Source organism: Mya arenaria, chromosome 5, assembly GCF_026914265.1.
Source record: "Mya arenaria isolate MELC-2E11 chromosome 5, ASM2691426v1".
Lineage (NCBI taxonomy): Eukaryota > Metazoa > Mollusca > Bivalvia > Myida > Myidae > Mya > Mya arenaria.
The window spans coordinates 16,313,830-16,381,840 of record NC_069126.1 but is presented as its reverse complement, the minus strand read 5'-3'; the positions used below and the strand labels follow the sequence as shown (position 1 = coordinate 16,381,840).

Below are 68,011 nucleotides of genomic sequence, written 5' to 3'. Positions count from 1 at the left end.
CAGACAGGAGTGTGTTTTGTCGTGAATGACAGACAAAACAAGAAGACAGACAGGAGTGTGTCTTGTCGTTATAGACAGACAAAACAAGAAGACAGATAGGAGTGTGTCTTGTCGTGATAGACAGACAAAATAAAAAGACAGACAGGAGTGTGTATTGTCGTGATAGACAGACAAAACAAGAAGACAGACAGGAGTGTGTCTTGTCGTGATAGAAAGACAAAACAAGAAGACAGACAGGGGTGTGTATTGTCGTGATAGACAGACAAAACAAGAAGACAGACAGGAGTGTGTATTGTCGTGATAGACAGACAAAACAAGAAGACAGACATGAGTGTGTCTTGTCGTGATAGAAAGACAAAACAAGAAGATAGACAGGGGTGTGTATTGTCGTGATAGACAGACAAAACAAGAAGAAAGACAGGAGTGTGTCTTGTCGTGATAGGAAGACAAAACCAGAAGACAGACAGGAGTGTGTCTTGTCGTGATAGACAGACAAAACAATAAGACAGACAGGAGTGTGTCTTGTCGTGGTAGAAAGACAAAACAAGAAGACAGACAGGAGTGTGTCTTGTCGTGATAGACAGACACAAGTGTATCTTGTCGTGTAAGACAGACATAACAAGAAGACGGACAGGAGTGTGTCTTGTCGTGGTAGACAGACATAACAAGAAGACGGACAGGAGTGTGTCTTGTCGTGATTGACAGACATAACAAGAAGACGGACAGGAGTGTGTCTTGTCGTGATAGACAGACCTAACAAGAAGACAGACAGGAGTGTGTCTTGTCGTGATAGACAGACATAACAAGAAGACAGACAGGAGTGTGTCTTATCGTGATAGACAGATAAAACAAGAAGACAGACAGGAGTGTGTCTTATCGTGATAGACAGACAAAACAAGAAGACAGACAGGAGTGTGTCTTGTCGTGATTAAAAGACAAAACAAGAAGACAGACAGGAGTATGTCTTGTCGTGATAGGACAAAACAAGAAGACAGAGAGGAGTGTGTCTTGTCGTGATAGAAAGACAAAACAAGAAGACAGACAGGAGTGTGTCTTGTCGTGATAGACAGACAAAACAAGAAGACAGACAGGAGTGTGTCTTGTCGTGATAGGCAGACAAAACAAGAAGACTGACAGAAGTGTGTCTTATCGTGATAGAAAGACAAAACAAGAAGACAGACAGGCGTGTGTCTTGTCGTGATAGAAAGACAAAACCAGAAGACAGACAGGATTGTGTCTTGTCGTGATAGACCGACAAAACCAGAAGACAGACATGAGTGTGTCTTGTCGTGATTGACCGACAAAACCAGAAGACAGACAGGATTGTGTCTTGTCGTGATAGGCAGACAAAACAAGAAGACAGACAGGAGTGTGTCTTGTCGTGATAGGCAGACAAATCAAGAAGACTGACAGGAGTGTGTCTTGTCGTGATAGACAGACAAAACAAGAAGACTGACAGAAGTGTGTCTTATCGTGATAGAAAGACAAAACAAGAAGACAGACAGGAGTGTGTCTTGTCGTGATAGAAAGACAAAACAAGAAGACAGGCAGGATTGTGTCTTGTCGTGATAGAAAGACAAAACCAGAAGACAGACAGGATTGTGTCTTGTCGTGATAGACCGACAAAACCAGAAGACAGACAGGATTGTGTCTTGTCGTGATAGACAGACAGAACAAGAAGACAGACAGGATTGTGTCTTGGCGTGATAGATAGACAGAACAAGAAGACAGACAGAAGTGTGTCTTGGCGTGATAGACAGACAGAACAAGAAGACAGACAGAAGTGTGTCTTGTCGTGAGAGACAGACAGAACAAGAAGACAAACAGCAGTGTGTCTTGTCGTGATTGACAGACAAAATAAGAAGACAGACAGACAAAACAAGAAGACAGACAGGAGTGTGTCTTGTCGTGATTGACAGACAAAACAAGAAGACAGACAGGAGTGTGTCTTGTCGTGATAGACATACAAAATAAGAAGACATACAGGAGTGTGTCTTGTCGTGATTGACAGACAAAACCAGAAGAAAGACAGGATTATGTCTTGTCGTGATTGACAGACAAAACAAGAAGACGGACAGAAGTGTGTCTTGTCGTGATGGACGGACACAACAACAAGACAGACAGAGGTTTATCTTGTCGTGATAGACAGACACAACAATAAGACAAACAGAAGGAAGTGTGTCTTGTCGTGATAGACAGACAAACAAGAAGACAGACAGGAGTGTGTATTGTCTTGATAGACAGACAAAACAAGAAGACAGACAGGAGTGTGTATTGTCGTGATAGGCAGACAAAATAAGAAGACAGACAGGAGTGTGTATTGTCGTGATAAACAGACAAAACAAGAAGACAGACAGGAGTGTGTATTGTCGTGATAGGCAGACAAAATAAGAAGACAGACAGGAGTGTGTATTGTCGTGATAGACAGACAAAACAAGAAGACAGACAGGAGTGTGTATTGTCGTGATAAACAGACAAAACAAGAAGACAGACAGGAGTGTGTATTGTCGTGATTGACAGACAAAACAAGAAGAAAGACAGGAGTGTATCTTGTCGTGATAGACAGACCAAACAAGATGACAGACAGGAGTGTGTCTTGTCGTGATAGAAAGACAAAACCAGAAGACAGACAGGATTGTGTCTTATCGTGATTGACAGACAAAACAAGAAGACAGACAGGAGTGTGTCTTGTCGTGATAGACAGACACAATAAGAAGACATACAGGAGGGTGTCTTGTCGTGATAGACAGTCAGGACAAGAAGACAGTCAGGAGTGTGTACTGTCGTAATAGACAGACAAAATAAGAAGGCATTCAGGAGTTTGTCTTGTCGTGATAGACAGTCAGGACAAGAAGACAGATAGGAGTTTGTATTGTCGTGATAGACAGACAAAATAAGAAGACATTCAGGAGTTTGTCTTGTCGTGATAGACAGACAAAATAAGAAGATAGACAGGAGTGTGTCTTGTCGTGATAGACAGACAAAGCAATAAGACATACAGAAGTGTGTCTTGTCGTGATATACAGACAAAACAAGAAGACAGACAGGAGTGTGTATTGTCGTGATAGACAGACAAAACAAGAAGACAGACAGGAGTGTGTATTGTCGTGATAGACAGACGAAATAAGAAGACATACAGGAATGTGTCTTGTCGTGATAGACAGACAAAATAAGAAGACTTACATGAGTGTGTATTGTCGTGATAGACAGACAAAATAAGAAGACTTACATCAGTGTGTATTGTCGTGTTAGACAGACAAAATAAGAAGACATACAGGAGTGTGCCTTGTCGTAATAAACAGACAAAATAAGAAGACAGACAGGAGTGTGTCTTGTCGTGATAGACAGACAAAACAAGAAGACAGACAGGAGTGTGTATTGTCGTGATCGACAGACAAAACAAGAAGATAGACAGGAGTGTGTCTTGTCGTGATAGACAGACAAAATAAAAAGACAGACAGGGGTGTGTATTGTCGTGATCGACAGACAAAACAAGAAGACAGACAGGAGTGTGTATTGTCGTGATAGAAAGACAAAAAAAGGACAGAGAGAAGTGTGTATTGTCGTGATAGAGATACACAACAAGAAGACAGACAGGAGTGTGTATTGTCGTGATCTACAGACAAAACAAGAAGACAGACAGGAGTGTGTATTGTCGTGATAGACAGACAAAACAAGAAGACAGACAGGAGTGTGTATTGTCGTGATCGACAGACAAAATAAGAAGACAGACAGAAGTGTGTATCGTCGCGATAGAGAGACATAACAAGAAGACCTACATGAGTGTGTATTGTCGTGATAGACAGACAAAATAAGAAGACAGACAGGAGTGTGTATTGTCGTGATAGACAGACAAAACAAGAAGACAGACAGGAGTTTGTATTGTCGTGATAGACAGACAAAACAAGAAGACAGACAGGAGTGTGTCTTGTCGTGATAAACAGACAAAACAAGAAGACAGATAGGAGTGTGTATTGTCGTGAATGACAGACAAAACAAGAAGACATACAGGAGTGTGTATTGTCGTGATAGACAGACAAAACAAGAAGACAGATAGGAGTGTGTCTTGTCGTGATAGACAGACAAAACAATAAGACAGACAGGAGTGTGTAATGTCGTGATAGACAGACAAAATAAGAAGACATACAGGAGTGTGTCTTGTCGTGATAGACAGACAAAATAAGAAGACAGACAGGAGTGTGTCTTGTCGTGATAGACAGACAAAACAATAAGACAGACAGAAGTGTGTCTCGTCGTGATAGACAGACAAAATAGGAAGACAGACAGGAGTGTGTCTTGTCGTGATAGACAGACACAACAAGAAGACAGGCAGGAGTGTGTCTTATCGTGATAGGCAGACAAAACAAGAAGACAGACAGGAGTGTGTCTTGTCGTGATAGAAAGACAAAACAAGAAGACAGGCAGGAGTGTGTCTTGTCGTGATAGACAGACAAAACAAGAAGACAGACAGGAGTGTGTCTTGTCGTGATAGACAGACAGGACAAGAAGACAGGCAGGAGTGTGTCTTGTCGTGATAGACTGGCAAAACAAGAAGACGGACAGGCGTGTGACTTGTCGTGATAGACAGACACAACAAGAAGACATACAGAAGTGTATCTTGTCGTGATAGACAGTCAAAACCAGAATACAGACAGGAGTGTGTCTTGTCGTGATAGAAAGACAAAACAATAAGACAGAAAGGAGTGTGTCTTGTCTTGATAGCCAGACAAAATAAGAAGACAGACAGGAGTGTATCTTGTCCTGATAGACAGACAAAACCAGAAGACAGACAGGAGTGTGTCTTGTCGTGATAGAAAGACAAAAGCAGAAAACAGACAGAAGTGTGTCTTGTCGTGATAGACAGACAAAACAAAAAGACGGACAGGAGTTTGACTTGTCGTGATAGACAGACACAACAAGAATACATACAGAAGTGTGTATTGTCGTGATAGACAGACAGGACAAGAAGACAGACAGGAGTTTGTCTTGTCGTGATAGACAGACAAAACATCGTGATAGACAGTCAGGACAAGAAGACAGATAGGAGTGTGTCTTGTCGTGATAGACAGTCAGGACAAGAAGACAGATAGGAGTGTGTCTTGTCGTGATAGACAGTCAGGACAAGAAGACAGACAGGAGTGTGTCTTGTCGTGATAGACAGTCAGGACCAGAAGACAGATAGGAGTGTGTCTGGTCGTGATAGACAGTCAGGACCAGAAGACAGATAGGAGTGTGTCTTGTCGTGATAGACAGTCAGGACCAGAAGACAGATAGGAGTGTGTCTTGGCGTGATAGACAGTCAGGACAAGAAGACAGATAGGAGTATGTCTTGTCGTGACAGACAGTCAGGACCAGAAGACAGACAGGAGTGTGTCTTGTCGTGATAGACAGACAGGACAAGAAGACAGACAGAAGTGTGTCTGGTCGTGATAGACAGACAAAACAACAAGATAAACAGAAGTTTGTCATGTACTGAACTGAATATTTTCTTAACAAATAATTGATTTACGTATTAGAAAAGAAAACACGAACAATAGAGCAGCAGCAAATGAACACAACGTACAATAGGGAGCAATATCCCTAAAATTAATCATATGTAATATAAATAGCAATACATTATGCTGTCCTTTGTTATTTCAACAATACATTACACTCGGGAGGCTAAACGTGACTATGATCTAATCTATGTTATTTATGGTTGGATTTCCTAACAAGCTTTTCTTAGATTTCTTAACAAACATTTGCTTTTGAATTTCATCATTTTAATTAACTTATTTATATAATATTTTTTAACAAACATATAGTTTAGTTTTTTAAATTATTTTCTAATGTTATCATAAATTGGACATATTATGATAAAGCGGTATTATACGTCTGCAAAATCATTTGAATTACATAAAGTACGATTATTTTGAAATTTATATAAATTAAGTTTTAAGTCATACAATCTCATACTGAAGTTTCGAATAATGTCTATGCAATTTCAAAAGAAAACAACATTTTTTTACAATTGTCTGGGTGTTTTTTGTGCAATTTGCAAGGCACTAAGATTGCAATTAAGCTTACTATAAAAGAACAAAGAGTAGAATAGTTACATACTATAATGCTTTATTTACCAAACATTATTCAATAAGAGCATTGGAAGATTTTGTGCATATATTATAAACTTTTATTTCAAATATTAATCAGTCGCATTTTGTTTTCTAATTTGTCGCCGGTTATTTCTTTCTTTATATTAATAATATACATGTAGAAAATATCATTGCGTTCATCATATCGGCTCGTTCACCGGCTTAACATGTCTTTTGAAAGCATTTTGAGACAATAAAGGTATCATTTGTACAAAAAAACGTGTTATTTCATCGAGCAGTTGCCATATATTTTGCTGTCTGGTGACCTCATGTAATTGTGGCTTATTTGAAAGGGAATTGCATACTGGTGACATATATGTAAAACAAATGTCCGAGAAAACATTATTTATGAAGTTGTTGTAGTTTGAATTATTGTTCTTTGTTCCAACTGTAATCGGACGCGAAATAGCCAATTCTGCAAATCTTCAAACGCCATCATTGTTTGCATTCTTGTTTCAGTATAAAATGTACACATTGGTTTTCTACTTATAAAGATCATTCAAATGATACTAAGATACTATTGGGCCACCAAGCATCCAAATTTCACATTATTGTACATTGGGCATCTTAAATGAATATAATTAATTGAATAAGATTTCTCCGATTCTTCTTTTTCCTCTGTTTCATGTAATCACGGACCTATTAACCATATCCGTGATGTAATGATTAAATTTGAAATACACAGAACATTAGAATATGTTTTATTTTGGATTGTATTAATAATGTATAAAAAACTATACTCGAACATGAGCATTGCTTATTTTGGGATGCCAAGTAGAATTACAGACATTTATAATTAGTTTGTTAATATATGAAAGAAGAATTTAATATATTGATTAAACATCTTAATGAAACAGAGTTATGTTGATTTTCCTTATTGCCTCTGTTAACAAAATAATAATATATATGCTAATTTAATTATTATGTTAATAATCTATGTATATCTTTCGAATGTCTTTAAATTATATAAATTACTTAAAGATTATATGATATGCTAAAGCACTTGGCAATATTATATTTATCTATGCATATTTTCAAACTTAACGGAACAAAGTTGTGTTGGTTTTCGATGGTTTAGCCTTAATAAACTTTCTGTATTGTTCTGTTCTGTTCTAATATGTTTTTTTTTAATTTACATTTGAAGATGTACTCTTACTCCCAAATAAGATTTACCACAATTAATAATATTGTTTTAATATTCCAAAAAGGATGAATAAATGTCGAAAACAATAGTTCTTATGAACGATACCAAGTTTAATTTAAAAGAAATGAGCATTAAACACGGTATTTATACCTTATGAGACTAAATTAGACCACAGTAAATCTTTTAGCATTCACCAATCATTTAATATTTTTTGCGCTTTCTGCTATTAAATACACGGTTACAATCTTGTTATCAGTAATTAATTTTTCCAAAAATGCATCATTTATCAGTCAAAATTGATGTTTGTTATACATGTGTATGTTTTGATTTTGAATAAAAGTGTCACTTTAAGGATTTTGATAAAATATATCACAATAGATTAAATATGCATAAGCAATGACAGTTTTAAATTAAGATATATTCATATCCTAGCAAAACAGTAAAACTTTTCTCCGATTGCTATAACTTTTGTCCTAGATACATTTCTGCATTCAACATTTGTATATTGGTTATATAGTTTGTATGAGTATAATTATGCATTGATTCAACTGTAACACTTTATTTACATATATGTATTTGTCCACATGGACCATGGCCTCCTGGATATTCTGTAAATAAAACTTGTCAAACTTGTCGAAACTTATAACTTCCACTAAAAATAAAACAAGCTTGGCGTGTTTTTGTTTAGAAATTATGACAAAGTACAATTATGCGGGAAAACAAAGCAACCAATTTTCATGAATTACCAATACAACTTCAATTAGCGATGAGATATAACGGCACACACCAGAACTGTTCCGGATTCTCAAAACACACCAACTGAATATTAATTTCCATTTCGGCAAAATGTGCCTGCTATTTGCTCAAGTGGCCGAGCTGTTTCGAGGATCTAATGACTTCTCTAGAAAATTAAAATTATTCTTTAATCCTAAAATGGTGGCAGATTTTCTAGCAACAATCTCAGTAATTAATTGCTACGAATCTATTAATCGCCTATAACGGTCTGTCCTAATCTTGAAAACTCCATAGAATCAAACGCTCTTCTTAAGCATCTGAACGACTCCTTAAGAAAATATCTCGACTCTGTATGGATGTGCCGAAATTAAGATAAAATATTCGGCTTTTGCAGATTGGCGGACTGTATTTACTTAAGATAATGCCGTTTCGTCCATGAGCCAATAATAGTCCTGGAGCATCCAATCCGACGGCTTTTTGGCTATCTTATAAATTTGGTAACGTTAAATAATGAGGTTAAAATCGTCCGGATTTGATTTCTTACTTTTCAGATTTCTTACATTCATTCCTGGATATTGTACTGTTGAATTAGTTCCGGTGCAATTGCTGCTGAAAGTTTGAATTGGAAAAATATATTAAAATATGTTATTAAGTTTAAAAATGATGCAATTATAGTTTACGTGGACTGATAAAACAATAAATGCTGAATGTAAGGATTGTTTGACAATTTTGATACCATTATTCAGTGGATTTCTTCGTAAAATATCGTTATTATTTATCTGATACTTATTGAAATATCCCAACAAAAACAATGAAGGGTGCATTCAGCATTGACTCTTTGCTTGCAAAGAAGACGGACACACGACACCCATCTCCACCGCCGACGTCATCACCGCTGATATCACCGCACACGGTGACGTCATCGAACGGTTCGAGCAACCCGTCAACACCAAGTCCGGAAATGCGACTTTCACCGGAAACGGTCCAGCACAAGCATCACATGTTGAAAAATGGACTAATACCACGCCCAGGACTCCTGTCCCCGCACCAGCAGATGCTTCTGCAGTCAAATCCTCTCGCCCTGCAGGGTCTTCTACAAGCGCAGTATCTAAATGCCCTAAACGGTCACGCGCACCAAAGCGCACACACGCATGGCGGACACGGCACGCACGGTACGCATGGGATACACGGACATCCGGCGCAGCATCAGCATGGCGGACACTCCATACCCCCTTCCCACCTCCCGAACAGCTCGGCGTTCCACTCGCCCGGGGAGCACGCGTTCAAGATGGCGGCGCACCTGCATGGCGGACACGGGCAGTCTCCACATGTACCGTCGTACCTGAACGACTGGATGTCACGTGGTGGGATGCTCATGTCCCGGATGATGGATTATACAGGTAAGCTAATTCATAATTTGTTAATCGTATGCAAACAGCATTGATATAAAAAATATGTATTTATTGCTGCCCTAAAAGATGAAGGATGTGAGCAATAAACAGAATCATGGCGGTGACACGTTTTCTCTCAAAACCAATAGTTGTCGATCAATAAAGTAAACACGTAACAAGTAAATTGCACATGCTTATTTTAATACTTTTTCAGTACAAAGTATCATTACTCATCATAAAACAATGAAATGAAATAAATAATAAATTCAAGCCACGAATATGAAATAATTGTTCAGTAGTTGGCTGGCACATCGTATGTTCACTTTTATGGTAACACAAAAATTATAAAATACAATTATCTCTCTAGTTTTATAGATACAGTGATATTAAATGATAACTGCTTAATATTAGCAGGTAAATTCGCCATGTTTGTATCCTGTGAAACACTTTTCCAATCTTAAGTGTTTTATCAAGACAAATGTCAAGTACAACCCATACTTGAACACCCGTATTTATTGGATGCAAGATTTAGTAGATACAATGTGTGAAAAAAAAGTTTCCCTATTAATAATTTAGAAAAAGCGATCTTGACGATTTAATAAAATAATCGAAACAAATCTTAACAAGCTGCTGCTAAATGAAAAATCATCAATCAGAAAATATTATATATTTATTAGTTTTAATTTTCTTTCTTTTTACTCAAATAAACACACATTTTAGTCTTTAAAAGCAGTAATGATACCACATTTTGCTGTAATTTTAAATGAATTTGAAAAAAAAAATGTGGAAGTTAAAGCAAATTAGAATGATAAATAGCAATGATTCTGTTTAATGTTATTTTTATTGAATTTGAAAATAATTGTGGAAGTTTATGCAAGATAGAATGATAAATAGCAGTGATTCTGTCGAAGAATTCTTTTGGTAATGTTATGAACATGAAATGATAAATAAACGGATATAAAAAGAAACAATCGTTATTCCGGGTCAACCACGTTGGCAGTTTAAAGAAAGGGTCCGCATGTTTTTGTAGAGTTCCAGTTAACAGAAATATTGCTCTTAGACAGGAACTAATTTAGCACTTCTGTACATATTCTTGTACATGTACGAGAATGGATATTTAAAATAGTAAGGGTGACATCCGGTTTCCGGCGTATTTTGGGGTATTCCGGATGCCGAGGCTATCGACGACGGATTCCGGCTTATTTGAGTGTAGTCCGGATGCCGAGGTGATGTACGGCATATTCCGGCTTATTTTGGTGGTACATGTGTATTCCAGATGTCGAGGCTATGTACGACGGATTCCACTAGCAGAGCAAACTGGGCTCGGATTCCATACATAAATGGCAGTAATAAAGATGATTTTCATTTACAATTAAATCGTCAATATGACACCATTTCCGTAGAATACAATCATATTTTTATCTTAGGGAAGAGTCCCTGAACCTCGCTGTAGCATATTAAAAACTATAAAACTGTTTGGTCCACGGGAAGAGTATGTTCCGAGTTATCCGACCATTCGACCCCCGTCAAATCCAGGAACTGCTGCTGCTCACGTCGGCTCAATATTAAAGTGGATCTGATATTTAAAAAGCGAAAATAATTAAAAATATATATGCCATTTTATAATAATACAATGTATGCTAGACTTAGTTCGATTACCGTGTAAATACAACGTGACCTACAGATTGCTTCAATTTCATCGCCGCTTCTGTAGCGTTCTATTGCCGCTTATGTAGCGTTCTATTGCCGCTTATGTAGCGTTCTATTGCCGATTATGAAGCGTTCTATAGCCGCTTATGTAGCGTTCTAGTGCCGCTTATGTAGCGTTCTTTTGCCGCTTATGTAGCGGTCTATTGCCGCTAATGTAGCATTCTATTGCCGCTTATGTAGCGTTCTATTGTCGCTTATGTAGCGTTCTATTGCCGCTTATGTAGCGTTCTATTGCCGCTAATGTAGCGTTCTATTGCCGCTTATGTAGCGTTCTATTGCCGCTTATGTAGCGTTCTATTCTATTGCCGCTTATGTAGCGTTCTATTGCCGCTTATATAGCGTTCTATTGCCGCATATGTAGCGTCCCTGTAAATTTAAGTAACGACTAGGCTGAGCCTTAAATGTATAACAATCATCTAAATACAATACAAACTCAGTTTGTGTTATCATATCATAAATATTTATTCTTACCCAGGATGGATTATACCTCAAAGTATGGTTTAGCAATTTTGTTATTATATGTGTTTACAATATAATTAAGGTATTCTTCAGGCACACTTGACATAAAAACAAACTTTCCATGGGTATTTTCGAATGTCAAAAGCGCCCCATCCACGTTCAATATAATTGTCGATAATATTCTCAATATTTGACATTGGCAATAATATTGAACGTGAATGGGCCAAATATTGCATATGATAGGTATAATAGTGAATGTTGCAGACTTTATCAGTATATTGACGAAATCGGAGTGCGCTAATGTTTATCGACAAGTTGTCAATATTATTGATATAAATAGTTGTAGTACAAATACATACTCTTATTTAGTGAAATGTTTGCGCAATTGGTGAAAAAACAACAACAACACTATCGTCAATTTTATGTATGGTGCAATTAATCATTGGCACTTACAAAAGCGGACATGTACATGTTTTACACCAGAGTACATATAAGCATATTTCCGTAATAACAAATACAGTTCATTTGTTGTAAGGTTTGACCGGGTAATTACTATCAAATTTACACAAAAACTAAAATCAGAGTAAACTGATAGGCTTTTGTATATTTGAAAGGAATTCAAAATAAAAACACTGTATGTTTTCAATAGCTTTTGATGTATTAGTGTTATCTACGTAAAACAACGATATCTGTTATCGATATACTATTATATAAAGAATAACTTTACTTCCATATATATTTCGCTTGCAGTTCTTGACCTGTTGATCTCTAGTTTTTTCGTTTACTTGTTGCTACTAACATTCATGACTGTACACTATCTTTATTATTATTATTATTATTATTATTATTATTATAATTATTATTATTATTATTATTATTATTGGTATTAGTATCATTATTATTATTATTATTATTATTATTATTATTATTATTATTATTATTATTTTTTGTATTAGTATCATTATTATTATATTATTATTATTATTATTATTATTATTATTATTATTATTATTATTATTATTATTATTATTATTATTTTTGGTATTAGTATCATTATTATTATTATTATTATTATTATTACTATTTTTATGAGAAGTACATTTCATAACTATTTCCACATGTACATGATCATGCTTTCCTGTTGGGAGAACATTTTCTATTTTTACCACACGAAAATAATCATGTTCTTATGTTTAATAGGGGTAAATTACTAGCCCTACCTTCCAGTCAGGATAAAAAATGAAACACTATAGCAATGCCAAAACAACATCAACAACGAAACATTAGTTCATAATTTTAGTGTGCATGTGTTTTTAAAAAAATAAATACCTCAAACACTCGGTTAAACATTCGCTATTTCCACCTACAAGCTCTAATCGCCATCTGTTCCAAGCAAAAGCAGCTTCAATACAGTGTTGTAGTTTTTAAAAAAATATGCCCTCAAAAAATCAAGTAATCTAAGCCTAAACCGTAATAGTTATCAGAATGAGATAACCTTAGAACCCATGCCTAGACTTAAAGGTTCTTTAAATGAATATCAATACATACTGTCATCAACCATTTTTCATTCATGCCATGAACAATTTAAAAATAGTAATATCTGTTTGTCAATGTGTAAGGGTTTTCAATTGTGCTATTAAGTATATGCATTAACAATTGCAAACACATCATGCCGCAGAAGGCAAAATTGGTTACTGGAGTTATCGTTCTTGAATAAATCATGTGTGTAACATATACTTGCTCAAAGTCACTAAAATTTATATGTGTATTTACTCTTGCAATATACAGTAATTTTGCAAATTTTAAGGGACGGAATTTCATAACACAAACATTCACAGTTTATAGTCACAGTAACATGTGTGCATCAGTCACACACATTCAACATGCCATATACCCGGTATCGATGGCTTTTTTGGAGGGATCCATACTTAATTTAGGAAAAGAATAGTTTTAAATAAAAGCCATCATTAATAATTGTGTAAAAACATACAATACATAACCTCAATATACTATATAAAAACCTTTTTTGGTGCATTCGTCAGAATCGATCAACGTTAAATTAATGAAATGATAAATTGAAAAATCTTCGAAAATTATTGGCGCACACAAAATTGCAAATACCAAATCAATTTGAAATTCTTTGTTGTATACATTTGCCTGTTGACCCGATTATCATCGATTCTCGAATCCGAATGTGGGCATTTTTTATTATTTATTTCTGTTTTCTTCAATATAATATGATAGGGGTATTGCCGTTTTTATACGAATAACTTATGAAATTTAATCTTGATATACTAGGCATGCAAACGAATAGCAAAATTGATATTCGAATATTCGGTAATTCTTTCGAACGAATATTCGAATATTCGATTACCAAACTACATCTATTAAAAGGTGTAGTAAACTATTTTAATGTTCGCTAAAGTAATAGCCGGGGCATCTTAGTTCTACTTTGTCGTAACCACTACGCGCGCCAGACCCTGAATTTCACCATATGATATTTGATATAACATTGAAACAAAATAGTCAGTGTGACAACATTTGATATAACATTGAAACAAAATGGCAAGTGTGACATATAACATTGAAACAAATTAGCCAGTGTGGCAACATTTAATATAACATTCAAAACAAAATAGCCAGTGTGCTTACATTTGATAAATCATTGAAACAAAACAGACAGTGTGCCAAAATTTGATATAACATTGAAACAAATTAGCCAGTGTGCCTACATTTGATAAATCATTGAAACAAAACAGACATTGTGACAACATTTGATATAACATTGAAACAAAATGGCCAGTGTGACATAAAACATTGAAACAAAATGGCCAGTATGCCAACATTTGATATAACATTCAAACAAAAGGGCCGGTGTGCTTACATTTGCTATTACTTTGAAACAAAATGGCAAGTGTGACATATAACATTAAAACAAAATGGCATGTGTGCCAACACTTGATATAACATTGAAACAAAATAGCCAGTGTGCCAACAATTGATATAACATTGAAACAAAATAGCCAGTGTGCCAACATTTGATATAACATTGAAATAGCCAGTGTGCCTACATTTGATTTAACATTGAAACAAAATAGCCAGTGTGCCAAAATATTATATAACATTGATGAAAATAGCCAGTGACCCAACATTTGATATAACATTGAAACAAAATAGCCAGTGTGCCAACATTTGATATTACTTTGAAACAAAATGGCAAGTGTGACATATTACATTGAAACAAGATGGCATGTGTGCCAACAATTGATATTAACTTGAAACAAAAAGACCAGTGTGTCAACAATTAATTAAACATTGAAACAAAATGACCAATGTGCCAACATTTGATATTACCTTGTAACAAACTGACTACTTTGCTTGCAATTTATATTACTTTACATTTGGTTTAATTGTTGTTTTAAGTCCTTTGTTTACTAACTTAATTTATTTAAAAAATGCAACCAAAAAATGAACAATTCGGTTTTTAGATATAAGGCAACATAAACGGTGGTCAATAAAAATAATCAATTATAGAATACAAGAAAATATTTTTTACGGTTAACAATATAATCACAATTTAATAAAAAATGTCTGGAATGGATAAATACACACGAACTCGGAAACAAGAACATACCTCATAACATTTTGTTTGAAAGAGTCTTAGTGTAAAAACAGTAAGATCATCACGTTTCTTCACTTAAAAAAACAATTTAAACACTATTTAAATTAATACATTTTTCCGAAATGTCATTTAAAACAAATCATTAAACGACGAGAAAACAACATTGTTTTATGAACTGATTGCGGTGCAAGTACGGGCTTAGCCCAGGCTATAGCCTTGATCAATTTAAGACTAAACTCCAAGAAATCCTATTATAGCTTAAAACAAAACTCTATTAAAGCATGCTACTGACAACATTCATAATTCATATTCCAAGGCTTTTGAATTATAAGGCCAATATATTTTCATTTATTTAATGTTGTTTAAATCGACTACTGGTATGCATTGGACTGGACTGTCTTCATTGACAGTCAATAGAAATGTTGATGTCATTATTTATATAGACTTATATATATTGCATACATATGGTAACATCTTAATCAGTTCGAAAACACATGTAAATGGCAACATATAAATCGGTTGATGTATATGGCAACATAGAACTCGGTTTGAATACAAATGTAACCAGCAAAACTTCAATCGATTAGAATAACCACATAAAAATAAATGGGTGTAAAATATATCACAACATCTTGAATGGTCAGAACACACCGGGTCAATCGGACGGAATACAACACTTCACCTCATCTAATTCGGTTGAAATACACTTATGGTTACTTCTGGATCTGTTTTGACTGGAGGTATATTAAGACTACAAGAATTCCATCCGATACATGAAGAAACGCACCGGAAGACATTTAAATTTGTTCTACGGCAACGACGTTTGCAATGGAAGATTTTGGTAGTTCTTAATCTATAACATCGTTTGATAACTTATCAACACTGTAAAGACTGTTTAATTCGTTTCATTATGTAGGAAGTGAAATCAGAATTTAGATTTCTCACCGTTCGTACAATGTTATCTAAGTAATAGGATTTAGAACAATTAGTCTTGATATAGTTGTCTATGAAGCATCAGTCGAACATTACGGGACATTATGGTGATAGCGATGATAAAAATAATCCCTTATAGGGTCCGCCGAAACACGAATTAAACTTTATCAAATTTTAATGAATGGTTCAGGGGCTAATAATCTCGGCTAATATTGATTCAGAATTATTTCGAAACCGGACCTAATTTCCGACGTCCAAATAGTAACAGCTTCGATTTACGTCTGATGAATTACTAACCCAAATCGCAACCTCTTTGAAAATCAATATAATATGGTATACAATGTTTGTAGGGGAGAGGAACTCCCTTATGATCATTAAAAAGTGAATTGGCATAAATAAAGACCGTGGCAAATTTGACAATTCCCCTACCCCGGGTTGCCGTGAAATAAAAAAATACATTTGTTCGAATCTGATTTTCAACATTTCATTTCCCCCTCTTTTACGTAATTATTCTCAGAATGCAATTTCGTTTGTATTACGGTGTTTCCGTTTGTTTTTACATTCAATAACTTTCACACATGCAACCGATTCGTTTCAAAATATATTTTAAGATCGTGATCGTGATTGAGATTACAGCTGTCCATAAGAGTAACATATTTGTAAATGAAGGAATAAAACGAAAATCATGAACATTGTCAGATTCACACTATTATTGGGATAATTAAACACCATTTTTATTCCAATCCCGATTTTGAACTATAACATTTCAGTTGATTCTTTTTATCGACTAAACATTGAAAATATTTAATTATAAACATACTTAAGTGCCATACAACAGTAAAGTAGTGTTAAATATCGCACTAAACATACTCTGCTCAAAGTGCCTAATTGTGTTCAAAGTTTGTAAACAATGGAAGATTCATTAGATAAGAAATAGGAGGAGGAAAAGGAGGAGAAGAATTGTTTACGTAAACATACAATTAAACATTACCAGTTGGACACACGACCATACGCTAATTTACGTACACAAAGCGCAATAACTATAATTATTCACCTATGACGTCACGACAATCATTTCATAGATGACTTTGTACACAGTACGTAGAAGTTCATTTCTCAAAATATGTTTTGTCAAAGTTATCAAACATCGCATTCGGCTGAAATTCTTTAAAGAGCACACAGGTGTTAGTGAAAAGACTTGAGGAAGACTTGACAGAATCATGTTTTATCGCCACTATCTAGTAATTATGTCAAAATTAATCCAATAACAAGAGTTTGCTGATATGACAACCATTCAGTAGCACCCAAAACCGGTAAGTTACAGAGGTATTAGAAGGCAGATTTTGTTAAATAGTCGCCGTCGTTAAGTTAAGAACGGGGCAAAATTACTGTTTCCCAGCAACGTCGGGAAATTGGGCCGCTTACATCGTTCGGTATTTTTCGCCAACGATTAAACGTGATATATCTGATTGTCGGTTTAATTTCCGTCATATGATTAAGATTAGACACTTCGAAAAACTTATAAATGCGTTTATGATGAAGATAATTGAAACACCTGATATTTTAAACATTTTAAAACAAACATGAAATAGTTGCATTAAGCAAATTCTACACGTTTTAAATAGGTGACCAGACAGTTTTCATCCTTGTAGGATTCCGGAAGGAAATGGATGTGATTTATGTCGAAAATTGTACCCTTTTAATCAAATGTTAATCAAACGAATTCTGCACATATTAAATTGAATACACTCTTTCCACTTCATGTCTGCAACATTTTCCTGAAAGCGTCTCCAAGAAGAAGATCGAAAGCCTTTTTAATGTCTGTCAACAAGAATTCGTCGATATACCGTCTTGATTAAATCGGCATCGCTCAATGTGGTCTGCTACCATTTGAGAAGTTAATTTTCAATTTGTCTCCGATTAAGTGGCAGGCTAAACGATTTTTTCCTCCCATTATAACGTTTCCGTCATTCAAAGTCCTGATTACACTGGTCCCGAAGGAGGAATGATATTATCATTTGAATAGATCGCGGAGCAGAATCTAGCTAGGGTCTATAAATGAAATTAATCTGCGCTCGCGAATTGATAGAAATTGTAACTTAAAAGAAAATAACGAGCTACAATGTGTATTTGTTCCCGGTCTATAGCCGTCTTGACGTTTAATTAGATCTGTTATGTATACGTAATTTATTAATTCGCCAAGCCTATGGTTATAAAGAACAGGTCCTCGTGTAAAAGTATCCTAAATGGTATAATATGTATGCCTAATGAAGTGAACTGAATTGGTGTAATTTAAATGGTGTCTACTGTTAAGCTAATCAGCTTTGATTAACCCTGGTTGGTCGAGGTCATCAATTTAGGAGGCATTTTGCCTGTCATCGCTAGCGGTCATCATGCTACTGTTAATGACAGCTAAACAGTTTTCGGTTGACCGAATACACAAAAAAGGGGAGCACATTGTTTTAACTCTCAAAGGAAAGTGACGTAACATTTTAATACAAAACGTCCATAGGAAAATTATATACGTGTAATTCAAATAATTATATGAATTAATACCAGGGAAAGATGTAAGAAAACGTGCTGTCGCAGACTTCTTTTCCGAACTCTTATTTCATAAATGCAAAATGAATAAAAAAAAGCGGGCGGAATTTAAAACGCATGTAAAGTTTAAAACATATATAATATCGGCATTTAATGATTTATGAAAACTTTAGTTACGCTATTAAGTCGTGACTTTCCGAAATGCTACTGGGGCGTTCAAAGGACTAACGGCGTTATAAACAAATAATGCATATATTTGTGCTACACGTTGCCTTCTAAATAAAGTAACATATAACATGTTTATATTTCTTTGTGAGGTTTATATGTGCTGGTCAGCGTGTGTCTTTTTTCTGGTGTCTTTCCTCTTTGGATGTACGTCGGCCATTTAGCCTTTATCCTTGTGTCCCGAGACTCTGGACTTTTTCTTGCAATCTATCATATCATCATCATGCAATTGTAAATTCACTTGATTATAACCAAAACCATTTTTTTTGTGTATTCACAGCGCAAGCGCAGAACAGCCTGATGGGTAAAACCCGGCGCCCGCGAACAGCCTTCACCTCTCAACAGCTTCTGGAGCTTGAGAGACAATTCAAGATGAACAAGTATCTCTCCAGGCCTAAAAGGTTTGAGGTGGCCACCACGCTGATGTTGACTGAAACACAGGTATGTTTGCACAGGAACAAACTTTATTTGGAGTAAAATGCATGTTAGTTACTCCATAAAATCATTATCAAATCTGTTGCAATAATTCTTTTTTGCAAAATTTGAAATAAGGTTGATAGACAATAATGTGTTCCCCTTTTCAGCTAGTAGATGCAATAATCAGTACACCTATCAATCAATTGGCAACATGGGGACATATTGTAGTTTTATTTAATAATTTATGTTATATGTTATGATAATGCTATGTGTAATAAATTAATCCGATTATATGAACAAATATTACAATTTATGTTTCAGGTCAAAATTTGGTTCCAGAATAGACGAATGAAGTGGAAGAGAAGCAAGAAAAGCTTTCCAACCAATCAGAAACCGGCGGATAACCAATCAGATCCATCCGTGGCTCAGGACGATGCTGGTCTTGATCTGAGCGAGACTGAAATGGCGGATATGGAGAATGATTCGGATATAGACATTTCAGATGACCAAGACGTTGACATTGAAAGAAGTGATGATAATATAGAACACGTGAATGAAAGTGAATATTCAGGACTACAACATGGATGCAATGCAAGTCTCGACTTAAGTTTAAGGCGGTTTGAAATAAGAGAAAATTTGCAGGGACAATACAACCCCCTTTCAAATTTTTCTGTGGAAAACAAACTCATCAATAATGTTTCAGTCTCATAAAAGTATTTCACAGACTGAAAACCACCAATATACATTCAGAAATGTGCAATCGGAAATCGGAATGAGATGTTGTGTTTTATAATGTTTCATATTATAATGATATAATCATTTGTTTACTTATTTGTATTTGCCATTATTTTCCTATAAGGGTCCTGGAGCGAATGTCTGCAATATATGGACCCATGTATCTATATAATTGAAGGAATCCAACCCATAAATAAGCTAGTTCTCTGTTAGATCAATTAAATTTAATCTAAACTATCGATACCTGGTGACTCCCATACAACTTAAGTATCATTTGGAAGGCATTTGCTTATTAATTTTAAAGAATAACGACAGAAGGAACATCATACGTAAAGTTATTACAATTTATATATTTGCTCTTTATTTCAACTGAACTCGGACGTAGAGGAACTTATATTTTGCTATGTTTAAAGGCCAGACAATCTGAATTGTTATATAGTTTTGAGGAAATTGTTTACACTTACCTTTTCTGCACACATAACTCTTGGAAATGATATCAACATATGGGGTCACGAGGCAAGCAAAATAAACATATTTGTGGGCCAGATACCTTAAATTATGATTAATTTACTCAGTAATTGTTTGATAACTTCACTGTATAGGTGATACATGTTTTTATCAAGTTTCCTTCAATTATTTCAAAATAAAGAGTTAATAAAAAGAATTGTTGATTTTAATTAATGCGCTTTGGTAGTGGTTAGTTGGTTTTAAAATAAGCTTGATTTAGTAATTACAATATTCCACACGCTATACAACATACAAACATCCGTATTCATATTTTAGAAAACTAAGCATAGGAGTAAAAAAAAACCCATTAAATTTGAAAGTTTTTTTAACATTTATATTACTTCACATTTTCAGACTTGAATGGCACGATTTCATAATTAACGTTTTTAACTTTGCATTTTAAAACAAAACCATACGTGGAATATTATTTCATGTAATTAGACGTTTTTAGTTAGAATTCCTTTGACCAAGAAACTGGACAATCGGTTATAGTTCTAATGATGCTGTACTGCGCTTCAATTATCTAAAGACATTATCATCGTTCAAAGGTAGATAGTGTAGCTCATGTGTTCTTAAAAGAAAACCATGGACCGACTGTTCAGAACTTCGTTAAAGTTAACAACGTTGTTAACGACATCGTTGTTAACGATTAAGGGTGAAATATTTGATGATATGCTCATATATTTAAATAAGGTAAAGTGCAGCTGAAACAGTTGTCTCACCTCTTGTAAGGAATACTGCAGATCATAAGTGTATCTGTGAAACTTACAGAGGAATATTGATTTGAAAGTTAACAATGATGACGTTTACAACGGTGTTAACTTTAACAAACATTCTGAACAATCGGCCCATTGTTAACATAATCTTTGTTAACTTAACTTAAATTATTGTATAATGTGCGAATATCGAATTTATTTGCATAAAATAAGAACAGCTAAAATATGTTTCTCAAATCTTGTTAAAAATCACTCACAAGTGTATCCATACATTTTTAGAACAGTAAATATTTGAAAGTTTACAACTATGACTTTAACAACTATGTATACGTTAACAAAGCTCTGAGCAATCGGCCAAATACGTATTGCCACAACCGGCGTCGCCCACGGTTGTGGTCACTCGAGTTTGGTCAAAACAACTAATGATATTCTCAGGAAACTTGGTACACATTTAAATAATGGCAAAACGTGTGCGAGTGGTGAGTCCCATTGCTCGATCATTTCTTATTATGGCTCTTGTTTGACGCAGAAGAACGGAGTGAGTGCGCATCGGATTGGGACTATTTATGTTGCTTACTTAACATCAATGGAAACGTTTGAATTTAAATGATTTGTGTCAACCATGTCTGTAAACATTTACAATACAATATAAAACATAATACTTATTTAAGAATGTAAAACTTTTTTTCCCAACAATCACACACATTTTTCCCTAATTATAGTACACTTAAAAAATGAAGTCATCAAAACACAACGAAACATAATTAAACTATTGAAGAGAAATACATTAGTTACAGTATTATATTCGGCAGGATAAATTTAAGAAAAATGAAGAGTTTCATCTCACAGAAAAACAACAACAACAACAACAACATTTTTATCAATATTGTTATCAAGCATCAGAAAATTTCAACTCAACCTCACACCTACCGCACACCAATCTGAGAGCACATACACTCAACCTCATACCTCGCACCAACCCCTCACCGATCTGTGGGCTTATACACTCAACTTCTGTTCAGCCCCACACCGATCTCTGAGCACATGTATTAAACCTCACACCAACTCAACAAGAGTCTGTGAACACACCAATCACACACCGAGATGTGAGTATACTAACTCAACCCACACTAATCTGATTATGCACTCAACCCCACACCAACCCCACAACGAGCTGTGAGCACATGTAATCAACCTTGCACCAACCCCACAACGAGCTGTGAACACATGTACTCAACCTCACACCGATCTGTAAGCACATACACTCAACCTCACACCTACCTCACACCGATCTTTGAACACATGTACTCAACCTCACACCGATCTGTGAGCACATGCACTCAACCTCACACCGATCTGTGAACACATGTACTCAACCTCACACCGATCTGTGAGCACATGCACTCAACCTCACACTAACCTCACATTGATCTGTGAACACATGTACTCAACCTCACACCGATCTGTGAGCACATGCACTCAACCTCACACCAACCTCACACCGATCTATGAGCACATGTAGTCAACCTCACACCAATCTCACACCGATCTGTGAACACATGTACTCAACCTCACACCAATCTGTAAACACATACACTCAACCTCACACCGATCTGTGAACACATGTACTCAACCTCACACCGATCTGTGAGCACATGCACTGAACCTCACACCAACCCCACACCGATCTGTTAGCACATGTACTCAACCTCACATCAACCTCACAATGATCTGTGAGCACATGTCCCCAACCCCTGACCAATCCCACACCGATCTGTGAGCACATGCACTCAACCTCACACCAACCTCACACCGATCTGTGAACACATTTACTCAACCTCACACCGATCTGTGAGCACATGCACTCAACCTCACACCAACCCCACACCGATCTGTATGCACATGTAATCAACCTCACACCGATCGGTGAGGATATACACTCAATCTCACGCCAACCCCACACCGAGCTATGAGCACATGTAATCAACCCCGCACCGATCGGTGAGGATATAAGCTCAACCCATACCAACCTCACGCCGATCTGTGAGCACATGTACTCAACCTCAAACCGCTCTGTGAGCTCATACGCTCAAGCCTCACACCAACCCCACACCGATCTGTGAGCACATGTACTCAACCTCACACCGATCTGTGACCTCATACACTCAACCTCAAACCAACCCCACACCGATCTGTGAGCACATGTACTCAGCCTCACACCGATCGGTGAGGATGTTAGCTCAACCCATACCAACCTCATACCTATCTGTGAGTACTTGAACTTAATTTAAACCAACCTCAAGCCGATCCGTGAGCGCCTTGACTCAACCTCACACCGATCAGTGAGCACATGTACTCAACATCAAACCCATCCTCACACCGATTCTTGAGCATAATGCACTCAACCTTACACCTACTTCACACCGATCTGTAAATACTTGTATTCAGTTCAAACCAACCTCACACCGACCTATGAGCACCTGAACTTAACCTCACACAGATCCGTAAACACATGTTTTCAACCTCACACCAACCCTACGCCGATTTAAGAGATTATGTACCCAGCCTCACACCGTTCTGTTAGAAGATGTACGCAACCTCACGAGTTCAGGATATGATCCCATATACCATATATTAATAAACCCAAGGATGTGTCATTTATATTACTAACTACTAACTACTAGGACTAACTACTATCATTAGAATGCATTTCCAGACAAATATATCCACATAAGTTGTCATTAGTTTAGTGTTCAATTGTCGCAAATATATAAATTGCCCTTTATAAATAGTTAAGATGGAATGAAACTTAACCATTAGTCTACATAAAAAAGAAGATGTCTCCGTTCCCTCGCAGTCAGCAGCGGCATTTTGTAACAATGTGAACAAGCCCTGGAATTGGAAATAAAATGTCAAATACTAATAGTAGAGACATTATTTTCTGTACGGCAAGCGCTTGTCTTGTAACTCAAACTGGAATATAATGCTTATTTCTGATATTATAAGCAAGAGCGCAACGGAGCAAACGTCAAGGCTTGTTTGTTGTTTTTATCAGTTCGAACGAAGGGCATGGATTTATTAAGGTAAGGCCCCAATATCACATAAATACTTAAGTCAAAGCTCAGTCTCAGTCTCAACTCATTTTACCACATGAAAGCAAAGTATGTTTTAAAATGTTGTATGTTTTTACTATTTTTAAAAGCATATGTCCTCATAAACTGTGCATATAAAAATGTCAATGTTTCAAAAGAAAGTTACTCTAGAGCAAAAATGTATTTGAGTAATTGTGAAAAAACAACAACATTGGGTCGTACTCAATTAAGGAATGAATTGCGGGGTTGATGGCATTATCGGGGATATGAACTCAATTGGGCTGGTCAAAGTACGCGTGGAGTCCTTCGGACACTAATAGTTCATTATTTCATTCAATAATTGTAAAAAAAAAACTTAATTTCATTTAAAATAACGTTCAGTAACCCTTTCCTTCCCATTCTGTATATAGAACGACCCGACTGTTACCGGAAGCATTTTTTTTCAACTGACGTTACAATATCGTAGGAAAAGATCAACCACTTGAAATCATTTTTAAACTTAAAATTCAAACAGTTATAGCAACTATACATTTAAAATTTAAAAAATTAACACTTTCTTAAATGTTGATTTATATTTTACGGGACCTTCTGACACAATACAAACAATAACAATATCAATAGTTTTCATGTATATTGTTATGCAATGAATTGCGATCCGAACATATCCGAAGATGTTGCGTTCATCGATTGATGAACGCAATTGCCGAAAGGCAGTTCATTTAAGGAATGGAAGTCGAGGTGTAAATATTTACATTTGATGCTGTAGATTTTGTTTGTTTGGTATCTTGAAGTTTTTAATCAACATATTCTGTGAGATAATGCTCTTTTAAAAGGTGTAAACAATTTCCATGTAATGTGGTAAAGTTAATTGAGATTGAGATTTGACTCAAGTATTTTCGTAATACTGGGATCAAAGGTTTGTGCATATTGTTTATTGCAACAAGTTTATTTAAATATTCTAGACTGTTTTTGAGTCATGACCACCGATAAAGGTTTTGCACAACGACACCGACGACGGCACTGACACCGAACAGGGAAGTAGCTAGGACTAAACAAACTTGTAGGCCCGATGGTTCTATGTGAGTTTGCCCCCCCCCCCCCCATGCAATTTGGGAGCATACCAGGAGAAAAACAAAAGGCACATTTCATAATATATGCGATGATTACAATAAAATCAAGCGTAGTTGAAATAAACACCAGACTTGCTTTAGTTATATTAACGTTATATACAACTTTTGAGTTGTTCAAAGTGTTTGAGTAGCTATTAGTTTTCATTGCATTTTTGGGTTATTTAAATTTTGTCTTTTTACAAAAAAAGTTGTAGGCCCAGGCCTACAAGGCCTATATGTAGCTACGCCACTGCCGAAACCACTGCTATAATAATATATCATCCTTTCGTGTTTAATAAAACGGCCAAATAAAAAATCTCCATGGAAGTTTTTAGATTGGACCAAGTGTGTTCGGCCTTTTGAAAGTCAACTAAAAATGTGCAAGAAACAACCAAAGGGATGTCACGAAACAGCTTGTAACACCTTCATTTAAAGCCATTTAAATGTTTTTCAACAGAAATATAATAAATCACCATGATGTTTGTTATTGTTTTCGCCAATATTAGAAATATTGTTGTTAGGATAACGAAACTGACCGTTAGAATTATCCTAAAAGACAATGTTACGTAAGTCGATCGTCCCGGTGTTGGTGAGCTTTGCTGGAGAGCGCTGGTAGGGCTGGGGTGATTTCTTGCAGCTTTCTTTGCTGGGGAGCTCTGGTAAGGCTGGAATTTGACGCAAAATGTCAAATATTAATTAAAGAGACTTTACTTATGTGTAGATCTCTCATTGGTATTTGCCAGTTCAGTGAAGAATGTGTTAATGTGTCGATAAGACTTGAAATGGCATCGACAATAACATTTCTTATTGAAATTTAATTGAATGTTTTTGATCACTAATCGGAAATCAAGGAATTACCTGATACAGAAAGAAAAAGACTTGTATGAGATGTTGATAAGACCGACAAAAGTAAACAAATGAATTTTCTGTACAACTGTCATTAATTAAATTAAGAGCAACAGATGTCGAGCTTGGTAACCAGTCCAGATAACAACAAACGTCACCAAGATAGGACCAGGGCTAAAATTAAAATCTTAACATCGTTATAGTATGGTCCCAGATAAGAAACAACCGTGCTATCTTACGACTGATAAGCCATTGAAAATAAACACATTTTAAATAAGTTCCAAACACATTTGCACTCTGATTGATTTGGAAGTTATTCATTAGCGGATATCACATTTTCATTAATATCTCCGGTCCTCGAGTGGTAATTAAACATATTTCGCGTCTTGTGCTGTATCCCGGGTCCCATATAAGAGTGTTTGTTATTAAATAATCGCAGTGTACAGCCTTATTTCAGTTAGATAAATAGAAATAGCGTCTCCTTGTGAATTATGACTTCCGAATGAGTTGGGCTGGTAAACGCTTGGAGTAAAGATACAGTAACTAGGCTCAATAATATTGAGCTGCACAGTTTGCCCGGTTAGCGCAGTAGTTAGCGCATTCGCCTTTCATCAAGGCGCACAGGGTCCGATTCCGGGCCTAGGCTTATATGATTTTGGTTGGTGGTCATCAAGCCGGACAAGGGGGTTTTCTCTGGGCACTCCGTTTTACCTCACGACACAAATCCACACTCTGGTGCAACATCGTGCCAACGAGAGTGACTATGCATAATTTAACATAACTTCCCTCAAGATCGTTGTAAAATAAAAAATTGAAACTGTTAAAGGATTGTAATGAATACAGTACAAATAATGGTTTGGTTACTTCTAAAACTCGCTTTAATGTTTCATAGAGCCATTGGCTGGTGATCCCATGTGTTTTTGGTCTCATTTAAAAGGGTAACGCTGACTGATTTCTGGTATGTTAAATAAATGACAGAACATGCAGTTCAGATCAAGTTATGGCAATTTTGTATTTTATTTATCTGCTTAACTGAAATCGGAAATGAAATAACCGATTTTTAAATCATTTAAGGTCAAAACAGAGTATTTGCAATATTTGTATCGGTAATTTTTTCACATATTCCCCCTCTGCACTTCAAACCATTTTAAGTGACACCAAAATGATATGGAATCACAAGGCATCAACATTTCATATTACAGTACATCGTACATACCCCAAGAAAATTATTATAAGTATTTTTTTACATATATGAACTACGGGGTCATAACCATCCAGAAACATACACCTGCCATGGCCTTGTTATGACATAAGTCTCAAAGGCTAAGGAATATACCATGTCCTTAAAGGCGATATTCCCATCGATTATTGATAACACTATATCGATATATGTGTTGTCTTTATATAGTGTTTGTACGTTTGTGTCAAAAGTTCAGAGTCTTTCATGTTTGACCCCTTTATAAAGCATAAACCGCGCGCATTATAACATACTACTATCGCGTGTAACGTTCAAAGTGACTATCGGGTGTACCGTACAAAGTGACTATCGCGTGTACCGTACAAAGTGACTATCGCGTGTACCGTACAAAGTGACCATCGCGTGTACCGTACAAAGTGACTATCGCGTGTACCGTACAAAGTGACTATCGCGTGTACCGTGCAAAGTGACTATCGCGTGTACCGTACAAAGTGACTATCGCGTCTACCGTACACAGTGACTATCGCGTGCACAGTACAAAGTGACTATCGCGTGTACCGTACAAAGTGACTATTGCGTGTACCGTGCAAAGTGACTATCGCGTGTACCGTACAAAGTGACTATCGCGTGTACCGTAAACAGTGACTATCGCGTGCACCGTACAAAGTGACTATCGCGTGTACCGTACAAAGTGACTATCGCGTGTACGGTACAAAGTGACTATCGCGTCTACCGTACACAGTGACAATCGCGTGTACCGTACAAAGTGACTATCGCGTGTACCGTACAAAGTGACTATCGCGTGTACCGTGCAAAGTGACTATTGCGTGTACCGTACACAGTGACTATTATGTGTACCGTACAAAGTGACTATCGTGTGTACGGTACAAAGTGGCTATTGCGTGTACCGTACAAAGTGGCTATTGTGTGTACCATACAAAATGACTCTGGCGTGTACCGTACAAAGTGACTTTCGCGTTAACCGTAAAAAGTGACTATCGCGTGTAACGTACAAAGTAACTATCGCGTGAACCATACAAAGTAACTACCGCGTGTACCGTACAAAGTGACTACCGCGTGTACCGTACAAAGTGACTATCGCGTGTACCGTACAAAGTGACTACCGCGTGCACTGTACAAAGTGACTATCGCGTGTACCGTACAAAGTGACTTTCGCGTTAACCGTACAAAGTGACTATCGCGTGTACCGTACAAAGTGGCTACCGTACAAAGTGACTATCGCGTGTACCGTACAAAGTGACTATCGCGTGTACCGTACAAAGTGACTACCGAGTGTACCGTACAAAGTGACTATCGCGTGTACCGTACAGAGTGAGTGTTTCGTGTACTTTACAAAGTGACTTTTGTGTGTACCGTAAAAATATTGTATTGTGTGTACCGTTAAAAGTGACTATTGCGAGTTCCGTATCAAGTTTACCGTACACATATTGTTTGTGTTTACCGAACAAATTATTTTCATTCTGTTTACCGTACAAAGTGTCCGTCGCAAAAAAAAACCGTACAAAACGGATATAAAACCTGGCATTCGAAACTTTTTCAGCAGAAATCTGAGAGGCTGTATGTCTTAGGTTAACTAGCATCAACGTCCTTTCTGGCAATGTCTGTACATTCTTCAGGCCAATGAGGCATAGAATTAGCTCAGTCAATCAACTAAGTGAACATAATTTAATGTCGCCAGCGAGCGACTGTTGGCAAATAAAGTCGCATTAGCGAGTCCCAATAAATGGAATTAGCTGAACAAGTCTTGATCTTTACAGTTTGATTTGTCTATTAATCATTGCTGAAATAGCGCCATGGGTCTTCCATGTGAAAAGACCAGCAATTCGAGAGCCATTCAGATGAATTCTTAGAAATGGCTTCAATTAATTAGCCGCGACTTGCTAACAAATATTTGTTAAATTCGCCTATTATGGCGTTGAATAGGGGTAACGGCACAACGCGTTTGTTCGCTTTTGATTGGATCGCTTTCTGGCATGCGTCTGCGGGAAAGATCAAATATTGGATTTAATTATGGACAGACGGCAACTTGATTATTTGATAATTTATTCTTAAAGAGATAATTCCTTTAATGGTATTGTCTTTGCTACTTCATCCTTAATAATTACTGTTATCATCGTGCAGTTATAAATTAAAGACGTTCCGAAAAAGATAAACACTGAAATATAGGTGTACATGTATTTTATACTTCGACGTCTGGGGCGTACTTGTAGCATTCTGAATTATACGCACGTACACACGAGCGAGCTTTCGATATTTGAAGGTGTTTCATAAGTTTGGTATCAATATGTTATTCTAGGTTGGGGCGGGAAGGATGTCCCCTCCTTCATGAAATATCTTGAACATGAACGAACTATTTCATCAACATTAAGCGGAATAACGACACACGTAAACCAGTTTATTTTAGACCAGTGTGGACATACCACGTGGTTTGTGACGTCACATTAAGTTATAACGTGAAGTAAAATACCGCTCGACTCAAAAAGGATTATCGCTGTAAGTGTGTTATTTCTATATAAATTTTTATAAAACCTAGCGGAGGCTAAGCGGCTAAGTATTTTACTTCACGTTATAACTAAATGTGACGTCACAAACCACGTGGCAGTCCACACTGTAGACTTAGCCTTTTATTTTTGCTATTGCTAATCTCGCGTTTTAGGCATTTGCCATATCGGTGGAACTAAGATCGATTTGCACGCCCAGGCGACCTGGAGTACGCCTAGGTACGCCCTTGACAGGGTTAACATGAAAATACATTTTTAAATAGTCCTTGTCGACTAGTGAAGATATTATTTTTGCGATTTACCATCATTGAACTTGACTGCTATGCTGATTAACTATCTGGCTATACTTCATAACTAAAATGTAAATGTGTTTTTATATGGAATGTATAATGCTCGATGTGTTCTTTTTCTCTAGAGTTAAACATCTATGTACAAGGGTGTGCCAAATACCTTGACACATTGATACTGGAAGCTCTGATTACAACAGTTAAATAAGGTAACATACACCTGATTTATATGTTTGTTAACTGATATAGTCTCTAATTATCGGAAGGTTTCTAAATGGCATCCGACCAAATACGCCAAAAGGCACTTGAACAATACGCCAAAATGCATCTGAACAATACGCCTAAAGTCATCTGAACAATACTCCAAAATGCATCTGAACAATACGCCAAAAGCATCTGAACAATATACCAACATGTCCAGATGTATCTGAACAATACTCCAAAAATACGCCAAAATGCATCTGAACAATACACCCAAAGGCATCTGAACAATATGCCAAAATGCATCTGAACAATACACCAAAATGTATTTGAACAATACACCAAAAGGCATCTGAACAATATGCCAAAATGCATCTGAACAATACACCAAAATGTATCTGAACAATACGCCAAAAGGCATCTGAACAACGCATTTAAGAAGCTGTATATATGGAACGTTTATAAACCACACATATAATGATGCCTGGTTGTAAGATGCTAATGCACATACATTTATAGGAGACAAGCGCAGAAGCAACCTTATATACACCTAGATGTCGTTTTATGTTATAGTTAGATGATATCAGTCAACATTTTAAGCTGCACAGATTTACCGTTTTGACAACTTTTCTTTTATTTTTTTGTCGTTGAATGAGCAAATCTTTTCGTAAATATCTGCAAACCAGTGATAAAAGACTGCTGACTAAAGATCAGATCGCAGATTTTCATATTTTCGTTCGAAAATTAATGTTTGAATTTAAATATGAATATCTGCGATCTGATTTTTGTCAGCAGTCTTATATAACTGGTTTCCATGGATTTTCGCATAAATTAGCTCGTTCCAAGACAAAAAAATGTCAAACCGTTCAATCTGTGAGACTGCAGTTTTAAATGATTAAGAATGGGCGGAGTGAGCGTAGCAAACGAGTCATTCTGGTCATCTAACTGACTTAGAATACAACTTCATAGGCTGATACAGTGTCACCGCAAAATCCGCCTCAGGGAGTGTATATCGGATGATTGGCATTAGGCGGACCTTTTAACACCCGCGAAAGTTGAAACGCTTAATGATTAAGCTGGTTGCCTACCTGCAATTCCATTGGCTGAAAATGTAGGTTGTTTTCTAATGTACATGTAACATGAGTTTAATAAAACATATATTTATTCAGCCAATGGAATTGCCGATGTGCAGTTTTGAAGTACACGGCTTAATCATAAAGAATTACAACTTTCATTGGTATTAAAGGTCCGCATACTGCCACTCATCCGATTAACACTCTGTGTGTCATTGACGATGCGTCAGCCAATGAGGTTATATTCTAAGTCAATATTATACCCTAAGGTAATATCTTAATGATAAAGAAGGGCTTTTACGCTACGGTCACTCCTCCCATTTTGAATCATTAAGATTTTACTTCATGTCATCCAACTATTGCACATTGCAATGTGTTATATAAAGGCACCAATAACTTTACAGGACACATATGTTTAGTAGTAAACCAATAGTTTACCAATAGGTACGGACCAGGATACCGTTACATTGAACTTCTCTAGTTCCTACTCAACTTAGTTCTTTACTATTAAATCCTGTGTATATAATAAATAAATAAATTCTGGTTGATTTACATTTCGATTATTTTTCTATTCCTTAATTTTCTCACCAAATTTTCTTATCCTTCATTATGTTATTAAAGATGCACTCGCACAGATTGAACGTTTACACAACTTTTATACTTTTTGTCCCGGAACGAGCTAACTTATGATGTTATGCATGTAAACCAGTCATAAAAGACTGATGACAAAAAATAGATCACAACCTTGTATACTTTAATTCACATATTGATGTTTATGCGCTTTCTTAAACCGTTAGTAACGCTTTTAGCCATAGAACTTTACAGTATATCACTAATTAGATAGATCGATATATTTATTTTGATATATGGGAATAATCATATCATATCATATCCTTCAAAACATCACATAGAATAGAATAAAATAATAAATATAAAATATCTGAATATCTTTTAAATTTTGTCTGACCGGAAAAGGAGTTTTGTTTTCAGTGGGATGACCTACACCCACCGGAAAAGATGTGGCATTCAAACACCAGAAATATTTCAGCAGGCATTTTGAATATGAATAAAATAATCAAATTATTTACTAAGGGCTGATATCTAATTATGATTGTTTCAAATTCATATATTATCTGTCGAACACATACAACTTTTGGGGTTCTTTTTGGCAAGTATTTGTTAAGGTGTTACGACTTGGCATTTTCAATTAACATTCTATTAATTACACAGTAGAAGGTGCAGACATTGTCAGGACAGTGGCCGGGCAGAGATTTGGATGTAGGTAGGGATTGACCCAATCATAGGAGCAACAGTGCTTTTGTACGCCACTGTTTCTGATAATATCATCCGAATCTAGTAGTATCTAAATTACATAAATTAAATACATCGTCTTTGCAATATTTTCCAAAGTTTTTTTTTCTAGCAAGCTCAATTAATTATAACATTTTTACCAACTACACACCACTGTTCCATGCTGTAATTCCCACGTATATAATGCTTCTAACAATTTTGCTGTTTAAAATGTATACTATTATCCTTAAATTATTTTCTTGAAAGAACTAACCATTTTACTGTGGTATGACATCTAGAGGAACCGTGCGCGTGTGGACTGGCCGTACAGCCGGGAAAACTATTTGATGCTATCATTGTATTCAGTGTTGTTATCCATCTTACTTTTTGTAATTGTATGCATGACTATAATAAGAAACGGCTTTTGTGAATACTTGTTCAAATATTGTAAATATTTAAAATCATATGCTTTTATTTCCAGGTCACAAGCTCATTGTTTTTTTATATGTTATGTATGTGTGTTATTCATATCAAATAGCTCATTGAGCTAATGTTTCTTGTTATATATTATCTTTAAATAGCGATTCTTGGATCTTGTATCTTGTAGCATATCATGCACTGAAACAATCATGACATGCTCCCAAATACAAAAGATTACACAATAAAGAGCCAGCTATTTCCATTATGGTCCTATTATGTACTCAAAAACAAGTTATATTTCATTGTTATTTTACAAAAAATCAATTTAGAATGCAAACTACATTTTCAGCCAATGAAATTAAGTACTAGGCTTAATCATTAAGCATTTCAACTTTCACGGGTGTTTAAAGGTCCACCTTATGCCACTCATCTGATACACACACTCTATATTTTGCGTTGACATTTGTATCAGCCAATGATGTTGTATTCTAAGTCAGTTTAATGAACTGAATCTAAATATTAATGATTAAGAAGGGCTCGGTCGATACGCTTACTCCGCCCATTCTTGATCATTAAGATTTTAATTAATGTCATCTTACTTTATAGTAAACCATATTTCTATAAGGCAGAGAAGAAATCAAAATGCTCTAAGAGTAACATTGGCAACAAACAAAGTACTTCCTGTCAAACACCTACATCTTAAAAAGAAATCTGAAGTCTTGTCTCAACTAAGAACAACATTTTAATATTGTATACAATCTAAAAAGGAAAGGAAATGTTTTCTGGTTGTATAACTTCTGATATCTGTTTGTGGTTAGTAATATTCTAATACGGAAATTACTGTATGTGACCATCGTCTATGCATGAAACCAAACTGAGTTTGTTATTTTTAAGATAGTTTCCAAGTCCTTTCTTTACCTAAAATGAATTTTCTTCAGTATATTGGGGATTTATTCAACAATATAACACATAAGTGGTTGCGCCTTTTTTCTAAATATCAATTAGCAATGATTTGTAACCATACCATGCGGTAAATAAGTGGAACAAAATAAGTTGGTCATGGTAATGAGAAATTATGTTTTTTTTTGTGATATAGAGTCCAGATCTTTTTGCACATTCCTGGTTTGCTTCGCTAATACAATAACAACATATTTTCTAGAGCCTGTTCTGGTTAAAACCTTACTTGCAGACGACCGCATTCATAAAACGAAGTTTATTTTTGCGAAAAAGGGCGGTGGCTTGAGAAACGGTTAAAATATACTTCCAGACCAAGAAAGCAGTTACTGTAAAGAAATGGATGAATGCACGATGGAGAATAACGAATATAATGGAGCAAATTCGAGAAGAAATATATATTTTAAAACATATTTTTTCATCATCTCAACAAATATGCTATGTACGGGATGCGTTTTTATCGGTATCTTTTAGTTGTGTAAATTATGTCATTTGGTCCTGGAAATCAAAAAAGGATTCTTGACCGTCGGTTCGTGAACTGAACTCTTTAATTTTGTCAAAAGGACACAGGACCTCACGACGCCATTCGCATCAACAAAAAATTACTGACTTAAAGTTTTAATTTACACATATACCTTGGAAATTATGCTTTTTAGCATAACGCATTTTTAAAAAAATGAAATAAAATTAAAAGGAGTTATTTGTTCCTCGAAATTGAGCGTACTTGCTCCATCATATTTCTGAATACTACGGATAAATATCGCGATTGGAGCGGTCAGTTAACGCGCTGTGGTTTTGTGCACTAGACCAATGAAATAACAGATGGACAATGTAGAGATACTATCCAAGATATCAATTGCAGTGCGTGTATACCACGTGATAAACAACGTCACAAATGTTACGTCGAAAGGCAACATTTTGCTTCGAATGATGACTTAAAACAAATATTACTTTTCTTTTTCTTCACCATTTTAAATTAAACAAAGGGAAGTTTTTGCCGCTTAAAGAGCCCTGCCTTCGTTTTATTAACGGAGTTTGATTAGGTGATTAGTTTCCTCAAACACTTCGACAGACCTCTTTCCAAAATAAAGTTTTGACAGTGGTCCATCAGACGGTCGTTTTGTGAAACGGTTAGTCGAAGTGTTTAAAAAAGTAACCTCTCAATTAAACTCTAGTAAAAGACCGAAGGCAGAGCTATATAGGCGGCGTAGAATTCTCCATGTTTCATTAAATTTAAATGATGATGAATAAATAGTAAAGTTATCTTTGTTTAGAGTCTTTATATGAAGCAAAATATATCCAGGCGACGTAGCATTTATGACGCGTTTTATCACGCGGTATACACACACTAAATTGAATATTTCAAAATAAAATGCTTCTATCCAGCGATTTTGAATATAAACCATATAAACGTATGGTTATATTGAACAGATGTCACTTTTATTTTTCAACTAAGGACGCATTTAAGTTAATTAATTTGCGGAAACTTTGTAATATGAGGAAAATTAAAAAGCTCTTTTGACAATGAACAAATATCGTGTGCTTGAGAAATTTAAACACTATTCAACAAGTTAGGTGTCTAATTCTCCTAAATTAATCTACTCTGATAAACCTCGAACATCTGAAGAAGTGTTAATTCCGTGATTAAAGGTATACAAGATATACACTTATAGTTAAAGAAATGACTGATACCGTATTCCTTATAAAGACACAGATAAATAGCCGGTCTTACACATCTTATCTTCGCCGATATATCTAATAATGAACTTTCAATGTTTCATATCAAACTAGGGGGCGAATTAATTTTCCCAAAGACACAATTTACACGCCGTTTAAATCTAGTTAATATAGCAATTCTGTGAGGAGGATTAAGATTGTGCTTACTTACTCGGATAACATGGGAATCACCATTCAGTAAAGTGTTCTATTCACAGGTTTTGCGACATTCCTTTAGAAGAAATGATAAAAGTCTATTTATCCATCACGTTTAGCTTGTCTTCAATGTTTGTACTGGCACTGATTTATAATTATGTTATATCGAAACACCTGTTGATAATGTTTTACAAAATGTTTTGGGTTTTTAGTTAAGATTTAAATCGAAAACATCCTAAACGTTGAAGTCCGGTTAATCTAAGCACATAAATATGTTGTTTGGAAATAGTTTATACAATGTTTACAAAATGACATATATCTTTTACAAACTGAAATATTACGCCGATTAATCATCTGAGCCACAACATTTTGTGTTAAGTTGAAAATGACCCAACGCAACATCCATTTTGGCGGGAATCACTCGAAATAAAAAAGGGCAATAACTAGGAAATGAATATGTAACAGTGAGTTTGGTCTAATTGTTTGTTTCGTTTTAAAGATCATTTTAATACGGTGAAATTAAATAATGAGGAATGTTGCTCCTCACAGGAATGAGAAAATGTTTTGTTGAAATGTTAAACTTCTGAAGTTTAGCTTAATTTCTGTTATGAACAAATGTGTAATGCATATGTGCTGGTGTCAATGTATGTGTGCCGGTGCCAATGCATATGTGCTGGTGTCAATGAATATTTGCTGGTGTCAATGTATGTGTGCTGGTGTCAATGCATGTGCGCATGTGTCAATGCATAGTTGCTGGTGTCAATGCATGTGTGCTGGTGTCAATGCATTTGTGCTGGTGTCAATGCATTTGTGCTTATGTCAATGCATATATGCTGGTGTCAATGCATTTGTGCTGGTGTCAATGCATTTGTGCTGGTGTCAATGCATTTGTGCTGGTGTCAATGCATATGTGCTGGTGTCAATGCATTTGTGCTGGTGTCAATGCATTTGTGCTGGTGTCAATGCATTTGTGCTGGTGTCAATGCATTTGTGCTGGTGTCAATGCATTTGTGCTGGTGTCAATGCATTTGTGCTGGTGTCAATGCATGTGTGGTGGTGTCAATGCATTTGTGCTGGTGTCAATGCATTTGTGCTGGTGTCAATGCATTTGTGCTGGTGTCAATGCATTTGTGCTGGTGTCAATGCATTTGTGCTGGTGTCAATGCATTTGTGCTTATGTCAATGCATTTGTGCTGGTGACAATGCATTTGTGCTGGTGTCAATGCATTTGTGCTGTTGTGCTCTTGTCAATGCATATGTGCTGATGTAAATGCATGTGTGCTGGTGTCAATGTATGTGTGGTGGTGTTAATGCATTTGTGCTGGTGTCAATGCATTTGTGCTGTTGTGCTTATGTCAATGCATATATGCTGGTGTCAATGCATTTGTGCTGGTGTCAATGCATTTGTGCTGGTGTCAATGCATTTGTGCTGGTGTCAATGCATGTGTGGTGGTGTCAATGCATTTGTGCTGGTGTCAATGCATTTGTGCTGGTGTCAATGCATTTGTGCTGGTGTCAATGCATTTGTGCTGGTGTCAATGCTGTTGTGCTTATGTCAATGCATTTGTGCTGGTGTCAATGCATTTGTGCTGGTGTCAATGCATTTGTGCTGGTGACAATGCATTTGTGCTGGTGTCAATGCATTTGTGCTGGTGTCAATGCATGTGTGGTGGTGTCAATGCATTTGTGCTGGTGTCAATGCATTTGTGCTGTTGTCAATGCATTTGTGCTGTTGTGCTCTTGTCAATGCATATGTGCTGTTGTCAATGCATATGTGCTGGTGTCAATGCATATGTGCTGCTCTCAATGCATTTGTGCTGGTGTCAATGCATTTGTGCTGTTGTGCTCATGTCAATGCATATGTGCTGGTGTCAATGCATATGTGCTGTTGTGCTTATGTCAATACATGTGTGCTGGTGTCAATGCATTTTTGCTGGTGTCAATGCATTTGTGCTGTTGTTCTTATGCAAATGCATATATGCTGGTGTCAATGCATATGTGCTGCTGTCAATGCATATGTGCTGGTGTCAGTCCATATGTGCTGGTGTCAATGCATATATGCTGGTGTCAATGCATATGTGCTGCTGTCAATGCATGTGTGCTGGTGTCAATGCATATGTGCTGGTGTCAGTCCATATGTGCTGCTGTCAATGCATGTGTGGTGGTGTCAATGCATATATGCTGGTGTCAATGCATATGTGCTGCTGTCAATGCATGTGTGGTGGTGTCAATGCATGTGTGCTGGTGTCAATGCATATATGCTGGTGTCAATGCATATGTGCTGGTGTCAGTCCATATGTGCTGCTGTCAATGCATGTGTGCTGGTGTCAATGCATATATGCTGGTGTCAATGCATATGTGCTGCTGTCAATGCATGTGTGGTGGTGTCAATGCATGTGTGCTGGTGTCAATGCATATATGCTGGTGTCAATGCATATGTGCTGCTGTCAATGCATATGTGCTGGTGTCAGTCCATATGTGCTGGTGTCAATGCATATATGCTGGTGTCAATGCATATGTGCTGCTGTCAATGCATGTGTGCTGCTGTCAATGCATGTGTGCTGGTGTCAATGCATATGTGCTGCTGTCAATGCATGTGTGCTGGTGTCAGTCCATATGTGCTGGTGTCAATGTATGTGCGCTGGTGTCAATGCATTTGTGCTGTTGTGCTTATGTCAATGCATGTGTGCTATTGTATTTTTTTTAGATAGCTGTCTTTAAAGGGAAGAAGCAGATGAGGCATTTAACTGTCATGGAAGGTAATGCTTCATCGTACAACAAACATCTTATAAAATGGGTTTTTCTTAGTACATTTGTATTATTACTATGATGAATTTCAGGTGTATGATATTAATCAGATGTTGGTTGATCGAACAACAGTTCTTCATCTACTGTCATACGCGTTGATAGCACCATTATAGATTCTTTGATTGTGTATCTCTGTCTGCTCTAAACGCAAAAATCCAGTTTCTATGCCCGGCCTAGTTGTAGTTGATGAGTTTATTAAGGTCTGCCCGCACCCTATAATGGCTGCATTATGGCTTGGGCCCGTCAAAACCGGCGGCAATACGCGGCCTTTACAGTATTTCCCCTCCTATACACAAGCCCTTTCCATCTCTCTAATACATATAATATCGAGTATATGATTTATTGCCTTTCAATGCTGTGTTAAATTTAAAAACGCTTATAAAGAAAAAAAAAACATGGCTATTTGAAAAGAGTTTTGTTTTTGTTTGTTCACCTTACTTTTCCTACTAAGTTAAAATACCGATGCATTGTCACAACAACATATGCATGTGGCATCTTTATTTAGCGTTACTTACGCAATTCAACAAAAAGGCTGTAGCGTGATTGGTTGTTTGACATAATCACGTGGTTCTACTAATGTTTTTAATACAAAGTGGCATTGGTATCGGCCTATCGGGTTTCTGTCTTTTTTCTTGATTATACCGGCGTTGGTTCAAACCCAGTTCAACAATGTTTCCTTTTATACTTCAAATGGACTTTTTTCTGCATTTTCGGTATCAAGGTGTAAAATAATTACAATTTAAGTGTTTTAAGATGCATTGCCGAGAAAATTATTTTTGGTGCGCAAACATGAGCGAGTTCCCTTTAAGAAACTTTATTCAAGGTCCACACCTGTTTCTTATTAGAGAAAACGTATTTGTCCCGTTACGGCATGCAGTCTTGTATTGTCGTTAACAAATCATAGCCATAATGCAATTGTTTAACTGCACCCAGTTGTATACTATAATTGTAAAATATTGATGAGTTGCCCACTGGTTATCTTTAGGCTAACTAAGTTAATTTACAAATTTAATGTGTTAAAGTTGCACCCTCACAGATTTACCGTTTTTACAACTTTTTTATTTTTTGTCTTGGAAAGAGCAAATTTTTCCGTAAATATCTGCAAACCAATGATAAATGATTGCTGCCAAAAGATCAGATCGTAGATTTGCATATTTCCGTTCGAAAATTAATGTTTTAAGAAAAATGCATAAAACATCAATTTTTGAACTTAAATATAAAAATCTGCGATCTCAGTTTTTGTCAGCAGTCTTATATCACTGGTTTCCATGGATTTTCGCAAAAATTGGCTCGTTCCAAGACAAAAAATAAAAAAGTTGTCAAAATTAATCTGTGAGAGTGCAGCTTTAATATCATTTTTGGTTACATATTAGCCAATCACTTGACGTTTTGGCTAACTTAAAACGCATATGGATTTTTTTCGCAGTGAATTGTTTTTAATGAACACAGACATATGCATTGATTTTCATGTCCCTCTATGATCATCTTTGAATGTCAGGTTGAATGTCCAAGGTCCAATGTCGTGCCAGCACAACATCATTTTTCAGTGCCCGGTTGAATGTCCAAGGTCCAATGTCGTGGCAGTTGAATGTCCAATGTCCAATGTCGTGCCAGCACAACATCATTTTTTAATGCCCAGTCCAATGTCGTGGCAGACGAATGTCCAAGGTCATTTTTCAGTGCCCGGTTAAATGTCTAAGGTCCAATGTCGTGGCAGTTGAATGTCCAAGGTCCAATGTCGTGCAAGCACAAAATCTCTTTTTAATGCCCAGTTCAATGTCATGGTAGTCGAATGTCCAAGGTCCAATGTCGTGGCAGTCGAATGTCCAAGGTCCAATGTCGTGCAAGCACAACATCTTTTATTAATGCCCAGTCCAATGTCGTGGCAGTCGAATGTCCAAGGTCCAATGGCGTGCCAGCACAACATCATGTTTTAATGCCCAGTCCAATGTCGTTGCAGTCGAAAACCCAAGGTCCAATGGCGTGCCATCACAACATATTTTTTAATGCCCAGTCCAATGTCGTGGCAGTTGAATGTCCAAGGTCCAATGTCGTGCCAGCACAACATCATTTTTTAATATCCAACGTCCAATTCTTAAATGTCCAATATCGTGCCAACAGAGCATCATTTATGAATGCCCAGTTCAATGTCCAACGTCCAATGTCGTGTCAACTTTGAATGTGCAATGTCGTGCCAGTTGAGTGTCCAATTTCCAATGTTGTGACAGCACGACATTTAATGTTTGAAAGTCCAATGTCTTGCCAGCATGACACTCATTTTTTAATGTCCAATTTCCAATGTCGTGCCAGCACGAAACTCAGATTTTGAAAGTCAAATGTCGTGCCAGCATTATTTTATGTGTCCAATATCCAATGTTGTGCCAGCACGGCATTCATCTTTTGAATGTCGTATGTTTTGCTTACCACACATAACCAGCAAAAATATTCCAAAATATCATCGTTTTGCGTACATTCGACGTTATTGAAGTAGATATAAAACGTATGGATAGTATTATGTCACACCGTTTTAATTAATGACGTCACAAAATTTTTCGAATCCAAAATCGTATACGGAGTTTTTTTTAAGTAAGGTCTAACCCTCACTTGCATGTTGATGTCCTCAAAAAGCGTATTATAAAACAATTGAAAAAAGGTAGCATTTTAACGCCATATTGTTAAAAAGACACATGATCACATGACCAAGACTTGTTTAATTGTGGACATTTGTTTGGCTTTAATTAACTCTTGTTCCTTTTGCCATTAATCAAAATTTGACTATTGTGGCTGTATTTAACATGCAACTAAATAAGTCAATCTCATATCCATGCATCACTGTACACTGTATAGGCATGCTACTAAAATCAAATAAAGACCACTTTCGAATACCACCCCTTAGCAAAACTACTAACAGTGGTTACCTCTCTTTGCCATCCAGTAATCACTGCAATCACACAAGCACGTCCTTATGATCGGAATCATGTGACGTCATTCTAAATTATTTATTATATTTTTAATTTGATTTCTTTTACTTTGAAAACATCGATATTTAATGGAACTTAAAATAATAATTGCATAAATACGTTTAAAAAAAACTATATATATATAAAAAAAACTAAACAAAACTTTATGACTGAAATGCAGCTATTTTAGACTATTTCGTAATTTTGCTTTAAATACGTTAATGTTAAAAACTTATTTCGCGTACCTTAAGCCAGAATGTCCTGAAAAGCTAGGTCACAAAGGAATGTAAAAGCGCAAGGAGGAGCGAGGCAAATCGTCCCAAAGAACATACTCTAATCCTTTAGGTCTACAGCATGTTAGCGGTTGTAAAGACAATCCCGAATCCGCGTCTTAGAAAAAATATGTGATGATGTGTGAGAAAGGATAACCAGCCTGTCTGAAAATATCGATCTGTCCATCAAATTTCGATATTCAACGCCAGAATAAATGACTTCTTGCGCCATCCGTCGATCCTTTGGTATAACTTTATTATTATATTTACATTAAGGTTCATTTATCTCTCTTGGTTGGACAGAGGGATTCAATTCTGATAGTTTAATGTGGTATTAATATAATCACAACATTCAAAATATCATACGAAATCGCTATTCGGATTAAGCAAAATCGTTTGAAATCCAATGCAAACATATCAAATTGTCAGTTTTGTCGTCGCCTGCCAGAGCTCCAAATAATTCTGACACCAAATATGAACTCTACCAGGATCTTCAAAAAATGTTTCTAAAGCCCACGACGGGGCATTCCTTAAACAAATTTTACCCGCGTAGCTGGGACTATCTGAATGTATAGGCCCATTTGTTAGGGGGGTCCGCGGGCATGCTCTTTTCATTCTAAATGCAAATGAGGCATTGTGGTTTATTTCTGGAGTGTTCTAGTCATAAACTTATCTTCATAATGCACGACCGTTTTCCAAAAGCAGGCAATTTACACATTTGAGGACAAATACGATCAGTTACCATAGACCCTGTACCAAATGTAAAAATAACCTACACCCCCTTCGCAGATTATGTCGTTTCGTTATTTCCAATGTGTAAGCCCGAGCCTTCTGTAGCCGGTGCATTTTACCCGTTCTTCGTGCCCAGTTTTGTAATTTATTTACCGCTCTTTAGGCCACAAGTAAAAAACTTTACTTGGCCTTACCCGACCCACGTTTTTGAGGGGTGGGTAAGACCCACTTTTGAGGGGTGGGTAAGACCCACGTTTGAGGGGTGAGTAAGACCCACTTTTGAGGGGTGGGTAAGACCCACGTTTGAGGGGTGGGTAAGACCCACTTTTGAGGGGTGGGTAAGACCCACGTTTGAGGGGTGGGTAAGACCCACGTTTGAGGGGTGAGTAAGACCCACGTTTGAGGGGTGAGTAAGACCCACGTTTGAGGGGTGGGTAAGACCCACGTTTGAGGGGTGAGTAAGACCCACGTTTGAGGGGTGAGTAAGACCCACGTTTGAGGGGTGAGTAAGACCAACGTTTGAGGGGTGAGTAAGACCCACGTTTGAGGGGTGGGTAAGACCCACGTTTGAGGGGTGAGTAAGACCCACGTTTGAGGGGTGAGTAAGACCCACGTTTGAGGGGTGAGTAAGACCCACGTTTGAGGGGTGAGTAAGACCCACGTTTAAGGGGTGAGTAAGACCCACGTTTGAGGGGTGGGTAAGACCCACGTTTGAGGGGTGAGTAAGACCCACGTTTGAGGGGTGGGTAAGACCCACGTTTGAGGGGTGAGTAAGACCCACGTTTGAGGGGTGGGTAAGACCCACGTTTGAGGGGTGAGTAAGACCCACGTTTGAGGGGTGGGTAAGACCCACGTTTGAGGGGTGGGTAAGACCCACGTTTGAGGGGTGAGTAAGACCCACGTTTGAGGGGTGAGTAAGACCCACGTTTGAGGGGTGGGTAAGACCCACGTTTGAGGGGTGGGTAAGACCCACGTTTGAGGGGTGAGTAAGACCCACGTTTGAGGGGTGGGTAAGACCCACGTTTGAGGGGTGAGTAAGACCCACGTTTGAGGGGTGAGTAAGACCCACGTTTGAGGGGTGAGTAAGACCCACGTTTGAGGGGTGGGTAAGACCCACGTTTGAGGGGTGAGTAAGACCCACGTTTGAGGGGTGGGTAAGACCCACGTTTGAGGGGTGGGTAAGACCCACGTTTGAGGGGTGAGTAAGACCAACCTTTTGAGGGGTGGGTAAGACCCAAGTTTGAGGGGTGGGTAAGACCCACGTTTGAGGGGTGGGTAAGACCCACGTTTGAGGGGTGAGTAAGACCCACGTTTGAGGGGTGGGTAAGACCCACGTTTGAGGGGTGAGTAAGACCCACGTTTGAGGGGTGGGTAAGACCCACGTTTGAGGGGTGGGTAAGACCAACGTTTGAGGGGTGAGTAAGACCCACGTTTGAGGGGTGAGTAAGACCCACGTTTGAGGGGTGAGTAAGACCCACGTTTGAGGGGTGAGTAAGACCCACGTTTGAGGGGTGAGTAAGACCCACGTTTGAGGGGTGAGTAAGACCCACGTTTGAGGGGTGGGTAAGACCCACGTTTGAGGGGTGAGTAAGACCCACGTTTGAGGGGTGGGTAAGACCCACGTTTGAGGGGTGAGTAAGACCCACGTTTGAGGGGTGGGTAAGACCCACGTTTGAGGGGTGGGTAAGACCCACGTTTGAGGGGTGAGTAAGACCCACGTTTGAGGGGTGGGTAAGACCCACGTTTGAGGGGTGAGTAAGACCCACGTTTGAGGGGTGAGTAAGACCCACGTTTGAGGGGTGGGTAAGACCCACGTTTGAGGGGTGGGTAAGACCCACGTTTGAGGGGTGGGTAAGACCCACGTTTGAGGGGTGAGTAAGACCAACCTTTTGAGGGGTGGGTAAGACCCACGTTTGAGGGGTGGGTAAGACCCACGTTTGAGGGGTGGGTAAGACCCACGTTTGAGGGGTGGGTAAGACCCACGTTTGAGGGGTGGGTAAGACCCACGTTTGAGGGGTGGGTAAGACCCACGTTTGAGGGGTGGGTAAGACCCACGTTTGAGGGGTGAGTAAGACCCACGTTTGAGGGGTGGGTAAGACCCACGTTTGAGGGGTGGGTAAGACCCACGTTTGAGGGGTGGGTAAGACCCACGTTTGAGGGGTGGGTAAGACCCACGTTTGAGGGGTGAGTAAGACCCACGTTTGAGGGGTGAGTAAGACCCACGTTTGAGGGGTGGGTAAGACCCACGTTTGAAGGGTGGGTAAGACCCACGTTTGAGGGGTGGGTAAGACCCACGTTTGAGGGGTGAGTAAGACCAACCTTTTGAGGGGTGGGTAAGACCCAAGTTTGAGGGGTGGGTATTACCCATGTTTGAGGGGTGGGTAAGACCCACGTTTGAGGGGTGGGTAAGACCCATGTTTGAGGGGTGGGTAAGACCCACGTTTGAGGGATGGGTAAGACCAACGTGTTGAGGGGTGAGTAAGACCCACGTTTTGAGGGGTGAGTAAGACCAACGTTTTGAGGGTTGAGAAAGAACCACGTTTTTAGGGGTGAGTTAGACCCACGTTTTGAGGGGTGAGTTAGACCCACGTTTTGAGGTGTGAGTAAGATCCACGTTTTGTGGAGTGAGTAAGACCCACGTTTTGAGGGGTGGGTAAGACCAACGTTTTGAGGGGTGAGTAAGACCCACGTTTGAGGGGTGAGTAAGACCAACGTTTGAGGGGTGAGTAAGACCCACGTTTGAGGGGTGAGTAAGACCCACGTTTGATGGGTGAGTAAGACCCACGTTTGAGGGGTGGGTAAGACCCACGTTTGAGGGGTGGGTAAGACCCACGTTTGAGGGGTGGGTAAGACCCACGTTTGAGGGGTGGGTAAGACCCACGTTTGAGGGGTGAGTAAGACCAACCTTTTGAGGGGTGGGTAAGACCCAAGTTTGAGGGGTGGGTAAGACCCACGTTTGAGGGGTGGGTAAGACCCACGTTTGAGGGGTGAGTAAGACCCACGTTTGAGGGGTGGGTAAGACCCACGTTTGAGGGGTGAGTAAGACCCACGTTTGAGGGGTGGGTAAGACCCACGTTTGAGGGGTGAGTAAGACCCACGTTTGAGGGGTGGATAAGACCCACGTTTGAGGGGTGGGTAAGACTCACGTTTGAGGGGTGGGTAAGACCCACGTTTGAGGGGTGGGTAAGACCCACGTTTGAGGGGTGAGTAAGACCCACGTTTGAGGGGTGAGTAAGACCCACGTTTGAGGGGTGGGTAAGACCCACGTTTGAAGGGTGGGTAAGACCCACGTTTGAGGGGTGGGTAAGACCCACGTTTGAGGGGTGAGTAAGACCAACCTTTTGAGGGGTGGGTAAGACCCAAGTTTGAGGGGTGGGTATTACCCATGTTTGAGGGGTGGGTAAGACCCACGTTTGAGGGGTGGGTAAGACCCATGTTTGAGGGGTGGGTAAGACCCACGTTTGAGGGATGGGTAAGACCAACGTGTTGAGGGGTGAGTAAGACCCACGTTTTGAGGGGTGAGTAAGACCAACGTTTTGAGGGTTGAGAAAGAACCACGTTTTTAGGGGTGAGTTAGACCCACGTTTTGAGGGGTGAGTTAGACCCACGTTTTGAGGTGTGAGTAAGATCCACGTTTTGTGGAGTGAGTAAGACCCACGTTTTGAGGGGTGGGTAAGACCAACGTTTTGAGGGGTGAATAAGACCCACGTTTGAGGGGTGAGTAAGACCAACGTTTGAGGGGTGAGTAAGACCCACGTTTGAGGGGTGAGTAAGACCCACGTTTGAGGGGTGAGTAAGACCCACGTTTGAGGGGTGAGTAAGACCCACGTTTGAGGGGTGAGTAAGACCCACGTTTGAGGGGTGAGTAAGACCCACGTTTGAGGGGTGGGTAAGACCCACCTTTTGAGGGGTGGGTAAGACCCACGTTTGAGGGGTGAGTAAGACCAACCTTTTGAGGGGTGGGTAAGACCAACCTTTTGAGGGGTGGGTAAGACCCAAGTTTGAGGGGTGAGTAAGACCCACGTTTGAGGGGTGGGTAAGACCAACGTTTTGAGGGGTGAGTAAGACCCACGTTTGAGGGGTGAGTAAGACCCACGTTTGAGGGGTGAGTAAGACCCACGTTTGAGGGGTGAGTAAGACCCACGTTTGAGGGGTGAGTAAGACCAACGTTTTGAGGGGTGGGTAAGACCCAAGTTTGAGGGGTGGGTAATACCCATGTTTGAGGGGTGGGTAAGACCCACGTTTGAGGGGTGGGTAAGACCCATGTTTGAGGGGTGGGTAAGACCCACGTTTGAGGGATGAGTAAGACCAACGTTTTGAGGGGTGAGTAAGACCCACGTTTTGAGGGGTGAGTAAGACCAACGTTTTGAGGGTTGAGAAAGAACCACGTTTTTAGGGGTGAGTTAGACCCACGTTTTGAGGGGTGAGTTAGACCCACGTTTTGAGGTGTGAGTAAGATCCACGTTTTGTGGAGTGAGTAAGACCCACGTTTTGAGGGGTGGGTAAGACCAACGTTTTGAGGGGTGAGTAACACCCACGTTTTGAGGGTTATTAAATAGCGATACCATTGAATCTGTAGCGGAGAAAGGCATGGTTTTATGACGTTGTGTGTCGCTATTTAAAGCCCGGCTCTCACTATCATGATATCATTCCCGATTTTCCCGGACTTGTCCTAGAGGCATCACTCGTGGGTAATCGGGGAAATACGGTGTTTGGCCTTAACATTGTGACCCTAATCAGTTATTGGCTACTACGTCTGTCCCTGTAGTTTTTATTGTACTACAGTCGGAACTCGTTGGCTCGAACTCCCAGGGACCGGCGAAAATACTTCGAGCCTCGAAAAATTCTAGCCAAGCGGAATTGCTTACATTCAGCATAAATAAATCGGTCCTATAAATCCAGATCGAGCCAACGAGGAATTTGAGCCAAGCGAGTTCGAACCAACGAAGTTCGACTGTATTAGTAGTGTTGCATACATTGGCAGTTTCAATCAAACCGGTTAGAGGGTTTCTTTCGTTACTGCTTCCTGTCATTTCGCGTTTTCGCATTTTCGTGGAAATACATGGGCGAAAATGCCACAAAAGGCGAAGAGAAAATGCACGAAATTGCGCGGCCAAAATACGAAATAATAATGCGGCACAGTTTCGCCCTTGAAGCTTGCGTATTTTCGCCTTCCGGTAGGCATGAAAACGCAGCGGTATTATTTCGCCATTAATACGCGGCAAAAACAACCACCATAGTTTTCGTACTTTGAATGTTGTGCTTCTAAAGGATCTCACTTCCATCCCTAAATTATTGAAGTTGAAATCACAAAGACAAATATAGCTAGTTTTATGGTACATAGCACAAAGACATTTGAAATGTTTATGAACAGGAAATAACGTCATGAACTTAAAATAAAATGATGACTTTATCTTATCGGATATGACGTCATAATTTAAAAGAAAGCAAGTTCCGTTAAACTATAGTATTTATATTGTCATGTGTTTTGTGTATATCTTTTGTTTTAAAATATTTCGGGCACTACGTTCCTGAAACACATGTCGCGAAGGAAATGACACTGCGTTGTGGTATTCGGCTCATCAACAACACAGGTAAACGGGTAGGTATATTTTGCTATTTGTTCCAGGAAACTTCATCCGATAAAAAGAATCTGACAAATGTTATCATATAGTACCCATTTTTGTTTTTCAACTCGTGCAGGACATATGTAAGTAAGTTTGCCAAAAGCTCGTTAACTAACCTATGTCATGAACTCATTGATTAAAATTATGTTTCATATGACGACTCGTGACTGATCCTCTTCATGTATTACCATTTCTTCTGAGTTATATTCCCTGAGAAACGGTAACTAAGTAAAGGGAGAAGACGAGTCTGCAATGGATTTCAAGTAACCGATGTCCTTCATGTAGTAGACCGTTAAAATCCAACATCTACAGATCGAGAGGTGCCTCATCTCCAGACAAATCGTCTGTTAATCGAATCGTTATATTGACACTGGCGACAGTCAAATGAATTATTTCGTCGTTCGGAATATCCATGACCTAAAATGTTCGGAAGACACCGTCAATCAGCGCAAGCAAAACTGAGTTAAGTGGCATTAAAACATGTTAAATAAGACTGTTATGGTTCTCCCGCTTTTCTCAGTGCAATTTGGTACAGAAATATACAAGACGAATTGAGGACGAACTGATACGCAACACGAGTATTTAGCGGAAAGTTGGTAGAGGAATATACGAGACGTACGAGTATTTTGAGGAAAGTTGCATGGTAGACGAATATAAGAAAAGAACTGGGGCTTTACTGATATTCAAGCAAGAGTATTCAAGCAAGAGAATTACGAGAAAAGTTGATAGGGGGATATATAAACGAGACGCATTGATGCCGAACTGATATGCAAGGACAATTACGCACGCACGAGTATTAAGAGAATAGTTGATAGATGAATATATATACGAGTCGAACTGAGGTCGAACTGATATGCAGGCCCGAGTATGCAAGCATTAGTATGCAAGCAGGAGTATTTCGAGGAAAGTTGCATGGTAGAGAAATATACGAGAAGACCTGAGACCTGAGACCAAACTGGTTTGCAAGCATGAGACTGTCGAGGAAAGTTGGAAGAGGAATATAAGAGAATAACTCAAGCCGAACTGATATGCAGGCACGAGTATGCAGGCACGAGTATGCAAGCACGAGTATTTCGATGAAAGTTTCTTGATTGAGCAATATGTAAAAATCATAACCCTATCCATGCGAGGAGACGAAGCTGGCTGGATGGCCTAGAGGGGAGGAACAGAAGAATAGCAGTTAGATCGACAGATGGGAATTGAGAAAATTTGGGGCGCTTTCTTGGGACAGAGTCAACAGTAACGATCCTTAGACGGAGATTAATTTGGCATTTCTCACTAGAACACGCTCACCAGGGCTAATTTAATCTACGATTTCAGCCCGATTAGTTGGCATGCGAAATGATTTTTCCATGAATAAGCTAACATCTAGTATTCATCCGGATCAATTCGTTCACCATCCTTTCGTGGACTTGATGGATTAAACCCATTATATGGCAAAGATTTGTCGGCAAGACGAGATCCTGATGAGAGAGAGACTTCAGACTGAGTAATTAGGACCAGAAGATGACAAACAATTAATAAATCCCGGAAGATGTTACCGAATTTACACAGTTTAATTAACGTCTCGATTCGCCCTGATTATTGATGAATTGTGATATAATCGCATGACCAGAATTGTTGTGTCTTTCTGCTGTTGTCAGGAAATTTATCCATCACTGGTTTAGGAGTAATGTTAATATATTAATATTTCTCCTCCCCTCCCCCCGCACACAAAAAACAACAATAAAACAATAAATAAACAACAACAACAACAACAAGGAACTATTACACACACTTATTAATACACTATTTTACACATGAAATAGAGATTAATATTGACAATACAGTATATTAAATACATTTACTAGACGATAACATAAAAAGCATGTATGCTACAAGTATGCCACCAGTATGCTACATTTATGCTACAAGTATGCTGATTGCTTATCGTCAACCCTTAGTACGAAAACTTATCTGGCTATCCTATAAAAATCGGAACTCAACGAAAAAACAAAAAAAATTAAATGAGTGACATCCTCAATTGTTAAATAGATTTCCACTGCAAAATGAGTTCAAATAAAACTTCATTGAAGCGTGTTGATCATGGGAATCACACAGAATGCCTTTTTTTGCGAACGGGACGCTAAAAATCTGTCCGTTCGCGGACGCTAAACACATAAACGATTTTGTACGGCCTTATCAGATCTAACCAATCGTTGTAGTTACATTACACACTGAATGCCCCTCGTGCATGCACTTAAAGTTAAAATGAATGCTGTGAGTCCACTTAATTACATGTGAATGGAAAGAACACCGAAAACTACTTTGATATTGGTCATACGGTTATCATGCCTGGATTAGAAGTGCCACTATTTCAATCTATTAACATCATCCAATTTAGTAATATAGATTGCTTCAGTTTAAGATATCAATATTTTCACCGATTGAGCACCAAAACGTTTATTACACGACTGCTGTGGTGTTCACGAGGTGAAATATATTGCGATCTTACGCTAACATAAGCAATTTTTATTATATGCCTTAAAACGACATAAAATGTCTGTTGATTGTAATCTTTTAGAAAAGCGCGTCAAATACGTTGGCGAACGTAACGTTCAGAAATGACACCGTTCACATTACGTCCCAGCTCTGTGCGCGCAGACGTTTGATTTTGATAAAAAAAAGAGCGGGTTAAAATTTCAAAACCGGAAAAAAATCTCTCAAATGGATTTTTTTACTCTTTGAAGCAGTTAAAGATTATTATTTTTATTTCTCTTATTAAGCGCTATAATCCCCTGCAAAGCATATAAGCATAAATATACTATGTTTTTTTCTCTCAAACCGTTCAAACTGCTCATGTTTGTACATCATAGTGACGGAGGATCTTTCGGAAACAAGATTTGCTTATTTCAATTTATACGCCTGAGTGTGACCCACAGGCAGATTAAGTCAATTGCAACACGTAAAGAGTCCATAAATTAAGAAGATCAATCAATCTAGCCGGGATTCTAATCCCTTGACGGTGTTGGAATATCCCATAATCCGTACATGATCCATATATGATCTATATTAGAAATAAATTTGTTAGTTTTACTGATAGCAGGTGCGATAAAGATTGATCAAATTGCACCTGCAAAACATATTTCAAAAACTCGAATTTGAGTTTTAAGTCACGTAAGTGGCAGTTTTCTCGGGAGTTGACACAGGAAACGATAACAAATTCTTCATTCATTTCAGATTACCCGGAAACACGTGATTACGAACGGCACTTTTGTTAAAAAGACACGAAATTAACAATCGAAACATCATTTTTGTATTGATGAGTATAAACCGCTCAGTGAGTTGATCGTGATTAATAAATCATTTCCTATAATTGTCAATTTAGTATCGTTACAAATGGGCGATATAATTTTACTGATAACTTTTCTCATTTTCAATAACCTGTTCTGTATGTTAGAGAACTATGGTGGCATAAAACTGCTATAAGATAACCTGTTAACCATCGCGAATTGTTTTGTGTTAACCACTTAATTTTCGCGATCATTAACTTGCTAACTAGCTAATATTCGCGTTTTCTTTTTTTGTAAGATAAAAATCATAAGACTTAAATCAGACTTGAACGTGCCCAGAACTGCCACCTTAATTACCTTTTTAAGCTGTACAACATTAACTGGTTAACTAGTTATGTTTTGCGAATTCCATTTAATAAGTAACATACTAACTAGTTAACGTAATAAGATTCGTGTTACCACTTATCTATAAACATACATTTTCTATAATTGTCATTTTAGTATCGTTACGAATGGGCGATATAATTGTACTGATAACTGATAACTTTTGTTATTTTCAATAACCTGTTCTGTATGTTCGAGAACTATGGTGGCATATAACTGCCGTAAGATAACCTGTTAACCATCGCGAATTGTTTCGTGTTAACCACTACATTTTCGCGATCATTAAGTAATTCGAATGTATGGGAGGCGGATCCGCTCCGCAAACGTGTGAAAGATACGCAATTTTCGAATTTATTCGCACAAAATCTCTATTTATAGTTAAACTCATTTTCCGAAGATAAATTTAAAAGTCCAAATTGTACATTTGAGTTCCTTTTAAGTAAAAATAATAAAAACAACATATAGGTTGTCCAAAAGGTTATATTAATTATGTTAAATTCTAACCCCATTACACTATTAAAAAAAAACAATATACAAGGGAAACTACAGCGAAAACGAACCATAACTCTAGTCATTCTCTAGCACTGAAAACAACAAACCCTAGCCCCAACAGTAAAAAACGAACCCTACCATAGCACTGAAACCAACGAACCCTAGCCCTAACACTGAAAACAACGAACCTTAGCCTTAACACTGAAAACAACGAACCCCTAGCCCTAACACACTAGCCCTAACACTGAAAACAACGAACCCTAGCCTTAACACTGAAAACAACGAACCCTAGCCCTAACACTGAAAACAACGAACCCTAGCCCTAACACTGAAAACAACGAACCCTAGCCCTAACACTGAAAACAACGAACCCCAGCCCTAACACTGAAAACAACAAACCCTAGCCCTAATACTGAAAGCAACAAACACTAGCCCTAACACTGAACACAACAATCACTAGCCCTAACACTGAAAACAACAAACACAAGCCCTAACACTGAAAACAACAAACACTAGCCCTAACACTGAAAACAACTAACCCTAGCCCTAACACTGAAAACAACAAACCCTAGCCCTAACACTGAAAACAACAAACCTTAGCCCTAACACTGAAAACAACCACCCCAACCCTAACACTGAAAACAACAAACCCTAGCCCTAACACTGAAAACAACAAACTCTAGCCCAAACACTGAAAACAACAAACCCTAGCCCTACCACTGAAAACAACAAACCCTAGCCCTAACACTGAAAACAACAAACCCTAACCCGTGCACCGAAAACAACAAACCCTAGCCTTAATACTGAATACAACAAACCCTAACCCTAACACTGAATACAACAAACCCTACCCTTACACTGAAAACAACAAACCCTAGCCCTAACACTGAAAACAACAAAACCTACCCTAACACTGAAAACAAAAAAACTTAGCCCTATCACTGAAAACAACAAACCCTAGCCCTAACACTGAAAACAACAAACCCTAGCCCTAACACTGAAAACAACAAAACCTACCCTAACACTGAAAACAACGAACCCTACCCTAACACTGAAAACACTAAACCCTAGCCCTAACACTGAAAACAACAAACCCTAGCCCTTACACTGAAAACACTAAACCCTAGCCCTAACACTGAAAAGAACAAACCTAGCCCTAACACTGAAAACACTAAACCCTAGCCCTAACACTGAAAACAACAAACCCTACCCTAACACTGAAAACAACAAAACCTAGCCTTAACACTGAAAACAACAAACCCTACCCTAACACTGAAAACAACAAACCCTACCCTAATACTGAAAACAACAGACTCTAGCCCTAACACCGAAAACAACAAACCCTACCCTAGCACTGAAAACAACAAACCCTACCCTAACACTAAAAACAACGAACCCTAGCCTAGCACTGAAAACAACAAACACTAGCCCTAACACTGGAAACAACAAACCCTAGCCCTACCACTGAAAACAACAAACCTAGCCCTAACACTGAAAACACTAAACCCTAGCCCTAGCACTGAAAACAACAAACCCTACCTTAACACTGAAAACAACAAAACCTACCCTAAAACTGAAAACAACAGACTCTAGCCCTAACACTGAAAACAACAAACCCTACCCTAGCACTGAAAACAACAAACCCTACCCTAACACTGAAAACAACAAACTCTAGCCTAACACTGAAAACAAAAAACCCTAGCCCTAACACTGAAAACAACGAACCCTTACCCTTGCACTGAAAACAACAAACCCTACCCTAACACTGAAAACAACAATCCCTACCCTAGCATTGAAAACAACGAACTCTAGCCTTAATACTGAAAACAACAAACCCTAACCCTAACACTGAAAACAACGAACCCTAGCCTCAATACTGAAAACAACAAACACTAGCCCCAACAATGAAAACAACAAACCATAGCCCTACCACTGAAAACAACAAATCCTAGCCCTAACACTGAAAACAACAAACCCTACCCTAGCACTGAAAAATACAAACCCTAGCCCTAACACTGAAAACAACGAACCCTAGCCCTAACACTGAAAACACTAAACCCTAGCCCTAGCACTGAAAACAACAAACCCTACCCTAACACTGAAAACAACAAACCCTAGCCCTAACACTAAAAACAACAAACCCAACCCTAACACTGAAAACAACAAACCCTAGCCCCAACAGTAAAAAACGAACCCTACCATAGCACTGAAAACAACGAACCCTAGCCCTAACACTGAAAACAACGAACCTTAGCCTTAACACTGAAAACAACGAACCCCTAGCCCTAACACACTAGCCCTAACACTAAAAACAACGAACCCTAGCCTTAACACTGAAAACAACGAACCCTAGCCCTAACACTGAAAACAACGAACCCTAGCCCTAACACTGAAAACAACGAACCCTAGCCCTAACACTGAAAACAACGAACCCCAGCCCTAACACTGAAAACAACAAACCCTAGCCCTAATACTGAAAGCAACAAACCCTAGCCCTAACACTGAACACAACAATCACTAGCCCTAACACTGAAAACAACAAACACAAGCCCTAACACTGAAAACAACAAACACTAGCCCTAACACTGAAAACAACTAACCCTAGCCCTAACACTGCAAACAACAAACCCTAGCCCTAACACTGAAAACAACAAACCTTAGCCCTAACACTGAAAAAACCACCCCAACCCTAACACTGAAAACAACAAACCCTAGCCCTAACACTGAAAAAAACAAACTCTAGCCCAAACACTGAAAACAACAAACCCTAGCCCTACCACTGAAAACAACAAACCCTAGCCCTAACACTGAAAACAACAAACCCTAACCCGTGCACCGAAAACAACAAACCCTAGCCTTAATACTGAATACAACAAACCCTAACCCTAACACTGAATACAACAAACCCTACCCTTACACTGAAAACAACAAACCCTAGCCCTAACACTGAAAACAACAAAACCTACCCTAACACTGAAAACAAAAAAACTTAGCCCTATCACTGAAAACAACAAACCCTAGCCCTAACACTGAAAACAACAAACCCTAGCCCTAACACTGAAAACACTAAACCCTAGCCCTAACACTGAAAACAACGAACCTAGCCCTAACACTGAAAACACTAAACCCTAGCACTAACACTGAAAACAACAAACCCTACCCTAACACTGAAAACAACAAAACCTAGCCCTAACACTGAAAACAACAAACCCTACCCTAACACTGAAAACAACAAACTCTACCCTAATACTGAAAACAACAGACTCTAGCCCTAACACTGAAAACAACAAACCCTACCCTAGCACTGAAAACAACAAACCCTACCCTAACACTAAAAACAACGAACCCTAGCCTAGCACTGAAAACAACAAACACTAGCCCTAACACTGGAAACAACAAACCCTAGCCCTAACACTGAAAACAACAAACCTAGCCCTAACACTGCAAACACTAAACCCTAGCCCTAGCACTGAAAACAACAAACCCTACCTTAACACTGAAAACAACAAAACCTACCCTAATACTGAAAACAACAGACTCTAGCCCTAACACTGAAAACAACAAACCCTACCCTAGCACTGAAAACAACAAACCCTACCCTAACACTGAAAACAACAAACTCTAGCCTAACACTGAAAACAAAAAACCCTAGCCATTTTACTGCAAACAACAAACACTAGTCCAAACACTGAAAACAACCAACACTAGCCCTACCACAGAAAACAACAAACCCTAGCCCAAACACTGAAAACAACAAACACTAGCTTAACACTGAAAACAACAAACACTAGTCCTAACACTGAAAACAACAAACACTAGCCTTAACACTGAAAACAACAAACACTAGTCCTAACACTGAAAACAACAAACCCTAGCCTTAACACTGAAAACAACAAACACTAGTCCTAACACTGAAAACAACAAACACTAGTCTAACACTGAAAATAACAAACACTAGTCCTAACTAACACTGAAAACAACAAAGACTAGACCTAGCACTGAAAACAACAAACACTAGTCCTAGCACTGAAAATAATAAACATTAGCCCTTACACTGAAGACAACAAACACTAGTCCAAGCACTGAAAACAGGAAACACTAGCCCTTACACTGAAAACAGGAAACACGAGCCCTAGCACTGAAAACAAGAAACACGAGCCCTTTCACTGAAAACAAGAAACACGAGCCCTAGCACTGAAAACAAGAAACACGAGCCCTAGCACTGAAAACAACAAACCCTACCTTAACACTGAAAACAACAAAACCTACCCTAATACTGAAAACAACAGACTCTAGCCCTAACACTGAAAACAACAAACCCTACCCTAGCACTGAAAACAACAAACCCTACCCTAACACTGAAAACAACAAACTCTAGCCTAACACTGAAAACAAAAAATTCTAGCCCTAACACTGAAAACAACGAACCCTTACCCTTGCACTGAAAACAACAAACCCTACCCTAACACTGAAAACAACAAACCCTACCCTAGCATTGAAAACAACGAACTCTAGCCTTAATACTGAAAACAACAAACCCTAACCCTAACACTGAAAACAACGAACCCTAGCCTCAATACTGAAAACAACAAACACTAGCCCCAACAATGAAAACAACAAACCATAGCCCTAACACTGAAAACAACAAATCCTAGCCCTAACACTGAAAACAACAAACCCTACCCTAGCACTGAAAAACAACAAACCCTAGCCCTAACACTGAAAACACTAAACCCTAGCCCTAGCACTGAAAACAACAAACCCTACCCTTACACTGAAAACAACAAACCCTAGCCCTAACACTGAAAACAACAAACCCAACCCTAACACTGAAAACAACAAACCCTAGCCCTAACACTGAAAACACTAAACCCTAGCCCTAGCACTAAAAACAACAAACCCTACCCTAACACTGAAAACAACGAACCCTAGCCCTAACACTGAAAACACTAAACCCTAGCCCTAGCATTGAAAACAACAAACCCTACCCTAACACTGAAAACAACAAACCCTACCCTAATACTGAAAACAACAGACTCTAGCCCTAACACTAAAAACAACAAACCCTACCCTAACATTGAAAACAACAAACCCTACCCTAACACTGAAAACAACGAACCCCAGCCATAACACTGAAAACAATTAACCCTAGCCCTAGCACTGAAAACAACAAACCCTACCCTAACACTGAAAACAACAAACCCTACCCTAATACTGAAAACAACAGACTCTAGCCCTAACACTGAAAACAACCAACCCTAGCCTTAATACCGAAAACAACAAACCCTAACCCTAACACTGAAAACAACAAACCATACCCTAACACTGAAAACAACAAACCCTACCCTAACACTGAAAACAACAAACCCCAGCCCTAACACTGAAAACAACAAACTCTAGCCCTTACACTGAAAGCAACAAACCCTAGCCCTAACACTGAAAACAACAAACACTAGCCCTTACACTGAAAACAGCAAACACTAACCCTAACACTGAAAACAACACACACTAGCACAGAAAACAACAAACCCTAGCCTTAATACTCAAAACAACAAACCCTAGCCCTACCACTGAAAACAACAAACACTAGCCCTAACACTGCAATCAACAAACCCTAGCCTTAATACTGAACAAAACAAACCCTAGCCCTAACACTGAAAACAACAAACTCTAGCCCTTGCACTGAAAACAAAAAATTCTAGCCATTTTACTGCAAACAACAAACACTAGTCCAAACACTGAAAACAACAAACACTAGCCCTACCACAGAAAACAACAAACCCTAGCCCAAACACTGAAAACAACAAACACTAGCTTAACACTGAAAACAACAAACACTAGTCCTAACACTGAAAACAACAAACACTAGCCTTAACACTGAAAACAACAAACACTAGTCCTAACACTGAAAACAACAAACCCTAGCCTTAACACTGAAAACAACAAACACTAGTCCTAACACTGAATACAACAAACACTAGTCTAACACTGAAAATAACAAACACTAGTCCTAACTAACACTGAAAACAACAAAGACTAGACCTAGCACTGAAAACAACAAACACTAGTCCTAGCACTGAAAACAATAAACATTAGCCCTTACACTGAAGACAACAAACACTAGTCCAAGCACTGAAAACAGGAAACACTAGCCCTTACACTGAAAACAGGAAACACGAGCCCTAGCACTGAAAACAAGAAACACGAGCCCTTACACTGAAAACAAGAAACACGAGCCCTAGCACTGAAAACAAGAAACACGAGCCCTTACACTGAAAACAAGAAACACGAGACCTTACACTGAAAACAAGAAACACGAGCCCTAGCACTGAAAACAAGAAACACTAGCCCTAGCACTGAAAACAAGAAACACGAGCCCTAACACTGAAAACAAGAAACATGAGCCCTTACACTGAACACAAGAAACACTAGCCCTAGCACTGAAAACAAGAAACATGAGCCCTTACACTGAAAACAACAAACACGAGCCCTAACACTGAAAACAAGAAACACGAGCCCTAACACTGAAAACAAGAAACACGAGCCCTAGCACTGAAAACAAGAAACACGAGCCCTTACACTGAAAACAAGAAAAACAAGAAAAACTAGTCCTTACACTGAAAACAAAAAGCACGAGCCCTTACACTCGGTAAGCCTCGTAACCGGTTTAAGCGCGTGCCCTCTGGACGGATTGTTCAATCCTTACCAGAAACACATGATAGATACTTATAGTATCAATTAGCCAACCAATCTTGGACTTTTTCCGTTTTTAGTTGAGTCCTTCCTTGCTTTGACTTTTAAGTTTGTATGAATCACACAAGCGGTCGATTCTTTGAGCTCGAAAAAAATCTAACCAAACGTTATACTTAAAGATGCATCCCCAAAATGTACTACCAAATAAAATTTACCACAATTAATACAAATGTTTTAATATACCAAAATGGATGAATAAATGTCGAAAGAAAACAAGGGTTCTTATGAAGGATACCTAGTTTAATTCGAAATAAAGGTGCAGAAAACACAGTACTTTTACCTTTTGAGACGATGGTTGATCACTGTAAATCTTTTAGCACTAAACAATCATTTAATTTTTTTGCGTGTTCAGCTATTAAATACACGGTTATCAATATTTTCCAAAAATGCATTATTTAGTAAGTAGTTAAAGGTTTATTTCTCAAAATCTATGTTTGTTATACATGTGTATGTATCGGTTTTGAATAAGAGTGTCACTTTAACACTTTTATGTTTCCATTTTAAATGTTAGACAGACAAAATAACTTTAAATCGAAATATTATCATAATATTAAAAAAATATTGCTTGCATCAATGACAATCTAGAAGTTTTTATTTTAAATGTATACATTAATATAAAGTAAGATGCCAACACCGGTAAATCTACAAGGCTGTTTAGTTACCAGAAGAAACAGTTGCCTCCCTTGACTGTTTGATTTAAGGTGTCACAGAGCTCAAAAACACTGTCAAAATATGTGTCGGGCGATCCGTGACAACTATGCAAAAAGACACTGTACTAAGCCTCAAGTTGGGGCCACTAGCTTCAACGTATGTAGGAAATGTTTTATTAAAAGTTACTTAAACCTTAGCAAATGTGACTGAGTGTGGACCGCTAGGAATACTTGCAAATGAGACTTATCTATGGGGAAGGATTTTGGTGCAGGTTCTGGACACCTGGTACGAAATCAAGTTCAATCCTCAACGATCGACACTAAACACATCATGTTGCAGGTCAACAAAGACATCATTTTTGTTCAACACTTAATGTCATATATTGTATACGTATTTAAGGTATTCGATGTAAAATAAAGTGAATTATTGATGCCTTGTGACCGCCGTATTATTTTGCTAGCATTTGAAAGTTGTTGAAGTGTAGAGCAATAGTATGTAACAATTATAAAGAAATAAAGAATACAAATTGCTTTTAATGTCTTGAAATATTGCAAAATGGGTCATTTCACGTCCGATTTCAGTTGAAAAAACACAACAATACATCTAATATTATGTATTTTTGATCATTTAGTAAAGAAATAAAATCATATATGTAATCAATTTGCAAGCAATGCTCTTTCAAAAATACCAAACATACATGGGTAAACCAAGCAACCAAATTTAGCATTAGTGTCAATGACTGGATGAAATGACAAGCATAACTGTACATCAGGTACCTTAAAGGGATGCACTAGAAATGAATACATAACGTTCCGGTATCAACGTTGAAAAAAACGTTGTAATTTCGACGTTGTATCAACATTGAACTAACGTTGGTCGACGCACGACCATTACCACACCATATTCAAAAATTTAACCAACGTTGCGATATCGACCTTGAAAAAACTACGAAATATCATGCTTGCAGGGCATTTGATATACAACAAGTGGAAGAAGTGCTTGCTCAATATTGTACATCGAACAATCAAATACGAATGTCATGCTAGCACGACATTGGACATTCAAAATTATTTCTCATGCTAGCACGACATTGGACATTCAAAATTATTTCTCATGCTGGCACAACATTGGACATTCAAAATTATTTCTCATGCTGGCACGACATTGGACATTCAAAATTATTTCTCATGCTGGCACGACATTGGACATTCAAAATTATTTCTCATGCTGGCACAACATTGGACATTCAAAATTATTTCTCATGCTGGCACGACATTGGACATTCAAAATTATTTCTCATGCTAGCACGACATTGGACATGAAAAGTTATTTCTCATGCTGGCAAGACATTGGACATGAAAAGTTAATTGTCGTGCTGGCACAACATTGGACATTGGACATTGAAAATAATGAGTTGCATGTTTTATGCGTAAACATATTTTTCCGTACAATAATTATGGTTCAGAATGAGTTCTTTATATATATTGTGCTTTTATTATCTAAAAATGGGTTGGAGATCACAAAAGCAATGAACGTTATATAATTTGAGATAACATTGTCATTGCGATTCCATCGGTATATTTGAAACTTGAAACAAATATGCAAAGAAGAATATGAATTATATGTAGACACACAGTGCGAATGTTTGCAAAATGGCCCATCCAGTACCATTTATAAACGAAGTGAAATTAAATATATTCACAATACATAGCGATTAAAAAATAACAAAGAATCACATGCATTCCAACAAGTATGTAGTATATGTTATCGGGCGTACATAAGGTTTATGTCTGCTTCACGTATTACAACACGAAATATGTTCAATTTTGTGTCGATAGCAACCGACTTATTATTATTATAACATAGCGTGATAATATATTAATCAACATCGGCATCTAACAACTCGACATGAATTCTTCGTCACACCACGGACGTTTTATAGGTTTTACATAAAACACAATGTATACATGTAAAAGTTGATACCAGAGCCATTGGATATGGAATCTAAGACTGAACTGAAAAGATGGATTAACAGCTGAAAAAGTGATTTAAAGGAATCCAGGCGCAAATAGTAATATTAACCTAACAAATATCAAAGAAGCGACATTTGTGTCTGTACGTACATTTGACATCATCATCGCTATAGTTGCAAAATATAGCTTAACAAATGACACGCATTTCAAATAGTTCAAGTCCATAATGATCAGTTTCAATTTTAAATTAGAAACAAAATAATGAACAGTATTCAATGATACCAAATATATCTAACACAAATTATTTCGCATTTGAGTAGAAATATAACATTGTATAATTACATGTAGTTTTATTAGTGGAATGTAGGCCGATTTCGATTAAAAATGGTTTTTTTTGTATACTTTTATTTGTTAAATGGAAAAAGTTCATATATTTTGAGATGAATTTGGTGGTCTTTAAAGCGAAGGCATTAACATATGAATCTGCTTCACATATGATCATAACCAACAACTAATAAAATGAAAACAAATGTTCATAAAAATGAAATTGATGCTAAAATTAAGATTTTTTTCTTATGGAGACTCATGTTCACGTTTTATAAAGTCAGACATAGATACTAAATGTTCGTGTGGAATTTTATTACAAATAATCTGCAATAAACACCTATCGTACCAGTTTCTTTGGCGTTTATTTTTTAATTGTTTTGTTAAAATTGGTTGTTTAGGATCCATCGACGTTATCCGATAAACAAATGACATGTAAGTATGTGCTTATCTACTTTACTAGCAAAACTTTCGTTCGAAAATGTCCATTGTCCAATGTTGTTCCAGCACGACATTCACCTTTGAATGTCCAATATCAAATATCGTGCCATTCTGAAACTTATTTCAATATTTTTTGTATCCAATTTTACAATAGTTTTTGTATCCAATGTCCAATGTCGTGCCAGCACGACTTTCATTTTTGATTTTTGAATAATTATGAATATCAAATGTCTAATGCCGTGCCAGCACGACTTAATTTTTGGTTTTGGATGATTATGAATATCAAATGTCTAATGCCGTGCCAGCACGTACAGGGTACATGAACATGTCTGTTCCGAAAACCAAATCAAGCCTTTTCCTGGATCTCGAGTACTCGGTGAATATTATTCAAGTACCCGAGTACCGATTTCACTACTCGTTGCCATCTCCATTTTGGAATAATTATGAATGTCCAATGTCATGAAAGCACTTAGTGTAAATTGCAACGATCTTTAGGCTCAGACAGAAATACTATCCTCGGTGTCATGATGCTAATGCAAACCGTCGAAAACCTCATATTAACACACACATTTCTACATATTTGGGAAAGTCATTGCGATGATTTAATTGAAATCGCTGCATATATAAGAACGAGAAAAACAAATCTCATAACTTGCGTTCTTTGAACAGATAAAAAAAATAACTCGCAAATACTGGAATGCAAAATCATTATGGACGAAGAAAAAATATTTCAAGGAATTAGCTATGCCCTTAGCGGTGTCTTTGCAAGCGTCGTTATAGTTTGGGGACTGACCGGGAACGCTTTGTCCTTCGTTGTGCTACTGCAGCCTCAAATGCGATCTCCGATGAGCACATTCCTGTCTATTCAGGTGGTTTGGGACACGTTAGTTTTACTCGGGACATTATTTCTGGTAACCTTGCCAGCCCTCTTTCCATACTTCCGGGACTATTGTCATCCGTATGTTATCATTTACGTCTACCCTGTGTGGATGATTGCTCGAACGTCCTCTATCTGGACGACCGTGGGCTTAACAGTAATGCGGTATATCGTCGTTTGCCATCCGCTGAAGGGGAAAATGATGTTCACAATCTCGCGCGCAAGGGCAACGCTTTTGTGTATTACATGTTGGTATTCAACATGGTGCGGTGGCTTGAATTAAAAATTGACGACAAAAACACTAGAAATGAATCGCAAACAGTACAAATCATAGAGTCAGACTTCGGGAATTCCCCCTTTATGAGAGAGGTATACTCCCGATACATGTATCCCATTGTTATGTCGCTTTTACCATTCTTGATTTTGGCGACATTAAGCATTCTAATATACACAGCAGTCAAACGATCCGACAAACAAAGAACACTTTTAGCTGCAAATCAGCAAAGCAGACCAGCAACGCGATCAAACAACGCTACCAAGATGCCTTTATTTGTATTAGTAGTAATCATAATTTGCCAACTACCGACACTGGTGTATAATGTTGAATACTCCATCAACACTAGCATTAATGAGGAACTCGGATGGAGAGTTCTCTCCGAAGTACGGATTGTATTGGTTACACTAAACAGTGCGATAAACGTTCTCGTTTATGGTGCAATGGGAAGGAAGTTTAGACATGCATTTAAATGTACCTTCACATGTAATCACGATACAAGAAGATACACGAGGTGGATATATCACCCAGTTGGGAGTAACCTGTCTCCATCGGCTTCGCTTGACAACTCACCATTGTCAATTGCACTTCGTGCATTTCGATTTGAAGTCCCGGGACAAGGTCAATTAAATGTCACAGTCGAATGTCCGTGAAGTTGGCAGCCTGGCAGCGTGAATAAGCAGCATGGCAGCAAAGCGGCGTGGCAGCGTGAAGTTAGCAGCCCAGAAGCCTGACAGATTAGTGTCGATAACACTATTCAACTGAGAGTTTACATGGCATCGAATACAAGGCTATGTACATTACACATTTTACACTATCAATTAAATAATACTGTATTCTGGCTGCTTATAAGGTTATTTCAAATCGTAGTATGTGTTGTTTGTAAATAAAGTTTATGACTTTGTAAAAAAAATGAACTGAAAAAGAGAATAGAAATCAAATGTTTGTATTTTGTGTTTCTTTTTTAATTTGTTTCTGCTTTTATAAATAATGCATCATAAATTGTTTTACCTTTTTTCCATTTTTCTGAAACAGCTTTGGGTTCAAATGCAAATGTTGATTATACGAATGATCTAGGTCTCTTAAGCCGATCACAGCACTTGAACAAGCGTTTGGTTATTAATACAGATACCTATACCCTAACACGTATATTTGAAATATGCCGATATGTGTTTATGTTTTGTTTGAAGCCGTTTTTGAAGTTTCCGCCTGATATTAAACTGTTGTTAACTGACTTTCACTCGCATAACGCATTGTAACATACCATGTATAACTGGTCACGATACGAGAAAATGCAAAATATGCTGATATCATGCAGTTGAGACTGCAATCTCATTAAAATCAGATCCCCAATACATGCTTCACGACGTTACGCTATGTTACATACATACATACGCACATAACGTAACGAAATGAAGTGAACGTCACGATAAGATTTTAATGAGATTGTTGAGACTGAAAAATCCCCATTGCCAGTTCGTGCATTCCGATAAAAAGTACCGGGGCACTTTAAACAAAGATAACTTCACTATTTCTTCATCATTTTAAATGAAACATAGCGCAGTCTACCCCGCTTAAGGAGCCCCGCCTTCGGCCTTGTACCAGAGTTTGACTGAGGGTTTAGTTTCATAAAACACTTCGACAAACCTTTTCAAAATACGGCCGTCTGACGGAGAACTGTCAAAACATTATTTTGGAAACAGGTTTGTCGAAGTGTTTGATGAAGCTAATGACCTTATCAAATTTCGGTAATAAAACAAATGCGAGGCTCTTTAAGCGGCATAGACTGCCTTTTGTTTTTATTTAAAATGGTGTTGTAAACGAAAAGTTATCTTTGATTTAAGTCTTCATTTTAAGCAAAATGTTGCCTTCCGACGTAGCATTTATGACGTAATTTATCACGTGGACTGATTCAACGCGTGATTGTATTCTGTATGTTTCAAATGTTGAATAGTTGTATTTCGTTTTTTTCTTTATTCGTTTGTATTTTTATTTGTTTTCATTACGAATAAAAAGTGTTACATATTCTGTGTTGCATTGTTTTTCCAATTTCAGAAACAGCTTTGCATAAAAACACAATCGTTTTACTCAAGATCTCGGTGTCTGAGGACAAACCGATCATAGTTAACCTTAATAACTATAAGGAGTTGTTTACACTTACAAATATGTATCAATGTACGTTTTAAACTGTTACAATAATATTATCGGCCGGAAACATATTTATATAGTTTACATGTTATGCACACAATATCATTATCGACTTTATACCACCAGTTTTAATTACACTAGCTTTCTTGATCCTACTAAATAAATATAATCGGAGTGTGCGTTTACACACGAGACTCCGATATACTAAAGCTTATCTCCTTAAGACATATACTTAAGTTTTTGAGTAAAACGTTTTTTCTTCTTTTATGGTCTATTACCTTGACCATAAATCGACAGACCCTAATTCGAAACACATTCACACCACGAACTAGCTATATACCAAGTTTCACCTCAATGACGAATTCCAGACTTAAGTTACTGAGCGGACTTTTTTCATTTCTATTAAAGCCGCACTCTCACAGATTGACCATTTTAACAACTTTTTATATTTTTGTCTTGGAAAGAGCAAATGTTTTGCAAACCAATGATATTAGATTGCTGACAAAAATCCAGATCGTAAGTTTTCATATTTCCGTTCGAAAATTAATGTATTATGGCTCAAACCGTTACTAACGGTTTAAGAAAAATATCATTTTTTTAACTTTAATCCTGCATATTAAAATTTGCGATCAGATTTTTTGTCAGCAGTCCTTTATAACTGGTTTCCATGGATTTTCGCAAAAATTGGCTCGTTTCAAGACAAAAAATAAAAAAAGTTGTTCAATCTGTGAGAGTGCGGCTTTAACAACGTACTTGGCCCCACTGCCACAAACAAGGTCTTTGCAAATTATGCCTCAAGAAAAAGGTATTGACGGAAAGGGGGCAGCCTATGAGGCCTACTTTATGCTAGGCAAGAAGCAGTACCCAGAATTTCCTACGAAAACTATACAATTCACCACATTTCAATCAAAACTCGACCGATTTCCTTCCTGAAATATAAAATATAGCACTTTTTATCACTTGAAGCCTTTTTACAACATTACATCCGAATGACCAGACCCTTTAAAATAGGCAAGCATTTGTGTGTACGAGTTGTCTCACTTGCAAAACGAAATCAACCAAAATGATGGTTTTAGGGACTCGGTCATGTTTTGGTACCAACAATAATTTTCCCGGTAACACATAAAAAAACACCCATAATATAATAACTTTACTCTTCCATACATAATTGAAGAAAGACATACAATTAAAGTATAAAAAAGCAACAACAACAACCTGGTTGTAGTAGGGGACAAACCACGCCGGAACAGTCAATAAAAAATATCCACTTGCCCACAGGGACTCATACTAAGCTGACAGATATGTAAACCTTTATTGCATTTTTAAGTAGCGTCACGAGATAATGTCTATCAACCAATCACACTACAGCCTTTCGTTGGATCGTTTGAAAGGACAATTTTTGAGCATATACCAATATTTGTTCTAAGGGTTCTTGCCCTCAGTATCTTAGTATAGTCCCAACACTCCTAATAACGTGCCACACTTTATTTCGTAATAAAAAAGTTCCGTAAAAAGTGCTTTCTATTAACCACGAACGATTCATTTTAAAGTTTGTATTCAGGATATGGAAGTCTGTATTACTTAAATACATTTTTCAATGAAGATATATTATAATGTTTTATTTATTGATCCATTCAGAACTCCTCGGCCATTTTTCTCGAAAACAACCTCGGATGTATGCCGGTACATCAGTAGAAGTAGTTTTAAAAAAAATAAAATATTATTAATTAAATGTAGTGTTTTTGCTTGTATTTATTGATCTAAGTTTAAATTTATTGCCTGTGAAGTGTTTAAAAAGGCTTTTGCAAACATTATTAAGATTCACAAGAGTTAAGTCATTAAGTTTAACTTCTAAATTAAATTACTACGCGATCTACTTGCAGCGGACTTAAA

The 68,011-nt window shown here is 37.7% G+C and overlaps 3 protein-coding genes and 1 pseudogene across 3 annotated transcripts; 3 read left to right on the top strand and 1 right to left on the bottom strand.

Moving 5' to 3' along the window:
- The first annotated feature begins 8,603 nt into the window (after positions 1-8,603).
- Positions 8,604-20,642, top strand: LOC128235336 (homeobox protein Hox-D4-like). Its single transcript, XM_052950150.1, has 3 exons — positions 8,604-9,410; positions 19,172-19,332; positions 19,630-20,642. The coding sequence occupies exons 1-3, from the start codon at positions 8,822-8,824 to the stop codon at positions 20,017-20,019; spliced, it is 1,140 nt and encodes a 379-aa protein (XP_052806110.1). The 5' UTR covers positions 8,604-8,821; the 3' UTR covers positions 20,020-20,642.
- Positions 20,643-26,016: 5,374 nt separating this feature from the next.
- On the bottom strand, positions 26,017-45,318 carry LOC128235479 (adhesive plaque matrix protein-like). Its single transcript, XM_052950295.1, has 3 exons — positions 44,814-45,318; positions 43,132-44,115; positions 26,017-26,132 (listed from the first exon to the last, which is right to left on the bottom strand). The coding sequence occupies exons 1-3, from the start codon at positions 45,316-45,318 to the stop codon at positions 26,017-26,019; spliced, it is 1,605 nt and encodes a 534-aa protein (XP_052806255.1).
- A 33-nt stretch (positions 45,319-45,351) lies between these two features.
- Positions 45,352-46,150, top strand: LOC128235478 (uncharacterized; annotated as a pseudogene).
- Positions 46,151-63,529: 17,379 nt separating this feature from the next.
- Positions 63,530-64,623, top strand: LOC128235477 (FMRFamide receptor-like). The gene is made up of 2 exons (XM_052950294.1): positions 63,530-63,900; positions 64,320-64,623. The coding sequence occupies exons 1-2, from the start codon at positions 63,530-63,532 to the stop codon at positions 64,621-64,623; spliced, it is 675 nt and encodes a 224-aa protein (XP_052806254.1).
- The last annotated feature ends 3,388 nt before the right edge of the window (positions 64,624-68,011 follow it).

Excerpts from the sequence above, each read along its gene's own strand:
- LOC128235336 (XM_052950150.1), top strand. The coding sequence starts at position 8,822 with ATGAAGGGTGCATTCAGCATTGACTCTTTGCTTGCAAAGAAGACGGAC. Across the intron at positions 9,411-19,171 it reads CCGGATGATGGATTATACAG|CGCAAGCGCAGAACAGCCTG; the intron begins GTAAGCTAATTC and ends GTGTATTCACAG. Across the intron at positions 19,333-19,629 it reads TGATGTTGACTGAAACACAG|GTCAAAATTTGGTTCCAGAA; the intron begins GTATGTTTGCAC and ends TTTATGTTTCAG.
- LOC128235479 (XM_052950295.1), bottom strand. The coding sequence starts at position 45,318 with ATGGGTCTTACCCACCCCTCAAACGTGGGTCTTACCCACCCCTCAAAC. Across the intron at positions 44,116-44,813 it reads GTCTTACCCACCCCTCAAAC|GTTGGTCTTACTCACCCCTC; the intron begins GTGGGTCTTACC and ends ACCCCTCAAAAG. Across the intron at positions 26,133-43,131 it reads GTCTTACCCACCCCTCAAAA|CCTTACCAGAGCTCCCCAGC; the intron begins GTGGGTCTTACC and ends GTCAAATTCCAG.
- LOC128235477 (XM_052950294.1), top strand. The coding sequence starts at position 63,530 with ATGGACGAAGAAAAAATATTTCAAGGAATTAGCTATGCCCTTAGCGGT. Across the intron at positions 63,901-64,319 it reads CCGCTGAAGGGGAAAATGAT|CATTAATGAGGAACTCGGAT; the intron begins GTTCACAATCTC and ends CATCAACACTAG.